The sequence below is a fragment of the Marmota monax genome, unplaced genomic scaffold (assembly GCF_021218885.2).
Source record: "Marmota monax isolate L192 unplaced genomic scaffold, Marmota_monax_Labrador192_F-V1.1 WCK01_AAM20220418_F8-fsc00414, whole genome shotgun sequence".
Classification (NCBI taxonomy): Eukaryota; Metazoa; Chordata; class Mammalia; order Rodentia; family Sciuridae; genus Marmota; species Marmota monax.
The window spans coordinates 472,864-544,952 of record NW_026694289.1 but is presented as its reverse complement, the minus strand read 5'-3'; the positions used below and the strand labels follow the sequence as shown (position 1 = coordinate 544,952).

The 72,089-nt window shown below is 39.5% G+C and overlaps 4 pseudogenes and 1 gene segment (V, D, J or C); 4 read left to right on the top strand and 1 right to left on the bottom strand.

Moving 5' to 3' along the window:
- Positions 1-13,068: 13,068 nt before the first annotated feature.
- Positions 13,069-13,655, bottom strand: LOC124108966 (immunoglobulin lambda variable 2-14-like). The segment is given in 2 exon segments: positions 13,069-13,448; positions 13,565-13,655. Coding segments are annotated over 2 exon segments (426 nt in total).
- A 22,016-nt stretch (positions 13,656-35,671) lies between these two features.
- LOC124108974 (ADP-ribosylation factor-like protein 5A) lies at positions 35,672-36,187 on the top strand (annotated as a pseudogene).
- A 4,104-nt stretch (positions 36,188-40,291) lies between these two features.
- On the top strand, positions 40,292-40,908 carry LOC124108973 (translationally-controlled tumor protein-like; annotated as a pseudogene).
- A 1,974-nt stretch (positions 40,909-42,882) lies between these two features.
- Positions 42,883-44,276, top strand: LOC124108965 (carnosine N-methyltransferase-like; annotated as a pseudogene).
- Positions 44,277-58,309: 14,033 nt separating this feature from the next.
- Positions 58,310-61,610, top strand: LOC124108963 (KH domain-containing RNA-binding protein QKI-like; annotated as a pseudogene).
- Positions 61,611-72,089: the final 10,479 nt, after the last annotated feature.

The following is a 72,089-nucleotide window of genomic DNA, read 5'->3' as shown; positions in this document are numbered from 1 at the left end:
GAGTATGTTGTCACTGTACCAAGAACATAAAATGGGGTATGTTTTGTTTGTCATTTCACCATGGGACTGGAAGACAGCTGAAAGGGAACTGAATTTCTAGTCCATGTTGCAGGAAGAAATCTCTTTAGAGTTTAGGAAGACTCATCAGAGCAAGAAGGAGATTTTGTCCTTAGGGGAGGTTCTGGTCTCACTTCCCCCTAAACTTGGCCCACTGTGGTAAGTGCTACTGCCTGAATATGAACAGCAGTAGTAATCAGCCTCATCCTCCAGCTGCAGCCCAGAGATGGTCAGAGAGGCTGTGTTGCCAGTCTTGGAGCCAGAGAAGCGAGCAGGGATCCCTGAGGGCCTACTACTAACACCATGAATCATGAGTTTATGAGTTGTTCCTGGACGATTTTGGTACCAGGAGACATCATTATATTTCCCAATGTCACTGCTGGTTCCAGCACAGGAGATGGTGACTGACTGTCCAGGAATTCCAGAGATGGAGGGAGGCTGAGTCAGAGCAGACTGGGCCCAGAAACCTGAAAAGAGGAGAAAACTCATGATGTTGAATCAAACCCTGACCAAGGTAAACCTGAGAAGGAGGAAACAAAACCTTAGCCCAGATGTCCCCAAGACCTCCTTTTCTGCAAATGTCACAAAAGTACCCTGATTGAGGAGTGTGAGGACAAGCAGAGTCCAGACCATGGTGGTGGCGCCCCAGAGCACTCCCTCCTGATACTCCAGCACTGGACCTGGCACCTCCAGACTTATTTATCTGCTTCATTGCCTCAGAGAAATGAAGGAGGTCCTCAATGCAAATCTGCTTCCTGCATCTGCCTCTCCTCAGCCCACTCTGGCTTGTCCTGAACTCTATACACTTTTACATCTCTATCCCAAAGAGTTCAGATGACCAGATATAGTCTCCCTGTCTTAGATTTCCTGATGATAAGAAACATAAATTGTCTATTCTTGCTTGAACAGGAAAGAAAGATCTGCTGAAGTCCATCATCTCTATGAGCACCTAGAACTTCAGTGTCTCTGCTGAGATCTCACTGTGTCTCTGAGGAGACCCCACCATAACAATAACCCTCCAGGTCTGTATCACACCCTACAGTGCCCTCTTCTGGTGATCATCCTCCAAGATCTCTCTACTGTGAGGAAACAAGTCTGTCCACCCAGGAAACACCTGCTATGGTTGTTGTTGGTGGGGTCTCCCCAGAGGCAGCCGTGTTTCTGCCCCTCCCCTGTGCTATGTGTGGAAGCACATGCAGCATCAAATTCTATCAGTATTTGAGTCACTCCCTGGTCACTCACCACATGCCTCGTGGATCATCCAGTGGTCACTGGGAAGGAGTCTCATGAAGGAAACTGGGTGCCCCACCAAGGGCCATAGTCCTGACCTGATTCTGCAGTTTCTTTCCTGTTTGACCATTCCCAACTAATGACCAATTCTTGCTAAGTGACTGGATCTCAGTCTCAGAAGTGAGTTCCATGAATCCTTCTTCTTGTGTAGGGGATCTACAAGGAGATGAAGGCAAAATGGGAAGGAAACATGTTAAAATATGGGCCATTTTTATTAAAACAGGAGCTATTTATTTAAAATTATTTTATTTCACCTTATTTTATTTTTTGGTTGTGGGAATTGAAACTAGGGTTGCTGAACCACTAAGGCACATCCTCTGCTTTTTTTATGTTGTATTATAGATTGGGTCTCACTGAGTTACTGATGGCCTCAGTAAGTTACTGAGGCTGGCTTTGAACTCATGATCCTCCTGCCTCAGTCTCTCAAGCTGCTTGGATTATAGGCATGCACCACCTTGCCTAGCCAAATATTTTATATTTTAATTTATATTTTATATTTTAGTTTATACTATCTGGTACAGTGTGTTATTGTTACGAATGGATAAATTGTTGAATGATTAATTCAGGCTAATGAATTTAACTTACTTTGTTTTGTAAAGCAGCTTTATTGAGTTGTAGCTTATGTATCAACAATTCAATTATTTCACATAGACACTCCAATGCCTCTTACTGTATTCCGAATTGTGCAACAATTGCCAAAATTAATTTTAGGGCATTTTCATCACCTAAGAAGAAAAACTTTATGACCATTAGCAGTCATTCCAAATGCTTTTTCCCTCAACATACTCATCCACTCTGCCTATCTGTGAAAGAAATCATTTATTCTCTTTTCATTTCTGTGTGATTCTCTATTGAGAAATTTCAAAATCGTTTTTATTTGAGGAGAATATTTAAGTTATATTTTACTCTGTTTTGAAATATATAATATATTAGTATAAACTATAGTCACCATACTATGCAGTAGACCACTAGAAATTATTTCTTCTGTCTGAAAATTTGTCCCCTTTTACTAAATCACACTTTATCCCTTTCCCTTCCCCACCTCACCCATATTGTGGAACCATTTTACTCTCCACCTCTGTGAGTCCTTGTCCTTCTCTCATAGATTATACATATACTTGAAATCATGGAGTTTTTATCTTTCTGTGCCTAGCTTATTTCACCTAGTATAAACATCTTTAAATTTTACTATAGACTTCATTCTTACCTGAAGATTACATTCAATTTATGTTTAACTTATGTGTCCAGTTCAAGAGAAGAGTTATTTAAATTATTTTCATGGTTAATCCACCCTACCCCATGAATGTGGCATGACCAAGCAGACTTATCTCAAAAATATAAAATAAAAACCACACAAGTGTGACAAAGAGTCCTCCATCCATTAAAGTGCTTTCTATCATTCTGTGTTTTGTGTGGCCTGTGGTTCAGATTGATTTCATTTCCTAAGTGTAAGTATCATTATTGTTTTCAGATTCCATTTAGGATGGAGTAAGCATACACTATCTTTTCAGATCGAATTCAGCAATTAAACCTCAGACAGCACACATGGAGATCTTTGTGACTACCTAGGAGAGCAACAGAAGGCAGACTGGAGGAGTCAGCAGCACATTAAAAATACCACAGTGGAGAGTTTTCCACTTCTACCCTTCATACTTGGTCTGCTTTCAGGCAGCCTGGGACCTGGCTGAATTCCAGGATATGCCCTGCTATTGGGAGCTGCAAATAAATTGTCAGCTTGTCTGATCCATTTTTAAGTTCTCTGAACCCTCAGAGAACTCTTGTTGTTATCTCACAGATTTGAGGCCTCTCCATTACCTTGGCAACTTCTTCTCAAAGAGAATTCTGTAATAACATGGAATTTATTGGTTCAGACAGCCTTATGTTCAAATGCAACTTTCCAGTGGCAGAAAAAAATACCGGGGAGCCCAAATAGCCTTGAGGCACTAGCTGGCTGGAGGAGAAAGAATTACTGCTCAAGTGATAAGTCTACAATCAAGCCAGTTTCCCTACAGCCTCCCCCTTTTTGTTTATCTTGCAAAACTGTTCCTCACAATAAATCCCCCTTTGATTTGTTTTGCTATAAATAACATATTAGCAGACTTTTTTATCTTTGTTGGGGACAGACTCCTAAGGACTGATCTTCCCACCAAACCCCTGCTGTGAAACTATTTTCCATGTCTTTATCTCTAAATATTATTTCAGACTTTTAATTTCCCAGCCAGTTCACACATTTGTTTGGTTTACTGATCCCTTGCTGTGCAGGACACAGTGACACCCCACTTTTGTGTCTCCTAGAGAAGAAAAGAAATTCTTCATGCTCTGAGAAACTTGGGATGCGCACACTTTCTTTTTCTTGGGGTTTTTCTTTTCTCCATTCTACTTAGGTCTTGACTTGGGAAATTATCTGTGTTCACAGTGGTGGCAGCAGAGACTGTGTGGGCTTTCCTTTCTCATTTGAGGAGCTGATTTCCCAAGAGAGTGTCGCTTAATTCCACTACTTCATTACTCTGTGTCCTCTTAGTATTTGTGGGATCCTGGCCTCTGTCATAGGAAATGGGCAGAAGGCTGGAAGGGAAGTCCTGAGCACACACACATAGTGGGAAGGTTGTGGAAATTAGCTTGGAAAAATCATCCTGCAAATCAGGCTCAATTCTGAGCTACCCTTGCATTGTTCTGATCTCAGAGGGGATACAAAAGAATATGGACTAGAATTTATATGTAGCCTGTTAACTGAAACTCAGCTGACCCCTGCAAATCTCACAATAAAGAAAGACCCAAATGTCATGACTAAGGGTTTCTAAACTGATATAATATCAAAATCACAATCCACACAAAGTTGGTTTAGTCTAAATGGATATATAGTCTACTGAAACAAAAATATAAACATAAGATTTTTAAATAGATGCATCATATCACAATATATAATTAAATGTAATATACTGTATAAAATATAAGATCACTAGGCATGTAAAGAACCAGAAAGTCTCAGCTGACATTAGGACAATGAACAGATAGATATTCTATTGACCAAACTGGACAGCCAATATCATAATAAAGACTATATTGCAAAGATTCTACATCAATCTTTAAAATTGATAGTAGAAATAATGTCAAAGTATCTGTAAATAAGTGGAGAGAAACAAAGTTACATCAAGGAAACAGAAGATAAAGCAAACAAGAAGTGGCAGTACCACAGATGAGAGGTATGTTAAAAGGAATTAAGAGAAGATTATCTCTGGAGAATGAAAGAGTAGTGATCTCCAAGTCAGAGCAAGGAAACTATCCCATCATATAACACAGAGAGAAAAAAGAAAAAAAAAATTTGTTTATTTAATCAAAAATGACTTTCAGTTTCTGGTCTGGCATGTCAGAAACTTGCAAGTTGTCACAACACATTTTTCACTTTTATACCCTGTAGTCCATTATCCATATGACAACTATAAAGCACTTGATAGCATGATTGGGCTCATGGAGAACCTACAGAAGATTCCCTTGATGTGTCTCTGTGTTCAGACTGAGTCCAGATTCCTCCCTTGATCCCTTTCCCTGCAGCATCACCTGATCCCATCTCTCCACCCCTCTCTGCTCACACCCTCTTCACTCTGTGTTCTTTTAGTATTAGTGGTATCCTCTTCACTCTGATCCTCCCACCAAGTCTTCCTCTCTGCTTTTCCAGATCCTGAGATGTCTTTGGCCCTTCTTGTCTTAGTTCATCACTCAGGCTGACTTCTAAGAAAGGAGGGAAATAAACCTGTCCATTGTCTCTGAAAAGTGTAAGGAAGGGAACAAGTTTTGGATGTCTTTAAGTTTAGGCAAACAAGGTAGAAGTAGTTACTGTTTCTCATCTTCTGGAAAATAAGCCAAAGTGCATTCACAAATTCACAAGAAATTTGTGGCTATATTTTTATGTGTAAATGTACTTAGGGAATCATATAACTGGAATTCTAGCTAGAAATTGGTTGGAGTCACCCTTGAAATCATGAACTGTTAGGAACCCCTGAGGGGGAAGGGGCACACCCACAAGACATCTTTCTTAGTTCTGGAACAAAAGGATCCTCTCAGGGATCCAACATGGCGGTGGGCATGGAGAGATCAAGTCTCTGACCTCTTCAGCTGCATGGGCATAGGGAGTCTTAAACCGTCTAAATGCTGTTTGCTCAGGATCACTAGGCAATACTGAGCTGATGTGGATCTGGGGCTAACAGTCTGCGCCTCTCAGAACACACACCGAGCCTGGAACGGCTGAATTCAGGCTCCCATTTGCCTGCGTCTCGCAGACAAACCGCTGTGACTCAGTGCTAAACGCTCCTGCTGAACCAACTTGTTGGCTCCTCCTGAATCTGTGGAGGTTAATACCAACCCAACCTTCATAGGCAGTGGCCACAGGATTGAGACAGGGCTTGGGAGAGCCAGTAAGGACCCACCAGTTGCATTGGACACCTGGCAAAGGGAACGAACTGTCACCATTCTCATGGGATATCACCATGACAGAGAACTGACGTCACCAGAATGCAGCGGAGGAGATAACTTCATTGAAACCAGCGGCGGCAGGTGTGTAACCCCCTAGCCTTCCCTCTCTACACAGCATGGAAATCTCAAGGGCCCCTCCCGGCTCTCCCATGAGCACGATAGTCAGACCACGGAAACCAGGAGCAGTGTGGGACCCGCGGTGCGGGACACCTGGCTACCGCTCCCACCAGTGCTGACAACTGAGGTCTCTTGCACCAGCTACCGGGGCATGGCTACAGGAGGTTCTCAGCCCCATGCTCCACAACCTTAGGGGCTGAGGGAATGGCAAGCAGGGAGAGTGTGCACAGTCGTTCAAGAAAATAGGGCTCCTGGGAGCAGCAGACTTGGCATGTAGCCAGTATTGTGGTGAGCATCACTGGTGAGCGGGGCCTAGCTGGAGGAAAACTGGGGAAGTGACTAGACACAAGAAAAGGTCCTAGGCACTGAGGATTGGAGACCTGCCCAGTCAGGGAAGAGGAGCTGCTTCACAGTGATTGGTTCCTGCATATAGAGAGGAGAAGCTTGGCCCGGTGGGCACAGCTCCACCTGCTGGAAGAGAAGTTAATCGAACTCTAAGACTGCATTTTTTAATTTTTTTATTATTTTTTTTTCTTTTTCTTTTATTTTTGTTTATTATTTTTTTATTTTTTTATTTTTATTTTTAAATTATTTTTATTAATTTTTTCTTTTTTATTTTCTATGTTTTTTCTTTTGTCTTTTCATTTCTTTTCAATTTCCTTATTCCCCTTTCCTTGAATTCTACCTGTTCACTGTCATTCCCTTTAGTGGCTTCTTCCCTCCCCTTCTAATACTTTCCCCCCAAGCATCACGATGCTGTTTATGTGTAATTTACTAAATATGTATAGGTAAATGTTCCAAGGCGTTATATAGTGCTACCAAGTCACTAGCTACCCCCAAATACTCCAGACCATTCTCCTGTTAATACCCCTCGTCAGTAGAGCAACCCTCCAAGGTTGCCAAGAGATACCTCAATACCATCACATCATTCAACCTAAATATAAGTCCCAAGACCAAACTGCAGACCGCTATATGCCATCAGAATCCATACACAGTTTAAGAAACGAAGAATCTGCTTTAAAGTGCAACAAAACTCATCACCTCTAGTCATAGTCTCCCATCACAAAAGAGAGACCCCAGAGATACACAAAACCAAATAAATTTATAGGAGTAAACAGTAACTCAACAGTCAAACCGAACAAGAAGTAACATGAGCAGCATGAAAAAGCAAGGAAGAAAAGAAGTACAAACAATGTAGGACAGCCTAAATATACAGGAGGACCTAGAGGCATCAGAAAAATGGTCAAATAAAGAACTCAAGGAACACCTTAGACAGATGGAATGGAATCTTAAAGAGGACATGAGACAGCAAATTCAAACAATGAAAGAACACATTGAAAATGAATTACATAAACAGATAAAAGAAGCAAATAAGCATCTTTATCAGGAGATAGAGATTATAAAAAAATCAACAATAATCCTAGAAATGAAGGAAACTATAAACCAAATTAAAAACTCAAAGGAGAGTATCACTAACAGAGTGGAGCAAGTAGAAGCCAGAACGTCAGATAATGAAGACAAAATATATCATCTTGAAAAGAGTCTAGCCAACTCAGAAAGGCTGGTAAAAAATCACAAGGAAAACATCCAAGAGATATGGGATAACATAAAAAAAAACAAACTTAAGATTCATTGGGATAGAGGAAGGTATAGAGGTTCAAACCAAGGGAATGAGCAATCTGTTGAATGAAATAATTGTAGAAAACTTTCCAGATATAAAAATGGAAACAGATGTACAAATTGTAGATGCATACAGGACACCGAGCATACAAAATCACAGTAGACCAATGCCAAGACACTTTGTTATGAAGATATCCAATATACAGAACAAAGAGAAAATATTAAAAGCTACAAGAGAAAGGAGGCAGATTACATTCAGGGGTAAACCAATAAGGTTAACAATGGATTTTTCATCACAGACGCTGAAAGCGAGAAGATCCTGGAACAACGTATTTCAAACACTGAAAGACAATGGATGCCAACCAAGAATTTTGTATCCAGCAAAATTAAGCTTCAGGTATGACAATGAAATAAAAATCTTTCATGATAAACAAAAGTTAAAAAAAAATTGCAGCCAGAAAACCAGCATTGCAAAGCATCTTGAGCAAAACACTACACGAAGAAGAAATGAAAAACAATAACCAAAACCAACAGTGGGAAGTACCTCAGTAAAGCAGGAAGGCGAGGAGAAAGCTAATCATGGAGAAACAAACCAAATTAAAATAAATAAATAAATAATCAAACATGGCTGGAAGTACAAACCATATATCAATAGTAACTCTAAACGTTAATGGCTTAAACTCACCAATAAAGTGACATAGGCGGGTAACATGGATTAAAAAAACAAATCCAACAATATGCTGCCTCCAGGAGACACATCTGATTGGAAAAGACATACACAGGCTGAAGGTGAATGGTTGGGACAAAACATACCACGCACATGGTCCTCGTAAGCAAGCAGGGGTGGCCATTCTCATATCAAATAAAATCAACTTCAAGACTAAGTTAATCAAAAGGGATAAGGAAGGACATTATATACTGTTAAAAGGAACCATTCACCAAAAAGACATAACAATTATCAATATGTATGCACCAAATAATGGTGCTGCGACATTCATAAAACAAACTCTCCGCAAGTTCAAGAATCAAATAGACCACAACACAATAATTATGGGTGACTTCAACACACCTCTCTCACCATTGGAGAGATCCTCCAAAAAAAAGTTGAATAAAGAGACTATAGAACTCAATATCACAATCAATAACCTAGACTTAACTGACATATATAGAATATATCAACCATCATCAAGTGGATATACTTTTTTCTCAGTAGCACATGGATCCTTCTCAAAAATAGACCATATATTAAGCCATAAGGCAACCCTCAGTAAATATAAAGGGGTGGAGATAATACCATGCATTTTATCTGATCATAATGGAATGAAACTGGAAATCAATGATAAAAGAAGGAAGAAATAATCCTACATCACATGGAAAATGAACAATATGTTACTGAATGATCAATGGGTTACAGAAGACATAAAGGAGGAAATTAAAAAATTCTTAGAGATAAATGAAAATACAGACACAACATATCAGAATCTATGGGACACAATGAAAGCAGTTTTAAGAGGGAAATTCATTGCCTGGAGTTCATTCCTCAAAAAAATAAAAAAAAACCAACAAGTAAATGAGCTCACATTTCATCTCAAAGCCCTAGAAAAGGAAGAGCAAAACAACGGCAAATGTAGCAGAAGGCAAGAAATAATTAAAATCAGAGCAGAAATCAACGAAATGGAAACAAAATAAACTATTGAAAAAATTGACAAAACTAAAAGTTGGTTCTTCGAAAAAATAAATAAGATCGACAGACCCTTAGCCATGCTAGCGAAGAGAAGAAGGGAGAGAACTCAAATTACTAACATACGGGATGAAAAAGGCAATATCACAACAGACACTATGGAAATACAGAAGACAATTAGAAAGTATTTTGAAAACCTACATTCCAATAAAATAGAAGATAGTGAAGACATTGATACATTTCTTAAGTCATATGATTTGCCCAGACTGAGTCAGGAGGATACACACAATTTGAACTGACCAATATCAATGGATGAAATAGAAGAAGCCATCAAAAGACTACCAACCAAGAAAAGCCCAGGACCGGATGGGTATACAGCGGAGTTTTACAAAACCTTTAAAGAAGAATTAATACCAATACTTTTCAAGTTATTTCAGGAAATAGAAAAAGAGGGAGCTCTTCCAAATTCATTCTATGAGGCCAACATCACCCTGATTCTGAAACCAGACAAAGACACCTCAAAGAAAGAAAACTACAGACCAATATCTCTAATGAACATAGATGCAAAAATCCTCAATAAAATTCTGGCAAATCGGATACAAAGGCACATCAAAAAATTGTGCACCATGATCAAGTAGGATTCATCCCTGTGATGCAAGGATGGTTCAATATACGGAAATCAATAAATGTTATTCACCACATCAATAGACTTAAAGATAAGAACCATAAGATCATCTCGATAGACGCAGAAAAAGCATTCGACAAAGTACAGCATCCCTTTATGTTCAAAACACTCGAAAAACTAGGGATAACAGGAACATACCTCAACATTTTAAAAGCTATCTATGCTAATACTCAGGCTAGCATCATTCTGAATGGAGAAAAATTGAAGGCATTCCCTCTAAAATCTGGTACAAGACAGGGATACCCTCTCTCACCACTTCTATTCAATATAGTTCTCAAAATACTGGCCAGAGCAATTAGACAGATGAAAGAAATTAAAGGCATAAAAATAGGAAAAGAAGAACTTAAGTTATCACTATTTGCAGATGACATGATTATATACCTAGAAGACCCAAAAGGGTCTACAAAGAAACTACTAGAACAAATAAATGAATTCAGCAAAGTGGCAGGATATAAAATCAACACGCATAAATCAAAGGCATTTCTGTATATCAGCGACAAAACTTCTGAAATGGAAATGAGGAAAAACACCCCATTCACAATATCTTCAAAAAAAATAAAATACTTGGGAATTAACCTAACAAAAGAGGTGAAAGACTTATACAATGAAAACTACAGAACCCTAAAGAGAGAAATAGAAGAAGATCTTAGAAGATGGAAAAATATACCCTGTTCATGGATAGGCAGAACTAACATCATCAAAATGGCGATATTACCAAAAGTTCTCTATAGGTTTAATGCAATGCCAATCAAAATCCCAACGGCATTTCTTGTAGAAATAGATAAAGCAATCATGAAATTCATATGGAAAAACAAAAGACCCAGAATAGCAAAAGCAACTCTAAGCAGGAAGTATGAATCAAGCGGTATAGTGATACCAGATTTCAAACTGTACTACAGAGCAATAGTAACAAAAACATCATGGTACTGGAACCAAAACAGGCGGGTGGACCAATGGTACAGAATACAGAGGACACAGAGACTAATCCACAAAGTTACAACTATCTTATATTTGATAAAGGGGCTAAAAGCATGCAATGGAGGAAGGATAGCATCTTCAACAAATGGTGCTGGGAAAACTGGAAATCCATATGCAACAAAATGAAACTGAATCCCCTCCTCTTGCCATGGATCAAGGAGCTTGATATCAAATCAGAGACTCTGTGCCTGATAGAATAAAAAGCTGGCTCCAATCTACATATTGTGGGGTTGGGCTCCAAATTCCTCAATAGGACACTCATAGCACAAGAGTTAATAACAAGAATCAACAAATGGGACTTACTTAAACTGAAAAGTTTTTTCTCAGCAAGAGAAACAATAAGAGAGGTAAATAGGGAGCCTACATCATGGGAACAAATTTTCACTCCTCACACTTCAGATAGAGCCCTAATATCCAGAGTATACAAAGAACTCAAAAAATTAAACAATAAGTTAACAAATAACCCAGTCAACAAATGGGCCAAGGACCTGAACAGACACTTCTCAGAGGAGGATATACAATCAATCAACAAGTACATGAAAAAATGCTCACCATCTCTAGCAGTCAGAGAAATGCAAATCAAAACCACCCTAAGATACCATCTCACTCCAGTAAGATTGGCAGCCATTATGAAGTCAAACAACAACAAGTGCTGGTGAGGATGTGGAGAAAAGGGTACACTTGTACATTGCTGGTGGGACTGCAAATTGGTGCAGCCAATTTGGAAAGCAGTATGGAGATTCCTTGGAAAGCTGGGAATGGAACCACCATTTGACCCAGCTATTCCCCTTCTTGGACTATTCCCTAAAGACCTTAAAAGAGTGTACTATAGGGATACTGCTACAACGATGTTCATAGCAGCACAATTCACAATAGCTAGACGGTGGAACAAATCTTGATGCCCTTCAATAGATGAATGGATAAAAAAAATGTGGCATTTATACACAATGGAGTACTATTCAGCACTAAAAAATGACAAAATCATGGCATTTGCAGGGAAATGGATGGCACTAGAGCAGATTATGCTAAGTGAAGCTGGCCAGTCCCTAAAAAACAAATGCCAAATGTCATCCTTGATATAAGGAGAGCAACTAAGAACAGAGCAGGGAGGAAGAGCATGAGAAGAAGATCACCATTAAACAGGGACAAGAGGGGGGAGGGATAGGGAGAGAGAAGGGAAATTGCATGGTAAAGGAAGGAGACCCTCATTGTTATACAAAATTACATATAAGAGGAAGTGAGGGGAAAGGGGAAAAAACAAGAGAGAGAAATGAATTACAGTAGATGGGGTAGAGAGAGAAGATGGGAGGGGAGGGGAGGGGAGGGGAGGGGGGATAGTAGAGGATAGGAAAGGCAGCAGAATACAACATACACTAGTATGGCAGTATGTAAAAAAGTGGATGTGTAACCGATGTGAATCTGCAATACGTATACGGGGTAAAAATGGGAGTTCATAATCCGCTTGAATCAAATGTATGAAATATGATATGTCAAGAGCTCTGTAATGTTTTGAACAACTAATAATAAAAATTTTTTTTTTAAAAAAGGATCCTCTCAGGACAAGACAAGCCTACTGAGAGACAGTTCACCTGCAGAACACATCCAGCACAGGGTTTCAGGTTTCTAAGGGAAGAGAGAATCCTGATTAAGAACACAGTCTCCACTTAAATTCTGTGTGGGACACCTCACTTGACTATGATGACAAATGTCTATGACTAAAAGAAAGACAGCATCTTTTCTTTTGTCCTCATTCCCTCAGTAATATCCTCAGATGTTCTCAGTGGTTGTTACTTCACCAGCAGAGACACCCTTAAGAGCAAATAGGGAGACACTGATTACAGCAAGGTGAATGCAGAGTTTATGCAGAAGGGATTCCAGGCAGGTCTGCACAATATAGGAGTAGGAGGCAGCAAGAGTGAGGTTTACCCTGAGAACTACTGGGACTGAACCAAATAGGCACCTTCATATTATTCTGCCCTTACTGTAAGGATGTGAAAAAAGTTGCACATTTAGGTACAACATCACACAGCAAATAAAAAGCTCTTGTTGTTCTTAAGAAATTATGTTTCCTTTTGCACTTTATGGTAGAACAAATTGGAACTGATAAAGAAGTGAATTCTCAGGGCTCTGTGCAATGTAGCCCTCTCTGTGCAGGACTGAGGAAGCATCTTCAGAGTGAAGAGGAAAATGTGAACTCAGGGCAGGTTTTAGACCCTCTTCCCCATGAACTTGGAACACTGTGTAAAGTGTGGCTGCTTGTATAGGAGCAGCAGTAATAATCAGCCTCATCCTCAGGCTGAAGTCTAGAAATGGTCAGAGAGGCAGTGTTGCCAGACTTGGAGCCAGAGAAGCGATCAGGTATCCCAGAGGGACGATTAGTGACTCCATAAATCAGGAGTGTGGGGGATGATCCTGGGAGATTTCGATACCAGGAGACATAATTATATCTCCCAATATCATTGCTGGTTCCAGCACAGGAGATGGTGACTGTCTGTCCTGCAGACCCAGAGGCTGATGGAGGCTGAGTCAGAGCAGACTGAGACCAGGATCCTGAAAAGAGAGAAAAACAAACTCTGGTATGTCAATGCTGGTCCCTGGTGAGCCAGAGCTGGAGAAGACACAACATTAGCCCATATTTCCTTGTGTCCCTTCCCTGGAGGTGTCACCTGTGCCCTGGGTAAGGAGAGTGAGGACAAGCAGAGCCCAAGCCATGGTGGTGATGCCCTGAGAATGTTGCCTCCTGAGCCCCCAGCTCTGGGCCTGGCTCCCCAGACCTCTCTTATCCCCTCCCCTGACTCAGAGCAGGGAGGGGCCTCCATGCAAATCTGTTTCCAGCTCCTGCATCTCCTCCCCTTACCCTTAGGTGCCTTGGACTCTGGACACTTCTGCCTTCCAGGTCAGAAAAGTTCAGTTGGAGAATTAAAACTGTTTGATGTGTGTTTCCTGAACCATGACAGATGGAACCTGTGACAGCCCTAGGAATTAAAGCTACTTTGGGATGTCCCTAACCTTCCAATAGTGGAGATTTTGTAAATATCACCTGATGATCCTTCGAACTTCTCTGTGCTGTGTGGGATGTCCTTGAGGAGCACCACACATCCTCCTCACCTGCTCAGCATCCTCTGGCCTTCTCAGTCAGGATGTGTGTCCAAATATTGTTAAGTCTTCTGCTTCAGAAAAAAAAAAATTAGGGACTGGATTTTGATGCTGAGACCTGGTGTTATTAATAGGCCTTCTAAAAGGTAATTTTTTTGTTGTACAACATATTTAGGACTGGCATCCTATTACTTTAGATATAATCACATAAAAGTACCTGTTTTGAAACTCACTACTGTTTGTGGTAAACCACAGCAACTGCTCTCCAGTCCCTGACTGCCCCCTGGTGGATTCATAGGGAAGATCCCAGCCTTTAGGGAAATGGAGCTGGGTAATCTGCTTTGCTTCCTCTCCTCAGTCAAGTCTCCATCTCAATCTCAGGACAGGCACCTCCAGGTGCCTCTTTCTTCTTTTTTATTGTTTCATTGGTGGTGCATTATACTTGCACATAATGATGGGATTTGTTTTACATATTTGTAGATGCACACAAGAAAACAATGTAATTTGGCCAGCATCACTCCACACCACCTAGTTCCTTTCCTCTACTGATATCCTTTTGCTTTTCATCTCTTTCCCTTCTACCTTTCTTTTCCTCTTTAGTGTCCACATATCACAGAAAACATAACCATTGACCTTCTTTTTTGGCTTATTTCACTTAATATAATGATCTCTAGTTCCATACATTTCCCCCAAAATAATATAATAATATAAAATAACAATAAAATAATATAATTTTATTTTAGTGGCTGAATAAAACTGCATTGTGTGTCTCTCTGTGTGTGTGTGTGTGTGTGTGTGTGTGTATATATATATAATCACATTTTATTTATCCATTCATCTTTTGATGGACACCTAGGCTGGTCCCATAGTTTGGATATTGTGAATTGTGCTGCTATGAACATGGGTATGCATGTATCAATATTGTATGATGGATCGGGGAGAGGAAGATGGCGGCGAGGGGAGTGCATTGCCCCCGTGTGCTCCTTCACTGTGTGGGAGTATGACAAGTCAGGAAGGCTAAAGGCTATCTTGTTAGGAATTTCCAGCAATAGTGGGGTGCTCCGGAACCTGGAGGAAGGATTTCCATCGCACAAGGATCGGCTACAGGGACTCAAACGCCAGAGGTTTGTCGCACGGAGGGTAACACTGCTTATTCAGCAAATCGCCCCGAGGCTAGAATCTGCAGCGCGAGCTGGGAAACGAGGAGATAGCGACGCAGGGATACAGCGCTGCAGTTTCTGCCAGCCGTGCAAGCACCGTACTCAGGGCTGAATTCTGGGTTTGAGACGGGGGAAAGAAGCGGTCCATCTCGGTTCTCCACACCGGTCAGACCACAGAGGAGGCCAGCAGCCACCATGTTGGAAAGCTGACGTCACCATCCCTGTTTTCGACTGACCGCAGCTCATTCAGCCATAGAACAGGTAAATTCAGGCTGCCATTCGCCTGCGGCTTGCAGACAGATTGCTAGGGTTCAGTGCCTGGGGGCTTCTTAGAACCTGATCTCATTGGAGCGAACACCGAGCGCGGGGTGGCTGAGTTCCGGCTCCCGGAACCGCCCTGGCCCAGGGCTGGGGAGCCTGTGGAGGCTGCTTCTTGGACCCTGCTCCTATCAGAGCATATACCAAGTACCAAGCGGCCAAATTCCGGCTCCCGGAACTGAGCCCGCGGGGACTGCTTCTTGGAGCCTACTCTTATTGGAGCTTACACCGAGCACGGAGCAACCGACTTCTGGCTCCCGGAAATGCCCTGGCCCAGGGCTAGGAGCCCACGGAAACTGCTTCTCGGTCCGGGTCCTGCTGAGGGCCGGTCAGGACTCACCCGTTGCTTTGGTTGCCCAGCAAGGGGAACGAAATGCTGCCATTCGCATAGGATACCAACATGGCAGAGATCTGATGTCATCAGAAAGCGGCGGAGGAGAGAACTTCATCAATACCAGCGGCGACAGAAACAGTTGGTCTCCTGGTAGGGGGAGTGAGGCACAGACACCCGAGTATCCTCAATTTGTCGTCGAGCCAGAGGGGAGGAGCCAGGCCGCCACCAGCCTGCGGAGCAGGCGCAGCGGCTCGCCAGTGTGGTGACCGCATGACACCAATTGGAGAGGGGGCAGAGCGGAGCTGCCACCCGCACCCGCAAGGTGGGCAGACCCGCGACCCAGTGGTACATGGGCGTGGTAGGAGGGGCAGGGCAGAGCCGCTGCCCGCGCTTGCAAGGTAAACAGACCTGTCACAGACTGGCGGGTCAGGCCCAGTGGCCTGCCAGTGTGGTACACACATCACCCCAACTGGAGTAGGGGCAGAGCAGATCGTTCTCGCATGCCCGGATCAGGCCCTGATGGTGTGGTGGCCACGTGACCCCAATTGGAGAGGGGGCGGAGTGGAACCGCCACCCGTGCCCGCAGGGTGAGCAGACCTGTGACCAACCTGCAGATCAGGCCCAGGGGTCCGCAGGCGTGGTAGGAGGGGCAGGGAAGATCCGCCGCCCGCGCCTCCAAGGTAGGCAGACCTGCGACAGACCGGCGGATCAGGCCCAGGAGCCTGCCGGCGTGGTACACACACCACCGTAATTGGAGTAGGGGCAGAGCAGAGTTGCCACCCGAGCCAGGAACAGGCCCAGCGACCTGCAGGCGGGGTAGTCACGACACCCCAATTGGAGTAGGGGCAGAGCAGAGCCGCCACCCGTGCCCGAAAGGTGGGCAGATCTGCGAACGACCAGCGGGACAGGCCCAGTGGCCTGCCGGTACGACAGACACGTCACCCCATTTGGAGTAGGGGCAGAGTAGAGCCGCCGCCCGCGCCTGCAGGGTAGGCAAACCTGCAACCGACCAGCGGATCAGGCCCGGTGGCCTGCCGGCGTGGTACACTCGTCACCCCAATTGGAGTAGGGGCAGAACAGAGCCACCACCAGCGCCCAGAACAGGCCCAGTGACCTGCCGGCGTGGTAGCCACGACACCCCAATTGGAATAAGGAGAGAGCAGAGCCGCCACCCGCACCTGCAGGAAAGATACGCAAGCAGTATGAAAAGACAAGGAAAGAAAGGACCAAAAGCAATGCAGGTCAACGCAACTTTAGAAGAGGTAACAGCTGCAGCAGATGGAATGTCAGATAAAGAATTCAGGATATACATGCTTCAGATGATCTGGAGTATCAAGGAAGACATTAGACAGCAAAATCAGACAATGAAAGATCACTTCGACAATGAATTACGCAAACAAATCCAGGAAGCAAAGGATCAACTATACAGGGAAATAGAGGTTATAAAAAACAAAAAAACAGAAATCCTAGAAATGCAGGAAGCAATAAACCAACTTAAAAACTCAATGGAGAATACTACCAATACTACTCAATGGAGAATACTTCTAAGTGTTAGAAGTATAGAACATCAGACAATGAGGACAAAGTATTTTGACTGGAAAAGAACATAGACAGCTCAGCAAGACTGTTAAGAAACCATGAGCAGAACATCCAAGAAATATGGGATAACATTAAGAGACCAAACTTAAGAGTCATTGGGATACAGGAAGGTACAGAGCTCCAAACCAAAGGAATGCGCAGTCTATTCAATGAAATAATACGAGAAAACTTCCCAGACTTGAAGAATGAGACAGAATCCCAAATCCTAGAAGCCTACAGGACGCCGAATGTGCAAAATCATAAAGAGATCCACACCTAGACACATTATAATGAAGATGCCCAACATACAGAATAAGGAGAGAATTTAAAAAGCTACAAGAGAAAGGAAGCAGATTACATTTAGGGGTAAGCCAATCAGGATAACAGCTGATCTTTCAACACAGACTCTGAAAGCTAGAAGATCCTGGAATAACATATTTCAAACACTGAAAGAAAATGGGTTCCAACAAAGAATTGTGTATCCAGCGAAATTAAGCTTCAGGATGGAAGATGAAATTAAAACCTTCCACGATAAACAAAAGTTTAAAGAATTCGCAGCTAGAAAACCATCTCTTCAAAACATCCTCAGCAAAACATTACAGGAAGAGGAAATGGAAAATAACAATGAAAACCAACAGTGGGAGGTAGGACAGTAAAGGGGGGGGAAATAATCAAAGAGGAAAACAAACCATGTTTAGTAACAGAAATAAACAAATATGGCTGGAAGAACAACCCATATCTCAATAATAACCCTAAATGTTAATGGCTTAAACTCACCAATTAAGAGACACAGGCTAGTAGAATGGATCACAAAACAAGACCCAACAATATGCTGCCTACAGGAGACGCATTTGATAGGAAAAGACATACATAGGCTGAAGGTGAAAGGTTGGGAAAAATCATATCACTCATATGGAATTCGGAAACAAGCAGGAGTGTCCATACTCATATCAAATAAAATAGATTTCAAGCCAAAGTTAATCAAAAGGGATAAAGAGGGACACTACATACTGCTTAAGGGAACCATACACCAACAAGATATAACAATCATAAATATTTATGCCCCAAACAATGGTGCAGCTATGTTCGTCAAACAAACTCTTCTCAAGTTCAAGAGTCTAATAGACCACCATACCATAATCATGGGAGACTTCAACACACCTCTCTCGCCACTGGACAGATCTTCCAAACAAAAGTTGAATAAGGAAACTATAGAACTCAATAACACAATTAATAACCAGACTTAATTGACATATATAGAGTATACCACCCAACATCAAGCAGTTATACTTTTTTCTCAGCAGCACATAGATCCTTCTCAAAAATAGATCATATATTATGTCACAGGGCAACTCTTAGGCAATATAAAGGAGTAGAGATAATACCATGCATCTTATCTGATCATAATGGAATGAAACTGAAAATCAACGATAAAAGAAGGAAGGAAAAAGCATACATCACTTGGAGAATGAACAATAGGTTACTGAATGATCAATGGGTTATAGAAGACATCAAGGAGGAAATTAAAAAATTCTTAGAGATAAATGAAAACACAGACACAACATATTGGAATCTATGGGACACATTGAAAGCAGTTCTAAGAGGAAAATTCATTGCTTGGAGTTCATTCCTTAAAAAAAGAAAAAATCAACAAATAAATGATCTCATACTTCATCTCAAAATCCTTGAAAAAGAGGAGCAAAACAACAGCAAAAGAAGTAGAAGGCAAGAAATAATTAAAATCAGAGCTGAAATTAATGAAATCGAAACAAAATAAACAATTGAAAAAATTGACAAAACTAAAAGTTGGTTCTTTGAAAAAATAAACAAAATCGACAGACCCTTAGTGATGCTAGTGAAGAGAAGAAGAGAGAGAACTCAAATTACTAGCATATGGGATGAAAAAGGCAATATCACAACAGACACTTCAGAAATACAGAAGATAATCAAAAACTATTTTGAATCCTTATACTCCAATAAATTAGAAGATAGTGAAGGCATAGATAAATTTCTTAAGTCATATGATCTGCCCAGATTGAGTCAGGAGGATATAGAAAACCTAAACAGACCAATATCAATTGAGGAAATAGAAGAAACCATAAAAAGACTACCAACTAAGAAAAGCCCAGGACCGGATGGTATACAGCAGAATTTTACAAAACCTTTAAAGAAGAACTAATACCAATACTTTTCAAGCTACTTCAGGAAATAGAAAAGGAGGGAGAACTTCCAAATTCATTCTATGAAGCCAACATCACCCTGATACCTAAACCAGACAAAGACACTTCAAAGAAAGAAAACTACAGACCAATATCTCTAATGAACCTAGATGCAAAAATCCTCAATAAAATTCTGGCGAATTGGATAAAAAAACATATCAAAAAAATTGTACACCATGATCAAGTAGGATTCATCAATGGGATGCAAGGCTGGTTCAATATACGGAAATCAATAAATGTTATTCACCACATCAATAAACTTAAAAATAAGAACCATATGATCATCTCGATAGATGCGGAAAAAGCATTCGACAAAGTACAGCATCCTTTTATGTTCAAAACTCTAGAAAAACTAGGGATAACAGGAACATACCTCAATATTGTAAAAGCAATCTATGCTAAGCCTCAGGCTAGCATCATTCTGAATGGAGAAAAACTGAAGGCATTCCCTCTAAAATCTGGAACAAGACAGGGATGCCCTCTCTCTCCACTTCTCTTCAACATAGTTCTCGAAACACTGGCCAGAGCAATTAGACAGACAAAAGAAATTAAAGGCATAAAAATAGGAAAAGAAGAACTTAAATTATCACTATCTGCAGATGATATGATTCTATACCTGGCAGACCCAAAAGGCTCTACAAAGAAACTATTAGAGCTAATAAATGAATTCAGCAAAGTGGCAGGATATAAAATCAACATACATAAATCAAAGGCATTCCTGTACATCAGCGACAAATCCTCTGAAATGGAAATGAGGACAACCACTCCATTCACAATATCTTCAAAAAAAATAAAATACTTGGGAATCAACCTAACAAAAGAGGTAAAAGACTTATACAATGAAAACTACAGAACCCTAAAGAGAGAAATAGAAGAAGATCTTAGAAGATGGAAAAATATACCCTGTTCATGGATAGGCAGAACTAACATCATCAAAATGGCGATGTTACCAAAAGTTCTCTATAGGTTTAATGCAATGCCAATCAAAATCCCAATGGCATTTCTTGTAGAAATAGAGAAAGCAATCATGAAATTCATATGGAAAAATAAAAGACCCAGAATAGCAAAAACAATGCTAAGCAGGAAGTGTGTATCAGGCGGTATAGCGATACCAGACTTCAAACTATACTACAGAGCAATAGTAACAAAAACATCATGGTACTGGTACCAAAACAGGCGGGTGGACCAATGGTACAGAATAGAGGACACAGAAACCAATCCACAAAACTACAACTATCTTATATTTGATAAAGGGGCTAAAAGCATGCAATGGAGGAAGGATAGCATCTTCAACAAATGGTGCTGGGAAAACTGGAAATCCATATGCAACAAAATGAAACTGAATCCCTTTCTCTCGCCATGCACAAAAGTTAATTCAAAATGGATCAAGGAGCTTGATATCAAATCAGAGACACGCCATCTGATAGAAGAAAAAGTTGGCTACGATCTACATTCGGTGGGGTCGGGCTCCAAATTCCTCAATAGGACACCCATAGCACAAAAGTTAATAACTAGAATCAACAAATGGGACTTACTCAAACTAAAAAGTTTTTTCTCAGCAAAAGAAACAATAAGAGAGGTAAATAGGGAGCCTACACCCTGGGAACAAATCTTTACTCCTCACACTTCAGATAGAGCCCTAATATTCAGAGTATACAAAGAACTCAAAAAATTAGACAATAAGAGAACAAACAACCCAATCAACAAATGGGCCAAGGACCTGAACAGACACTTCTCAGAGGAGGACATACAATCAATCAACAAGTACATGAAAAAATGCTCAACATCTCTAGCTGTCAGAGAAATGCAAATCAAAACCACCCTAAGATACCATCTCACTCCAGTAAGATTGGCAGCCATTATGAAGTCAAACAACAACAAGTGCTGGCGAGGATGTGGGGAAAAGGGTACACTTGTACATTGCTGGTGGGACTGCAGATTGGTGCAGCCAATTTGGAAAGCAGTATGGAGATTTCTTGGAAAGCTGGGAATGGAGCCACCATTTGACCCAGCTATTCCCCTTCTTGGTCTATTCCCTAAAGACCTAAAAAGAGCATGCTACAGGGACACTGCTACATCGATGTTCATAGCAGCACAATTCACAATAGCAAGGCTGTGGAACCAACCTAGATGCCCTTCAATAGACGAATGGATAAAAAAATGTGGCATTTATACACAATGGAGTATTACTCTGCATTAAAATATGACAAAATCATAGAATTTGCAGGGAAATGGATGGCATTAGAGCAGATTATGCTAAGTGAAGCTAGCCAATCCCTAAAAAACAAATGCCAAATGTCTTCTTTGATATAAGGAGAGTAACTAAGATCAGAGTAGGGACGAAGAGCAGGAGAAGAAGATTAACATTTAACAGGGATGAGAGGTGGGAGGGAAAGGGAGAGAGAAGGGAAATTGCATGGAAATGGAAGGAGACCCTCAGGGTTATACAGTGGAGGGGGTAGAGAGAGAGGAGGGGAGGGGAGGGGTGAGGTGGGGAGGGGGGAGGGTGGAGGATGGGAAAGGCAGCGGAGCACAACAGACACTAGTATGGCAATTTGTAAATCAATGGATGTGTAACTGATGTGATTCTGCAATCTGTGTATGGGGTGAAGGTGGGAGTTCATAACCCACTTGAATCAAAGTGTGGAATATGATATGTCAAGAAATTTGTAATGTTTTGAACAACCAACAATAAAAAATTTAAAAAATATATTGTATGATGTTTTCATTCTTTAAGATAAATATTGAGGAGTGGCTTAGCTGGATAATATGGTGGTTTTATGTCTAGTCTGTGCATTCTGTTCTGTACCACTGATTGCTAAAGTGGTTGTACTAATTTACAATCCCACCAACCTGTAAAAGTTTTCCTTTTTCTCCACATCTTTGCCAGTATTTATTATTATTTGTATTCTTGTTGACTGCCATTTTAATTAATGTGAAATAAAATTTCATTGTTTTTGATCCACATTTTCCAAATTCCTAATGTTTTTTTTCACATATTTGTTGGCTATTTGTATTTCTTTTTTTTCTGTAAAGTTTTCTGAGCTCTTTATATATTCTATCTATTAATACTGTGTCAGAAGAGTAGCTAGCAAAGATTTTTCCCCATTCTGTAGGTTTCTATTCAAATTCCTAGTTGTTTCATTTGCTATGCAAAAGCTTTATAAATTTATTCCATTTTGTTTATTAACCCTTTATATTATTTCCTGAGCTTTACGGGTCCTATTGAGAAAGTCATTGCCAGTGCCTATATTCCTGAGTATTGACCCTATGTATTATTTTAGGAGTTGCATAGTTTCTGGTCTGATACTTAAGTCTTTGATCCATTTTGACTTTTGTGCAGGGTGAGAGATAAGAGTCTAGTTTTAATCTTGTATATGTGGATAACCAGTTTTCCCAGCCTGTCTTTTCTCCAGTGTATGTTTTTGGCACCTTTGTTAAGGATCAAATAACTGTGGATGTGTGGGCCTGACACTTCCTGAGAGACACTATCTTTTCACCACACCTAAAAGAGCTCAGAAATTTTGAGGACTCACAGGACGGCCAATGGCATCAACATCAGCCCATGTGGCTCATGAGCTGTTGGAAGATGGAGCCTCCAAACACTCCAGCAAACCACACAATATAGTGAGCACAGTGTGGATTTTATCCTCACAGTCCCCCAATCCTGCTGCAGGTTCTAGGTATCTTGCCAATAATAGGCTGAGCCCTGCTTAGCAGAATCAGGGCCAGGCTGAGTCCATATCCTTGGGCCTGGTGGGTGGGCTGAGACCCTGGGGCAGCACCTGTGCAATAAGCATGGAGATTGGAGAGGAGAGGCAAACAAGCATGGTGAAAGTGTCCTTAAACTGCTTTTTCAGGCCCAGCCTGGGCTGATTTCTACCCAGGGCTCTCTTATCCCCTTGCTGGGAAAGCTATCTATTATAGTAAATTAGACCAAGCTCAGGACTGCTGCTGGAGGAAGTTGTAGTGTCCAAAGCAGGGTTCAGCCTCAGGTATACAGAAAGGGGAAGGGCAAGCTTGCAGACCTACCCTCTACCCACAGAAGTCTCTTTTCCTTGTTAGTCTCATAGTCTGGGCAGACACATCTACCTTAGTCTGTGTCTTCACCTTGCTTCAGGGATGGCCTGGCCACTCTGAGTTCAGAAGTGAGTCTGTCCATGTTATCTGAACCCAGTCTACTGATAACAGTAAGAGGCTTAGTCAGATGTGTATCCCAGTCCTTAGCTCTTGGACTGTATAGTATGAATTAAATTCCTTCCTGACCAAGTATCCATGAAATTTTTAGAAGTCCACTGTGGTGCTATAACTCTGTCCCTGTTGTGAGCTCCTCATTAAGATCTTAGGTGCTGTGCTTCCCATTTCCAGCATGCTCTGGACAGGGTCCACACTCTGTGCTTCAATACTGCCCAACAGTTACAGATTCGGCATGAATGGTGGTCTAGGGGGAGATGAGGAGCCAGGACCTCTGTCACCTTAACAGAGAAATTGTATAAGAGCCTAAAAGTTACACAGAACCCAAAATTTTCTTTGTGAGTGTCAAAGACTATGTTGTAAAAAAATGAAAACTTCCCCTTCAGGTCTCAGGTCTTGGTCACTAACTGCCAGCATGAACTAATGCCCCTGAATTTCAGGCCCAGTCCTTCCTCATGTGGCTTTGTCAGGTGGTCTCTCCATGCTGGTTTCTAGTTTCTCAGAGACAACCTTGGCTGATGTGTGGATTCAGAACATACTTCTCAATTCTAGGAGTCCTCAATCCTAGGCCCGCTGTCCCCAGAGGAGTAATTTCTCTTGTGTGTATGTCCCTTCCCATGTCAGGCTCATACTACAGAAAATGATGAACATCTCTTTGAATGAGGAGGGTCAGTACCCAGCTCAGATGTATCTGAACATTTCTCCACATGGTGGGTGGTCATGATCTGTGACCCATAGCTTCGGGTGGAGTGACACAGTACTCAGGAACTGGCTCTCCTTGGTGCCAGCTGCAGGTGTTGAGACACCTATGGTGGTGGTGAATACAGGACAAATGACACAGGCGACACCATTCAGAACCAGTATTTACTCAAATCCACTGTGGTCTGCACCACATTTCATCCCAGGAAATCTGCGGAACATGACAAGCCTCTGCTCCTCTGAGTTTCCTTGTTTCTGGTGGGGGTTGTGGTTTAGACAAATTTAGCTTGCAGTCTCAGCTGCTCGCACCTTTGCTTTTTTTATTTCTCGCATATTCAGACACTTCTTCTAAATTCAAGGCAGCAAGGATTGACTATGTAGTCCAAAGCAGGTCCATGGCATGGAAGACAGTAAATTGGGCTCCTTCTCAGAGCACTTCTGCATTTATAAAGAAAGGAAACACACTGTCTTTTGCATCATTCGGCCTCTTGAATATGGGTGTGATAGGTGGAGTTGCAATGGTCACCTTGAGGTCATAAGTCAACAAGAAAGCAAGCCTAAGACACTAAGGATGGTGGAACAGAAACTGAGAAATATTCCATGTCCCACATGGAATTGGTAAGCACTGGAAAATAACAACTGTCATATATCAGACTTGTTTTTGGAGGAGGAAAATTAGCCTCCATCAGCTCATGTGTCTGGTTTCATGCATGTGTTTTGCATTAGAAATACCCTGACACTTTGGGGCTGAGGTTGTGACTCAGTGGTAGAGTGCTTACCTAGCAATGTGTGAGGCAATGGGTTCAATTCTCAGCATGGTAGATAGATAGATAGATAGATAGATAGATAGATAGATAGATAGATAAAAGGTCCATCAACAACTAAAAGATATTTAAAAAAAAAAAAAAAAGAAGAAGAAAGAAAAAGAAATACACTAACACTCAGCTACTCCCCTCACGCTGGCCCTGCTGAGCCGGCCTGCTGGCCTGGCTCCTCTTTGGGACCCTGACAGGCAGGTGGCTGCCCTGAGGAGGCAGGGAGGGGAAGGCTGGGCCAGCTGGCAGGCTGGCAATGATGCTGATGCCAAACTTCTGCACTGCCCCCAACTGCGTGCAGAAGAGCTCTCAGTCAGACCTAGTCTTCTTCAGGTTTCCTCAGGGTCTGACTAGATTTCAGAATTTAGTGAAGAATTGTAGGAGAGCTGACTTGGAAGATAAAACACCTGATTGACTAAATATAAACATTATCAATTATGTGCAAACACTGTGAGACCTCCATGATCTGTAGAACTAATCCTCATAGGATAGTTCTTCAAGATAATGCAATACAAACAATATTTTATCTTACCACACATTTGAACAACCCACATAGTAGACATAGAAAGTGAATAAAAGAAATGGGTGAAGATGAAATCAGGACACTGAAACAGAAAAAAAAAAAATTGTTCTGAGCAGGAAAAAAAAAAAAAGCATAAAGAAACAAACAATAGCAATGCTCAGAACCCCAGTGCAGAAGAAGGGGCTGATGAACAGGATGAAGATATTTTAACTTTAACCCTTGAAGAGGAGGAAAACAAAGAATACTTAAAGTCTTTATTTGAAATTTTGATTCTTATGGGAAAACAAAATATACCTCTGGATGGGCATGAAGCTGATGAAATCTCAGAAGGTCCCTTTGTTGCAGGGCCTAACTTTGAACCTACATGGAGGAATGCTTATCTTGCTCATTGTACAACAGGGAATTCCTAACATAGAACGCTGTGTTTTGGGACAGAGTGCTGTCAGAACACTGGCAAACGCCATTCTTTGACAGGAAGAAATGCTCCTTTGACAGGAAGTTACTCCCCTATTGGTACAAGTTCAGCCTGAATGGCATTTTCTGAACTCTTGGTGTCTGTACTCTCGTAAGATGATGTGTTGTACATCAACTCTGGCCTATCATGACTGTTATATGTAAATTGGCACATACTCACTATATAAGCTATTTTTGCTACACAATAAAGTAGATGCAGTTCTCTGAAACAATTCAGGAGGGGTTTCTCTGCATCCTCAAGCTCCCCATAGTCAATTCTGGAAGGTCAGGTCCCTCAACATCCCTTTACTCCTGATAACTTTCAGGCCCTGTTGGAATGTCAGATAAATTCTGGTGAAGAGGTCCTGAGAAAATGCTTTGAGATCACAGCAGTTAACACATTGTTCTGTTAAAAAACACAGCAGAAGCTGATGCTAGAGATCTGTGAGAGCTGCATTAGGGAAGAAACCCTCAGGAAGTGAGAGACTCACAGTTCTTTTCCATTACCACTGATGATGTGGTGGACATAGCAGGGGAAGAGCACTTTCCCGTGTTGGTGAGGTTTGTAGGCGACTCTCCTAACTTGAGAGAGAAATTTGTGGGCTTCTTGCCTTATGAAGCTGATGCACAAATTTTGGCTGTGAAATTTCAACTACCATTAACTGACAAGTGGGGATTTACTATGGGTATTGTCTCAGTCATGGGACAGCTCAAATTCAATTCATCAGAGGAGCACCGTGCCATGCTGACATGTACAGAAGTGACTTTCCTAATCCCAACATGCTTTTAGCAGAGCTTCACTGTTGGAGGCCTAAGGTATATGTAAGTCACTTAATCACATTACATTTTATCTAGCAGATTGTCTTCCAAAATGAAAGTTGTGGCTTCTAGACTTTTAGAGAAATATCCCCAACCTGTCTACACACTCTGCTCTTCCTGTGCCTTAAACATATGGTTGGCAAAATCAGTGCCTGTGATGGGGGTGTCTGTTGCATTAGTAAACAATTGAGAAAGTCTGTTCTTTTTTCCATTGATCACCACAACTGCTAATAGAGCTGGACAATGTAATTTCCGTTCTTTGTCAGAACAGTGAAGAAAGGGGTAAAGAACTGAAGGAAATTTGCCATTCTCAGTGGACAGGCAGGCATGATGCTTTTGAAATTTTGGTGGATCTCCTGCAAGCACCTGTTCTATGTTTAGATGGTATAAAGAGTAACAAAAATATTAGATGGAATAACTGCATAACTGGTCGAGCATTTGTATTCTGTAGTGCAGTAACACATTTTAATTTCATCTTTTACAAGAGGCTTTGGGAAAAATCTCCAGGGACAAACTTCTGATGTCTTATTTGCTGCCAGTAGCTGGATCTCAGTGCTGCATTCACTCAATAAAGTAATGGAAAATATTGAAGTTTATCAAGAGTTTTGGTTTAAGGAAGCAACAAATTTGGAAATCAATCTTGATATTCAGATGAAACTCCCTGTGAAATTTCATAGGGCTCAGCAGGGTAACCTGGAATCTCAATTAACCTCTGAAAGTTACTATAAAGAAACCCTAAGTGTTCCAACAGTGGAGCACATCATTTAGAAACTTAGAGATATATTTTGAGAACAGTACCTCAAAGCTCTTAAATGCTTATCTCTGGTACCCTCAGTCATGGGACAGCTCAAATTCAATTCATCAGAGGAGCACCATGCTGACATATACAGAAGTGACTTTCCTAATCCCAACATGCTTTTAGCAGAGCTTCACTGTTGGAGGCCTAAGGTATATGTAAGTCACTTAATGTATCTTTGCCTACAAAGAATATCTTTGCCTACAGGCCTTTCATGAATACACTAGCCATTAGTATTCTCCCTATATACATGGCACCTGTTTGAGCTCTCATGCTTTGAAAACTTGTCTGTTCTTCCAGAAAACCTCATTGGAAGTATCACATTTCACTTCTGTGTGACTCTGCTCGTATGTAGCACTCTGGAATTATTTTAGTAAATCTTTTAGATTATAAAATGCTTTATTACCATGGATCTAGTTGACAAGTATTGTTATCAATTTTGAAAAAATAATTTTGAGGAGATATAAGAAAAGAATACATCTTATGAAATGTTACAATGAGGCCTACTGTTGATCTTTGACTATTAGGAGTTTTAAGTATGTTAAAATCTGTAATGGACAATTAAGGGAATTAACCAGAGAGTCATGAGCTCCCCAAAGAGATTTCAGTATAGATTTTGTCTTTATTAAATAAACTTAAAGAACAAGTTACACTTAAAGTTTGAGTAGAAGAGCCTGCCCTAGTTGTTCCACATCTGGTGGTTGCTATTTATATTCCTTTGTTGATCCTTCATCTTCATAAGCCTACTCCTTCATTTTAGCAGGTAAATGTTGAACACTTCTGCTTCATAGTCAAGACAGAATCAGAGGCTGCTGATATGGGCAACTTATCTGTTTTCTTGCTTCATGAATATATCTACTACCTCATCTAGATTTATAAGCAAAACCTGGAATACATACAAAGTAAATATTTTGTGATTGATCTAGAAATGATACAAAAAATATTGCTGTTATTTTTGGTGAATAAAATCTGTTTAGTGTACTTTATTTCAATCTAAATAAAATGTGAATTTTGTTTAAAAAAAGAAACACACTGAAATGGGGGAAATAATTAACACAAATAAATTAATCACAATAATGTTAGTGAAAGAACATGAAGATAGTTATTACAGTGATCAGAGGGAAACTGACAGGCAGCCTTGGATATAACATGAAGTTGAAGAATGTTTGAGGACTCAGTGACAAAGCCAGCTATGTTGCCACACTTCAAAGAACTGACAGTGTCCTCCAGGATGCTATAATTTTTCTAAATCAGTGTCTAATATATAGTGCTTTTTGTCCTAGAGTCAGGATTCCTGAAGCAGCAACTTAGGTGTAGAAATGGGAGTGACTCCACCCTCCATTATCCCCCACTATTATCCCTAGTGACCTCCTAACACAATGTTCGCCTCTCATCTCTGTAACTTACATTAAGCACTTATAATGTGGAGTCTCAATTCCAGAAGGAGGACAAGTCCCCAGGAGATTCTCAGTGGTTGTGATGAAATCACACAATGTCTCCTTTTGCCAAGTCATGACTGGGAATCATTATTCAAGCTAGAGTACTGACTGATCTTGACCATGAAAGAGGAATTGGGTGGTCATTCCAGAAGGGGGGTGAGGAGGAGCATTATAGACTGCAGAACATTCTCTAGTACTCCATGGATATGCAGGTAAATACAGAAAACGAACACAGCAATAAAAGAGAATAAAATCATGGCATTTGCAGGTAAATGGATGGCATTGTGAAGTTAGCCAATCCCCAAAAAAAACAAATGCTGAATCTTTTCTCTGATATAAGAAGGCTGATTCATAGTGGGGTAGGGAGAGGGAGCTTGGGAGGAATAGATGAACTCTAGATAGGGCAGAGGAGTGGGAGGGAAAAGGAGTGGACAGGGGGTTAGCAAGGATGATGGAATGTGATGGACATCATTATCCAAAGTACATGTATGAAGACACAAATTGGTGTCAACATACTTTATATACAACCAGAGATATGAAAAATTGTGGTAGATATGTGTAGTAAGAATTATAATGCATTCTGCTGTCATTTATTTTTTAAAAATCAATTAAAAATAAAAAACAAATAAATTAAAAAAAAAGAAAATGAGCACAGGCCAATTAAACAGAAGTGTTAATCACATAATCCTTTCAGAGGTGAAAAATGTATGGGTAAAAAGTATGTTTTCCTTTTCTAACATAAATATCATTGAATACATATTAATCAAATTTTTGTTTTGTTTTCTTTCTTATATCATCACAGCATTCTCTAAGATAAAAGATGTGTTAAGAGGATCTCAGTATTAAGGTAATGGGATAAAAACAGAGTACGCAAATGAACATTCTGGAAGACAAAAAAAAATCTTGTGCTCTTTTGGGGATAGGCTAGTGTGTTCTTGCTGATGGGACAATTTTATCATATGAGTAGGAGCACAATATGATATTTCCTGGGCCTACCTCATTAAGGCTGTTGACCTTCCAATATCCTGGCCTGAACTGAGGTGGTCCTGCTGAGACCAATGATAACACCTCACTCAGCAGAAGTGGACCTCTCACCTAGTGTTCCTACTGTCACCCAATTCACTTGTGTCCTTTCATTGTCATTTCATTATAATGTGACAGTGATATTACGATTTTTGTGAAATGAGCTAATATCTGGCAATCTGTTATTAAGCAATCACCTGCTTTTGTAGTTTCTCCACAACATCTAGTCTCATTTCATAGGTGATATTTGCTCCCATCTTTGACCTTCTTTCTACGGTAGACTGGCAATGGGCACTGTAAATTTTTTTGTTCTCACTGCCTCATTGTAGTACAAAATGTACTTAAAATACCAGAAACTAGACCTGTCTGAAAAAATGCACTAAGTCCAAATTGTCTCAGTGAATTTCATCAGCATTAGGGGTCACATAGAACAGTCAGGTGTCCCTCCAGTCAGGAGGATAATGTCACAGAACCAAAGAGGCCTCATGATCAGAGCTTTAACCAGAAGCAGATGAGAGTTCACATCATACTGTGCTCCTACTCATATGATAAAGTTTTCCCATCACTCTTTAGAGTCTTCTAAAGGAGGCTGTGGATTGTTCATCCAGGGACAAGATCCTGAGAGGCCCTTCCCCAACTTGAGCTGCAGCTCTAATGCCAAACCTGCCTGGACTTCGGGAGAGAAGCTAGGAAGGAGTGGGCAAGTGTCCCAAACATGCCCTGAAAATAGGATTCAGGCCTTGGACCACTGCTACATAGTAAGGGACAATGCCCTAAGAGTGGTCAGGAGACCTAGGCAGCCATCCTAAATGAAGAACACAGGGATGTGGGATCACCACCTTCTCACATTGAGCACCTTCCTGGAGCACCTGAACTGGGGGGTGTTCACCCCAGTAACTCAGAGCCCTGTTGGAGCTGCTCAGGATGACATGACTCCTCTAGCTCATTTCCCTGGTGAGACCCTCACTGAACCCTAACTCCTACAAGTGCTCTTGGTGCTATGACACTGACATTTTGTAAGTCTGACCCTCAAAACATGGTCACTTCAGCCTAGGCATAGAATGGCCTGTCCTTGCTTCCAGTCAAAGGATTGTCCCTAGACACCTGTTGATCCCTGGGCTGGCCTCCCTCTTGGGACCCTCTGGACAACTCTAGCTTTTTTTCCTGGCTTCTCCTTGTTTCAGCTCTGCTATATCCTCTGGTAAAGGAGACTCTTTGGGTCCTTCCCTCTCAGCTTCACACACCCTTACTCTGTGTCAACTGCCCCTACCCAGCCCTGTCCAGCACAACACCCAGTGATAGAATCTGTGATGTTCAGGCAGTTGAAGCAAGTGCAATTCCTGTGACTCTATCCCAGGTTCACAGTTTCCTCCTTAGTGCTGTTTTCTTCAGGAAAAGGAGAGACAGATCTATCTACAACTCTTCTGAAAGAACAAATAAAAAATAACAGAAGTGAGCATGATGGTATACGCCTGTAATTATAGTATCTCAGAAGACTGAGACATGAGGGTTGTGAGTTCAAAGCCAGCATCTGCAACCTAGTGAGACCCTAAGCAACTCAGTGAGAACTGGACTCTAAATAGAATACATAGAAGAGCTGGAGAGGTGGCTTAGTGATTGAGTGTCCCTGGGTTCAAACCCTGATACCAAGAAAGAAAGAAAGAAAGAAAGAAAGAAAGAAAGAAAGAAAGAAAGAAAGAAAGAAAGAAAGAAAGAAAGAAAGAAAGAAAGAAAGAAAGAAAGAAAGAAAGAAAGAAAGGAAGGAAGGAAGGAAGGAAGAAAAGACAAGACTAGGGAAATGTAAATGATATTCTCTGTGGAGCCAGGCACCTATGTATTAATATCCACAAATGGCACAGCCCCCTCAACAACAAAAAGAGCAGCTGTGGGGTCAGTGGGAGCCCAGGAGGTTTCTGGCACTAAGGGTCAGTGCTGTCCTCATATCATGGTCATCATCATCATCATTACTACCATCATTTATATAGCTAAGATTTTTATTTCATCCCACACGTCATAGTTCACAGTTGTGAATTTCTACATTAGCTTGATGTGCCATTTGAATAAAAACCAGAATCTCTTATTTTTTCAAACCCAGGAACACCTACTCCCATCAGCAAGAAAGCACTCCTGCTGAGCCCCTCTCCTTGGCTTCCCACAGAGGAAGGAGAGCAACTCTGAACACCTGGGACCTCTTCCTGGGAAATAAGAAAAATCCAGATATAATCAGTAAGACTCTATCATGCCTTTGTGTCATTTATTTCTGAAAAATAATTCTTCTAAGGTCAGTAGGAGTCCCCATTTCACATCAGGTAACACTGAAGCCCAGAGAGCCTCAATTATTGATGAGGACAGACACCAACGTAATCAAGGGCAGAAGTTGATCCAGGTGTCCTGAATTTTGATTCTGGGCTCTTTGTGGCACAGCATGACTAGGATGGGAAGGGTAATGTTTGGGCCAGGCTGGGCACCAGGGCTTGAGTCCCACACAGCTCACTTTTGTCCCCAACCATGGTCTGGGGTTCTCCAGGAGCCCAGCTCATCCTGCAGGTGATAATTTCTAGGGGCTGTGACCAGCTTAGAGTCAGAGAATCTGTGGGGAGTGAAAAGCTGCTCTAGTCTTCAGGGATGGTCTGGCTCCTGCTGGTTCTCTCTGTAGTGCTGCTACCTGCACCTCTCTCTCTGTTGATGTGGGTGACACCTCTAATTCAGAAAAAGAGAGACTTAGCAGATCCCAGGAGTGAAATGGTGAGGATTCTGGGAGCTCATTCTTGGTGCTTTACCACCTGAAGCATTCTCAGGGTGGAACTCAGTGTCAGGGACAGGCTTGGTATTTTGGGGACAGAGATGAGTCTAGTTACAGAGCCTGGGTTTGGTACTCATGCAGACAGGGAGAGCAGAGGCATTCAGGTCATTGTGAAGATGCCCCAGAGTTCTGCCCTCTGTCATACATCCAGGAAGAATGAGGTTCTGAGGTCAATGACCTGGACTGAGGTAGGTGCTATTATACATAGTTCCCAGATAATCATCCAGCACCTATTCTAGGGCCACACTGACCCTAAAGAGGGCAAAATGGTATTGTGGACATGGCAATAATTGGGAAGAACAACTAATTGCATGAAGAATAATGAACAAGTTAATCACACACTTCAGATTTTTCTCTTTCAATAATACCTGAATTTTAAATTGATTAGTCATTTCTTGTGAAACTTAAACTATTTACAAGCATTTCAGTGAATAAATGCATGAATCAATAATACTCATTTCTCAATGCTCAGATTGGTGTCTGAGTTTTTATTTTGCCCTCAGTTTTCAAGTTCCCATGAGTAATGAGGATGGAGTCAGATAATACCGATTGTATTACAAAGGATCTTTAGCCATAATGTAGATTTGGACAGGTGGAGTCAGGTGTGTAAATTAGGAGGCATCCAACATGACCTCAGAGGTTCTCCTTTGAGACTGGGATGGTCTTGGGGCCTGCTAAGAAGTCCTGCTAAACTGGTCTGGAGCATACAATATGGCCACTAGGGGGCTCAATCCAGTCCTCTGGCGCTTAACCTAAATGTGGAGGAGTCTGGTAACTTCTGGCGCTGTTTGCTATGGTGGCCCCCATGGCTTTTCTCTAGCTGATGGCGAAGAGGGGCTAGGGGTGTTCACTACCCCATCACTCCTCTGGGGTCCCCCTCACAATGTCATTTCTCTCTCAGGGGGAATGAAATCTGCAAGATTGGGCTGGCACATCCTGTTCTTTTTCATGGAGATGTAACTGCCTGTTTTCCTCTGGGAACCTCACACCTTTCTCCCTGTCTCAGAATTATTGTCATCCTTCAGTGAGTGCACATTGGTGCTAAGGATTGAGGCCACCTGTGTCAGCTTCACTATTAGCCCCTTCAGTCCTGGAGGATGAGATGTAAAGAGTATCTATTCACTCTTTGCTTCAGGACATTCCTGAAAAACACTTGTTCACAGAAAAATTTGTGTGCACTGAGATCAAGCTATTTTGTAGTCAAATAAATGGTTAGTAATGAAGATTCACCTAAGGATCTTTTCTTTTTTTCCCCTTTCCTCTCCTCTTCTTCACTTTTTCCCCCTCTCCTCTTCTTCACTATGTCAGGTAATACCAATTTTGCAATCTTTAATAGTTAATTGATCAACAAATTCCAGATCATTACTACGATTTTGTACCTGGGGTTATAAGAACTGTGAAGAACATTTTCAACTAGTTTTTGTTTCTCCTAAGGTTGATTAGTGTATGGTATCATAGTTGATTAGGTATGTTCTGAAGTGATTTTATAAACAGAATTTAGTGACCTCTCTCAAAGTGATGCTGATGCTGAGAATAGCAGAGGACATACATTGAGTGTAGTAGGTATGAACACCTGGATATTCACCCAACCTGGTTCTCTTAAGAGAAAGTAGCTCACTAAATAGTCCCTTGAATAAAAGTAGAAGCAATAATCATCCTGGCAGATGGATAGACATATAAGTAAAAAAGCAAAGGAGCAAACTATCTCCAAATAGCCCACAATACTTCAACATCTGATCCCATTAACATCACAATAGAGGAAATAATGTAGAAAAATTTAGAAAGTTCATAGTTAAAATGTTCAATGAGCTAAAAGAAGATGTAAGGAATGAACTAGATGGAAAATACAGGAAGTGAAAGATCATTTCAATAAGGAGAGAGATTCTTAAAAAGAACCAAATAGAAATTCTGGAGATGAAAGACTCAATAAATCATTTTAAAATCCTATGGAAATCATTAACAATAGATCAGGCCACTTTGAAGGCATAATGTCAGACTTTGAAGACCAAGTATATAATCTTAAACATGGAGTCAACAATAAAGAAAAGATGTTGCATAACCATGACCAGAATATTTAAGAAATCTGGGATAACATTAAGAGACCAGATCTAAGAATCATTGATGTTTCCAAAATACAAACTAAAGGAATGCACAATCTTCTCAATGAAGTAATCAGAAAAAAAAATTCCAAACCTTAGGAACAAGAAGAAAATCCATACTGCTGTCACCCAAGAGGAGCTAGGGGAGTACCAGGGCCCACAAGGCCATGGCAGACAAAGTGGCTGCAACGTCCAGGAGCAGGTGGCAACAGCAGTAGCAGAGCCTTGCTCAGAGCAGAGTGTCCTGGGTGTTAGCCTGCCTCTGGTTCCCTGGCAGTAGATCAGTGACCAGTGTGGGAATGGCAACAGCAGCAGAGGCAAATGTTCCAGTGCTTCTCTCTACCCTTTAGCCTCAGCCAGGGGAGGCCAGGCCAGGCTCAGGTAGATGGAGTCTGCTGCACACGAATGAGAATTCTTTTCAACAGAAAATGGAGGCTATTCAATCACAAGGGTAATAAAATTATCATTGTAGGGTTGGACAATGCAGGGAAAACTACAATCCTTTAACAATTTTCTATGAAGGAAGTTGTACATACATCCCCTACAATAGGAAGTAAGGTAGAAGCGATAGTGAGTAGTAATGCACATTTCCTAATGTGGAATATTGGTGGCCAAGAATCTCTTTGTTCTTCCTGGAATACTTATACTAACATGGAGTTTTTAATAGTAGTTGTGGACAATACAGAGGATTTCTGTAATTAAAGAACTCTACATAATATTAGTGAATGAGGATGTAAGAAAAATGGATTACTAATTTTTAAACATGATAAAGAATGCATGACTGTAGCAGAAATGTCCCAGTTTTTGAAGCTAATTTCTATTAAATATCATCAGTAGCATATGCAGGCATGCTGTGCTCTTAATGATGAGGGATTATGCCAAGGACTTGAATGGAATATGTCACAATTTAGGATTAGATGACTTTATTGACTTCATAGACTTTGTATAAACAAAGTACTGGACTTCTTCTGAAAGCTGCAAAAAGTATAGGTTAGATATATTTTTGTAATAAACTGATTTAATTTTTTCTTTAAGAAAAAAAGAGTACTTATTTTAAAACAAGATGAAATCTCACCTTCCAATTTGCTTTCACATTAGTTCCTTCCAAATTATAAAGATGTATCTGACATTTTTCTCAATGAATCTTCTCAAGACAATATATAGCCTATGGTAAGTACAAAGGGAGAGGAAGATATTTTGAATTTTAAGAGCTTTATATTAGTATACCCCTCCCAAATTGAATGTTGTTCTTTTCTTGTTCCACTAAGTCAAAATACAAATCAGCACAGATACTGTTTCCAATATTTTTAAATGCCATGTTACTTATGAAAAAAATGTATTTTACTTAAGGTGGTGTATGTATTATGTATATAACTCAAGTTCAAGTTTATGGCTTTGGCTTATGTTCTATAGAAAAGCAAATACCATAAACATTAGCAATATCCTTGATTATTGCCCTAATGAGATAAGTACTGCCATTAAATACCATTTTATACTTTTCCCATATGTTCTCTGTATTATACTAACCATGTCTCCACCCACACACTAAATCATTCAGCTGCTCTCAAAAAAAAAAAGAGACATACAGGAAAAAGCTTGACAATGTGACTCAGTGGTAAAGCCCCTCTGGTTTCAATCCCTGGTTTAAAAAAATGTGTCTTGGATAGGAACTTTTTGATTGTGTTTATTTTGGGGCTTTATACCACTGGTTCCAGTATTTAGATTTTCATCTTGATTGAAATTAAAGGGAATTTTTAATATATGACAAATAATTTCAAAAGTATGACTACATGTGGCCAAATCTGAGTAATTTAGGATCTACTTTTGTAGAAGCATGAAAAATATTAAATGTTATATTTGCATTTTGAACACCATAACATAATATAAAACCCAAAATTAACATTGATATACCACGGTTGACTTGGATTTAGATACTGAGCATTTTATATTTTATAGAAAGAAATTTTCAAAGTTTTGACAATGCTTATAGTATATATCACTATCCCTACAAAAATCATCATGAAATTTAAAAGATTGGTATTAAAAGTAGTTATTCTTTTTCTTTAATATTCTAAAACATGCCAGTTTGAATTAACCTTTAAATTTTCAGGGCATAAAAGATATACAAATAGATTACTCAAGAATATGTTTTAACACAGGCAATTCTGTTTACAATTAAGACAAAAATACCTTCCATTTTCAGACATTTAAAAAAACCTAGCAAACCAAAGGTATTTTTGGTCAAGTCATATCTTAGTACAAATAATGTATCACATTTCAATTAATTTCTCAAACCACAGAATAAAAATTAGCATTATTAATTTTTTAAAAATGCATTTACATGATGAAAGAAGATAGGAAAACGTAAACAAAAAACTCAAAAGTATTCCAATTTCTAAAATGAGAAATATAAAATCTGGAAATTAAAAAATTTAAAACGTTGCTTGGAAAATTTTTAATGCCTCATTGGAACTCTCAATTTTACTTTAATGGCTTGACATATGCAATTTAATACTTAAAAACTATAGCTATCTTATTTAATAATATTTATAAAATGCTACCTCTCTGGGTAGATGTGTTTCACACAATTTTAATTAAGAAATCACTTGATAATTTTACTTACAATTTATGATTGATTGATAAATGGACTAATAATCTATTCAGAAATTTAGATCAATACAAGAAATAATCTGAAGGAAGTTCACTGTGCAATTCTGTCCACTAGCAAAACCAAGAATTTGACAGATATTTCACTAAGTTAGATTACATATTTTCATGTGTTATTGATCAGCAAAATAAACCAAATCTGAATTAACCATTAGAAATAAAATGTCAGAAAATAAAATTATGTCTTTATAGTAATACTGAATGTTCTAAACTCTCCAAACAAAAGACATATAGAGGCATATTAGATTAAAAACTAAGGTCCAATAAAATGTTGGCCACAAGAGACTCAACTTACAAAGACATCCATCCACATACTAAAGGTTAAAGGGTAGAAAAAGATATACCGTGGACATGAAAACTGAAAGCAAGCATGTGTAACTATTCTAATATCAGAAAAGGTAACTAAAAATTACCTTTTAATTTTTAATTTTTACTGCAACTAAAAAATTCATCAGAAGAGACAAAGTTCACTTCATACTGTTTAAGGAAATAATCCAACAAGTTATGATGGTAATAAATATTTATGCCCTTCAAAATGATGCACCTATGAACATAAAACAAACGCTTCTCAATACAAAGAATCAAGTAGACCACAGTACAGCAATACTGATCTATTTCAACATGACTCTGTCTCCATTAGGTAGGTCATCCAGTCATAAGCTAAGAAAAGACTCTAGAAAAACAAAACAAACAAACAAAAGAAAACTATTAATATAATGGACTTTACTGACATTTATAGAACATCAACAATTGAATTTACTTTATTCACAGTGCCACAAGAAACCTTCCTAAAATGGGTCATATTTTAAGGATGAAAGCAAATATTAGCAAATACAAAAATATTAATATTTTCCCTTGAATCCTATAAGATCATAATGCTTTAAAATTATAAAACAACCACAAGATTAAAAAAACAGGAACCATTTAACACCAGGAGAGATTAAAAAAATTTTTTTTTCCCTTTGGGTACTGGGGATTAAACTCAGGGGCACTGGAACACTGAGCCACATCTCCAGCCATGTTTTGTGTTTCATTTAAAGACAGGATCTCACTGAGTTGCTGAGCACCTTGCTTTTGTTAAGGCTAGTTTTGATCTCCAGATCCTCCTGCCTCAGCCTCCCAAGCTGCTGGGATTACAGGCATGTGCCACTGCACCTGGCTAGATAATTCATTTTTGAATAAGGAATGAGCCACAGAATAAATCAGGGGAGAAATTACTGGAGACAAATGAGAATAGAGGTACAACACATCAAAATCTCGGGACAGTATGAAGGTGCTTCTAAGAGGAAAGATTATACCCTTGAGTTCTTACATTAAAAAATTGTTCAATTCCAAATAAATAAGGTGATGCTACACCTCAAGGGCCTAGGGGAATAAATCAAACAAATTCCAAATTCTGGAGAAGACAGAAAATAATTAAGAGCCAGAATTAATGAAATTGGAAACCTACAAAAGATCAATGAAATTTTTTGTCCTTTGAAACGATAAACAAAATTGATAAACTATTAGCAAAACTAACCAAAAGAAAGAAGAGCCAAATCAACAAAATTATAGATGAAAATGGGGATTTTTACACAGACAATTCTGAAATTCAGAGGATCACTAGAAACTCTTTTGAAAATTTATATTTCGATAAACTAGAAAATTTAGGATATATTGACAAATGTCAAGACATATATGACTGACCAAAATTGAATCACGAGTATATAGAAAACAAACAGTCCAAGATCAAGTGATGTAATTGAAGCAGCAATTAAAGTCTTCTAAAAAAGAAAGGACCTGATGGATTCTCAGCTGAGTTCTATGAGACTTAAAAAAAAAAAAAAATGGGATGGGGTTGTAGCTTGGTGGTAGAGCACTTGCCTAGCATGTGTGAAGCACTGGGTTCAATTCTCAGAGCTACCTAAAAATAAATAAATAAAGGTATTGTGTTCATCTACAACATATATATATATATATATAATTCCATGAGATAGAAAAGGAAGGAACACTGTCAAATTCACTCTATAAAGCCAGTGTTACCCTGATACCAAGACATATTAGACCAATATCCCTGATGAACACAGATGAAAAAACCCAAAATAAAATATTGACAAACAACATTCAAAATTGCACCAAGAAGATAGTACAACATTATCAAGTGTGTTTTATCCCAGGAATGCAAGGGTGGTTCAACATATGCAAATCAATAAATGTCATTCACCACATAAATAAAGTTAAGTTCAAGAATCACATGATTCTTTTCTGCTGCTCACCCCTCTCCCCCAGAGCCTCTGGCTCCAGCTGCACCGCGCTGGCTGGGAGCTCTGGGCTCCTGCTAAGATTTAGCACTGTAGCGGTCTCCCTCTAGTCGCCATCATGTTTATCTACCCGGACCTCATCAGCCCTGATGAGATGTTCTCCGACATTTACAAGATCCTGGAGATGGCTGAGGGGCTCTGCCTGGAGATGGAGGGCAAGATGGTTAGTAGGACCGAGGGTAACATTAATGACTCGCTCATTGGTGGAAATACGTCTGCTGAAGGACCCCAGGAGGAAGGTACCAAAAGCACAGTAATCATTAGTGTTGATATTGTCATCAACCATCACTTGCAGGAAACCAGCTTCACAAAAGAGCATACAAGAAGTACATCAAAGATTACATGAAATCAATCAAAGGCAAACTTGAAGAATAGAGACCAGAGAGAGTAAAACCTTTTATAACAGGGGCTACAGAACAATTCAAGCACATCCTTGCTAATTTCAAAAATTACCAGTTCTTTATTGGTGAAAACATGAATCCAGATGGCATGGTCGCTCTCCTGGACTACCGTGAGGATGGTGTGACCCCATATATGATTTTCTTTAAGGATGGTTTAGAAATGGAGAAATGTTAACAAATTTGGCAGTTACTTTGAACCTATCATCTGTCATCATAACTGGCTGCTGCTTGTCATCCACAAAACACTAGGACTTAAGACAAATGGAACTAATGTCATCTTTTTTTTTTTAAAGAGAGAGAGAGAGAGAGAGAGAATTTTTTTAATATTTATTTTTTAGTTTTCAGCAGACACAACATCTTTGTATGTGGTTCTGAGGATCGAACCCGGGCAGCACGCATGCCAGGCGAGAATGTGCTGCCGCTTGAGCCACATCCCCAGCCCCTAATGTCATCTTGAACACATTATTTTGACAGTGATTTATTTGGAGTGGAGGCATTGTTTTTTAAGAAAATATGTCATGTAGGTTGTCTAAAAATAAAGTGCATTTAAACTCACTTGAGACAAGTTCTCTTAGTTTAATACATGTTTAAACTAAATCCAACCTGTAGTGTTTCTGGAGAAGCTAGAGCCTTTATTGTAGGCCACCATTAGAAAGCTGACTGTCTTCAGATAACTCCTGCAGTGAAAACTACTTCTGCAACTGGAATTTAAAAAACAAGATTCAAGGTTTTAATTCTGACTTGTAATAAAGGGAAAGACCATGCTCATAGCAGTGCCAACATTTGAAGTGTGGAATTTACATATTGCATCACCTGCAAGGGAAGTAGTTTATCCTGGAAGAGGTTACCAAAAGAATAAAGTGACACTAACTCGGTTGGTGATGCAAGGAAACTATCCAAAAAAGTACAATTCCTTTTGGTGAATGAACACTAGAAGAACACTAATGCTTGAAACACTATGGTTGGAAGGAACTTACTTTAACACTATAAAGGCTATATATGACAAAAACATCATACTTAAGGAGAAAAATTGAAAAAATTTCCTCTATAATCAATAACAAGACAAGGGTATCCACTTTCATCACTAATATACACAATAGTCCTTGAAACTCTAACCAGAACAATCAGGCAAAAGAAGGAAATTAAAGGGAGGTGAATAGGAAAAGAAGTCAAATTATCTCTGTTTGCTGAAGACATGATCCTATCTTTAGAAGACCCAAAAATACTCCACCAGAAGACTTCTAGAGTTGATAAACAAATTCAAAAAGGTAGCAGGATAAAAGATCAACATACATAAATTAATTTCTTTCCTCTTCAAAAATAATGAGTATGCTGAGAAAGAAATCAGGAAAACTATCTCATTCACAATAACCTCAAAAATACTTGGGAATAATGGGCTGAGGTTGTGGTTCAGTGATGGAGCACTTGCCTAACATGTGTGAGGCACTGGGTTCAGTGTCAGCACCACATATAAATAAATAAAGTCCATTGACAACTAAAAAATTTTTTTAAATACTTGGGAATAAATCTTATCCCACCCAGCCAACCAATTTATACTGCAGATCTGCCCATTTTCATCTGTCTCTTATGCCCAGGTACAGGCAGTGTCAGAGAATAGATGATTTGAAGACTTTGACATGTTTTAAATGCATCCTTGCTCCCCAAATTTCATGCATTGGAAACTTAATCCCTAAACTCGTGTATAATATATAGGAAGTAGGACCTTTGGGATATAATAAGGATTAGGTGAGACCATGAGGAAGGGTCCCCCAAGGTGGCACTGGTGACTTTGTAGGAAGAGGAGGTAAGACCCCTGCTAGCATGCTTACTCTGTCTTGCCATGTGATGATGAATTTACCCTGTTGTGATACAGCAAGAAGAACCTCAGCAGTTGCCAAGGCCAGCTCTTAGACATCCCAGCTTCCAGAACCAGGAGCAAAATAAATTTACATTTTTTTAACCTGGTCTCAGATATTTTGTTATAGAAACAGAAAACAAACTGAGACAAATATAGCTGATGTGTGCATATGGATCAGAAGTCAACCACCAAATGTGTAGACATGAATAACCCTGCCTTGGTATAGCTTGCTACACACTTTACCATAGACAGCTATGTTTTGAATTGCTCTCGGTGTTCATACAGTTTCTGGTATTCTGTTACATTAGCAAAAGACAGACTAAGACAGAAACCCAAGGCAAAGAGAAAATATAGAAATTATTACATAAAATCCAGGAGGAAAATATAATTATGGGTATTGAATTATCAATCTTTTTCCATTAAAATGTTTTACTATTTATACAAGTAATGAAGATACATTAGAAGCAACATAAATTTATATACAAATAATATTTTTGACATCCATCTTTATAAACTAAAAAGAACACTTGAACACTTCCTCAATATTACCTTGATAAATTGTAAGAATTTTTTGGCATACATTTATGTAAACTTGTTAATTATTTCATGAAAATGTATACATTTGACCACTTTATTGTCAATTGATACACTTGAAAGCAACATCAATAACTCCTTGAAGGCAACTGCAAGTTAAGAAGCTCCATAGCTGAAGATCTGTCAGAGCCCAGAGTGGATGATAGATACAGTTGGGCCACTTCAGTGTGAGCCTCTCCATGCTGTCCCATCAATGACCCAGAGAGACTTTCTTCCCTCTCTTAGAAGAGAGGATGTTCAGTCTCCATAGCAGCTCAGTTCTGGTCCTCTCCTGAGTAAAGATTGCTTAATTACATTGTGGTTTTATGTCTAATCAACCTTAATCTATTGAGTAAAGTGAGACCACCAAAATTTCTTTTATTTAGGATCTCAGGCTGCACTGGAACCCCTAACGAGGGGAATGGAAAGATATCTCAGCATCTACATTTGATGTGGATAAATTATAATCCACATTGAAATAGTTTGTGAGAGACGGAAGTGAAACTAGGAAAGCAGAAAGAGAGGCCTACTGCCAGCCAATCATAAAACAAATTTTTGTTTTTTTCCAAAAGAGAGATCCTCCTAAAGTAAATATTCTGGTAACTGTTGCTAAACTAGGAAGATTGGACTGGGAAATAACTGTGCTAGGTCATGCTTCTCAAGGATATGAATGGAGATTTTTTTTAATGCTCTTTTCTTCCAACTTTGTTCTGAACAGATGTTCTGAAATTAACAAATATAAAATTTATCCCTGGACCCATCAGATCAGCAATAACTGGAGATCAGCAGATCAGATATGACCCTTTTTTCCCTGATATTGACCACCATAATCTTCTTCCTGGTTCTAACTTTTCTATGACAGCAGGAGATTTTCAGGAGATTTATTCAAAATGCAATATTTGGGACTGTATTGCCACCTGTTTCTTCATAGCACAGCTCACTTTGTGATTCGCTCTATTGATACATTATGGAAAATATTCAAGCTGGGTGGAATTTGGATAAATCTTGGTCCTCTGTTGTACCACTTTGAAAATTTGGCAAATAAACTCTCCATAGAACAAAGCTATGAAAATATATTTTTAAAAATGTTGTTCAGCAATATGGATTCCAGAAAAAAAGCATCCATGTTATCAACAGATACTGTGAATGATTTCTCTATGATGAAATACTACTATGAATTTGTCTTATTTGTGGTTCATAAGCCACAATAATGGTCTTAAGTGATATCACCCAGAAAAGTTTTAATAGTGCCTATTCTCTTAAAAATTTCTAATGCTTTGTTCAGAAATACATTCTGCTATGCAGATTTGTATTACATAAGTAAAAATAGAGGAAATAATCTTCATGTATACATTTTCATTGAAGCACACAATTCTCTTTTTAATCTCCAGTGTCTTCATGAAGCTATCACAAGTCTGCCATATTAATGACTTGTTAGTATTGAAGTCCAAAATAATTTCCTTTTATTGTTTTATGTCATTTTATATGCTGTCTTTAGAAGTTTAAGGATCCTGTTACAGTCAACATGTGGAATTGGTGGAATTGATATTTTGTTCACTTTATTCCTGAGCAATCTATATATAGAATGTGTAAATATTAATTTTTCATCCAAATTATTTGACTTTATTTTTTCTGGTTCAGCTGAATTTAGAGAAGGATCAGATATTTCATTTTTATGAAATACTAACCTTAATTGTGTCACCAATCATTAAAATGTAATTGATTAATTAATCTTTCATCAACAATAAATGGAACACTTTAAGAAAGCATATGCATCATGGATCACTTTGAAATGTATGAGATCTCAATATTCTAAGTAAGGCACTCTAAGCCTTCTTAAAAGCAGTGCTATAAGAGTGGAAAATAAAAATAAGCCCATTTTAAATGTATGATTTCAAACTAGAAACGAATACAGTTTGTCAGTGTGATGTTTACAGTAATTTTTTTAGATTATCAGGATTATTAAAGTAAGCACTTTTTTACTCAATCATATACTAGTAAAAACTGTCATAATGGTATTAATGTAGAAAGTCTTGAGCATGAAATTCAGGGATAAATTATCACCCACAGTCTGTCTTTAATGTAATTTATTTTAACACTAATTTTGTTCCCTGATGGATGGAGCTTAAACATTATATATGCTGTTGTAAATTACTACCTCTAGCAAATATTAATTGGGGGAGTTGTGCTCTCTCTCTCTCTCTCTCTCTCTCTCTCTCTCTCTCTCTCTCTGTGTGTGTGTGTGTGTGTTTATTGTGTGTGTTACTCTGTTTCTAATGGCTTGGAAAACAAAGATGAATAATGTTTTAACCTTTTCTTGGAGAAAAAAAGCGTACTGAATATTTTCACAGATGATTATTATTGCTTTAAGTTATCTCTTTGGCAATTTGGATTAGAGGGACTTAATGTGATAGTAGCATGAATGTCACAGTTTTGCTAAGAAAAGTTAATTGTAAATCTTTAAACCACTGTGTCACATAGATTGTGGGAATCATTACTGTATTTAACATCTTTGTGGTTGAGGGTGGGTTCTGCATACAGTGAGGGAAAATTTTTATCTTTACTCCTGTTATTCAAGATAGGGCTCCATAGAGCTAATTTGAGTTGTCAAGTTAGGGAAATCTGAAACCTGAGGTTTTTAAATACAAAGTAAACTATGATGTTTTTGTGTCCCTCAGTACTTGGCAGGCATATATTTGGAAGGAATTCTCATTACCTATATGAATGAAATTGAAATTAATTTCAAAAAGGAAAAACCTAAAATTATTGTTTAAGAAAAAAAGAAGCAGCTTAAAAGAAACATTAATACTTAAAAACATCTATTGAACAGCAAGAAATGCATGCTGTTTTTGAATGATTTTTAAAATATACTAAAATATACTGATTAATATTTTTTATAACTTGTATCAAAACAAAGGAAATTTTTCTCACAAAGACAAAAACAGATTGGACACTGTTGGATTTGTTTTGTTTCCTATTTTTTATGTTTACTATCAGGGTTTATTCTTGAGTAATGTTACCTATATTTCTAAATTACATTTAGAAATATATTTTAGTTACATTTTAGTTAACTCTGAAGTTATTTATTTCATTTGTCTTAATTTCTCCTTCATGAGTATTGATTTTAAATGTTCTATATAAATTTGCATCACTTTTTTCTTGTAGCTTTTTTGGTTAATATATTCCAAACTTGAAAATGTGGTATCAATCAATAATAGAAGTGTCACTGGAGGATTTATTTAATTTTGTACTTCGTATGTTTAGTCTAAGATACTAAATTATGCAAGCCTTAACATTTTTTTTCTTAAATTAACTCTAAACACAAACAGATTTTTTTCAAAATGATCAGTGTGTTAGCTCTGTTACCTTTAATATTTTTCTTCAATGTTCTGAAGTGGTGTGCAGATTTGGGGTATATTAAATGAGCAAAGTGTTATATATAAAATATAAAGAGAAGCTGTATAAATCACAGTATAAAATTAAGAAGTTTGGAAAATATAAAGTGTATTGTGTATATATGTAATTCTCCTTTTAAAAGTTGCCACAAATGCTGAATTGGGAGCTACACATCTGCGTGAAATTTCTTGTAAATTATGTTTAACTTAATTTTTCCTTAATATTAATTTTCTTGAATTTCATAGCCAATTGCTATGAAGCAGAAAAAAAATAAGCTCAATAATTATAATTTTGAAGAGGATTTTTCTGTTGCTTCAACTGTGAGTTCAGCTTAAAGGGGATTTTCCTGGGCTGTAACAACTCTGGATGAATTTCTGATCAATTATTTCAAAATGTAAATTTACTATACTTACAGATGATGTTTTTAAAATTTAATTGGTTCTTTTTAGTTATACATAACAGGATTCATTCTGACATGACTATAAAAGCATGGAAATAGAATTTGCTCCAATTGAATCCCCACTATTTCCCCCTTTTACTTGCCACCTCCCTACCCTGTTCTCCTCTCCCTAATCCACACATTTTTCTGCTATTTACTTTCAGTTTTGCTTTTTCTTAGTTAGTGTCTTGTGGATATAAAAACCTTGTGAAATAGTTTTTTATAAAATGATTAAATTATCTAAAAATGAAAACCAAAAACAGTTTGTTGCAACATTTTTATCTTTATCCAGGTAAAATTTGCAAACAAAATTGGATATTTTAAGGAGTACAATGTGGTGTTTGGATGTATATATATATTGTGAAACCATTGCCACAATTGAGCTAATTAACACATGCACCAGCTCACATACTTGCCTTCTCTCTGAGTCTGTGTGTTGAGAACATTTAAGATCTACTCTCTCAACAAACATCCAGGATACACTATTACGAACTGCAGGAAGCTTGCTGGGGATAAGCTGTCCAGAGGTTACTCATCCTGCATGAATGAAACTTGGCAACCTTCAACCAACAGCTCCCCATTTTCCCCAACTCCAATCATCTGGCTACTACTATTGTAATGCCAGATTCATGGGACCCTAATAGACCTCCAGGAGCCGAATCCGATGCAATCACACAACCGTCTTTATTGCAAGCTCGAGCCTGGACTCACAACCATTTCCGACGCATCGGTCCCAAGGACTGAGTCCCAGCCATTAGTTCAGTGAGGATTTATAGGTTTTGGGGTGATACTCTATGCATCACAACATCACACAGCAAATCATTTCAAACTGCAGGAAAATCAAACAACAACTCTTAACATTGGTTAGCACATTCACTGGCGGGAACAAGTTGGATAAGGGTGATTGGTTAGTACAAGAGGGGGATTCGTTTGAACTGATTGGTTTAATCCGTGAGGGGTATATCTGCTAAACTACATGGTTTCCCAAAATGTTATCAACCACCAAAAACTACTGGGGGGTCATTTGGAATCCCATGTATTTTCCGTGTCCCATGCCAATTGGTGGTTGCTAGGGGGTTGCTATGGTTCCTCATTTAGCCTAACTGAGTCAGGGACCTGGCACCTGAGATCTCTCCTGTTATTTGCAGACAAACAACTCAGCAGAATAAGTATGTGCCTAAGTGCTCTGTGGGTTTTTCCCAAGGACAAGGGTCACACCCCATTCCTTAGACAGGCTTTGCTCTAAGGTAGAGGCTGGTTTCTCAGAAATGGAGTCACATCAGTTTCTCACTATTCTACTCTCTGCTTCTATGTGTTTGTTTGATTTCAAATCTAAGGAAGAACATTTCCTTCTCTGCTTATTTCACTTAGAATAATGTCTTCTAGGTTCACAAATGGTGTTGTAAATGACAGGTTTTGCATCTTTTTTAATATTGAATACTATTCTAGGAATGATATGGCTGCCTTGTTTAAACATGCAAACATATATATTTAAAAATCTCAGGCCTGGCATTGTGGCGCAGTGATAGAGTGTTTGCCTAGCATGTGTGAGGCCCTGGGTTTGATTTTCAGCACCACATAAAAATAAATAAAATAAAGGTCCATTGACAACTAAAAAAAAAATTTTTAAAAATCTGCCAAGTAATTTGACAATCAATCACTTTCTCTATGAACGTTGTTTTCAACAGAATGCCCATTTAGTATTAATGGGTCATCTTTTAAGGACAATTCTTGGGGATGCTGTTTTGGAATTGAGCCTGCTATCTATGCTTAAAACATCAAAATGCATTTGTACAGAGCTGTGGGCCAAATTGGTCATCACCCAGCACATGCAAGTCTGGAAATCTAAAGGATTCGAAAGAAATTCTAACCACACATAACTTAAAAAAATATATATATATTCCCCACATAACAAATCAGAACAAATTCATTTAGAAAGAGAAAAATCTTTTCTTTTTTTAATTTTTTATTGTGGGTTGTTCAAAACATTACAAATTTCTTGACATATCATATTCCACACTTTGATTCAAGTGGGTTATGAACTCCCACCTTCACCCCATACACAGATTGCAGAATCACATCAGTTACACATCCATTGATTTACATATTGCCATACTAGTGCCTGTTGTGCTCCGCTGCCTTTCCCATCCTCCACCCTCCCCCCTCCCCACCTCTCCCCTCCCCTCCCCTCCTCTCTCTCTACCCCCTCCACTGTATAACCCTGAGGGTCTCCTTCCATTACCATGCAATTTCCCTTCTCTCTCCCTTTCCCTCCCACCTCTCATCCCTGTTAAATGTTAATCTTCTTCTCCTGCTCTTCGTCCCTACTCTGATCTTAGTTATTCTCCTTATATCAAAGAAGACATTTGGCATTTGTTTTTTAGGGATTGGCTAGCTTCACGTAGCATAATCTGCTCTAATGCCATCCATTTCCCTGCAAATTCTATGATTTTGTCATATTTTAATGCAGAGTAATACTCCATTGTGTATAAATGCCACATTTTTTTATCCATTCGTCTATTGAAGGGCATCTAGGTTGGTTCCACAGCCTTGCTATTGTGAATTGTGCTGCTATGAACATCGATGTAGCAGTGTCCCTGTAGCATGCTCTTTTTAGGTCTTTAGGGAATAGACCAAGAAGGGGAATAGCTGGGTCAAATGGTGGCTCCATTCCCAGCTTTCCAAGAAATCTCCATACTGCTTTCCAAATTGGCTGCACCAATCTGCAGTCCCACCAGCAATGTACAAGTGTACCCTTTTCCCCACATCCTTGCCAGCACTTGTTGTTGTTTGACTTCATAATGGCTGCCAATCTTACTGGAGTGAGATGGTATCTTAGGGTGGTTTTGATTTGCATTTCTCTGACAGCTAGAGATGTTGAGCATTTTTTCATGTACTTATTGATTGACTGTATGTCCTCCTCTGAGAAGTGTCTGTTCAGGTCCTTGGCCCATTTGTTGATTGGGTTGTTTGTTCTCTTATTGTCTAATTTTTTGAGTTCTTTGTATACTCTGGATATTAGGGCTCTATCTGAAGTGTGAGGAGTAAAGATTTGTTCCCAGGGTGTAGGCTCCCTATTTACCTCTCTTATTGTTTCTTTTGCTGAGAAAAAACTTTTTAGTTTGAGTAAGTCCCATTTGTTGATTCTAGTTATTAACTTTTGTGCTATGGGTGTCCTATTGAGGAATTTGGAGCCCGACCCCACCGAATGTAGATCGTAGCCAACTTTTTCTTCTATCAGACGGCGCGTCTCTGATTTGACATCAAGCTCCTTGATCCATTTTGAATTCACTTTTGTGCATGGCGAGAGAAAGGGATTCAGTTTCATTTTGTTGCATATGGATTTCCAGTTTTCCCAGCACCATTTGTTGAAGATGCTATCCTTCCTCCATTGCATGCTTTTAGCCCCTTTATCAAATATAAGATAGTTGTAGTTTTGTGGATTGGTTTCTGTGTCCTCTATTCTGTACCATTGGTCCACCCACCTGTTTTGGTACCAGTACCATGATGTTTTTGTTACTATTGCTCTGTAGTACAGTTTGAAGTCTGGTATCGCTATACCGCCTGATTCACACTTCCTGCTTAGCATTGTTTTTGCTATTCTGGGTCTTTTATTTTTCCATATGAATTTCATGATTGCTTTCTCTATTTCTACAAGAAATGCCGTTGGGATTTTGATTGGCATTGCATTAAACCTATAGAGAACTTTTGGTAACATCGCCATTTTGATGATGTTAGTTCTGCCTATCCATGAACAGGGTATATTTTTCCATCTTCTAAGATCTTCTTCTATTTCTCTCTTTAGGGTTCTGTAGTTTTCATTGTATAAGTCTTTTACCTCTTTTGTTAGGTTGACTCCCAAGTATTTTTTTTTTTTTGAAGATATTGTAAATGGAGTGGTTGTCCTCATTTCCATTTCAGAGGATTTGTCGCTGATATACAGGAATGCCTTCGATTTATGAGTGTTGATTTTATATCCTGCCACTTTGCTGAATTCATTTATTAGCTCTAATAGTTTCTTTGTAGAGCCTTTTGGGTCTGCTAGGTATAGAATCATATCATCTGCAAATAGTGATAATTTAAGCTCTTCTTTTCCTATTTTTATGCCTTTAATTTCTTTCGTCTAATTGCTCTGGCCAGTGTTTCGAGAACTATGTTGAACAGAAGTGGAGAGAGAGGGCATCCCTGTCTTGTTCCAGATTTTAGAGGGAATGCCTTCAGTTTTTCTCCATTCAGAATGATGCTAGCCTGAGGCTTAGCATAGATTGCTTTTACAATATTGAGGTATGTTCCTGTTATCCCTAGTTTTTCTAGAGTTTTGAACATAAAGGGATGCTGTACTTTGTCGAATGCTTTTTCCGCATCTATCGAGATGATCATATGGTTCTTATTTTTAAGTCTATTGATGTGGTGAATAACATTTATTGATTTCCGTATATTGAACCAGCCTTGCATCCCAGGGATGAATCCTACTTGATCATGGTGTACAATTTTTTTGATATGTTTTTGTATCCGATTCGCCAGAATTTTATTGAGGATTTTTGCATCTAGGTTCATTAGAGATATTGGTCTGTAGTTTTCTTTCTTTGAAGTGTCTTTCTCTGGTTTAGGTATCAGGGTGATGTTGGCTTCATAGAATGAATTTGGAAGTTCTCCCTCTTTTTCTATTTCCTGAAGTAGCTTGAAAAGTATTGGTATTAATTCTTCGTTAAAGGTTTTGTAAAATTCTGCTGTATACCATCCGGTCCTGGGCTTTTCTTAGTTGGTAGTCTTTTTATGGTTTCTTCTATTTCCTCAATTGATATTGGTCTGTTTAGGTTTTCTATATCCTCCTGACTCAATCTGGGCAGATCATATGACTTAAGAAATTTATGCCTTCACTATCTTCTAATTTATTGGAGTATAAGGATTCAAAATAGTTTTTGATTATCTTCTGTATTTCTGAAGTGTCTGTTGTGATATTGCCTTTTTCATCCCATATGCTAGTAATTTGAGTTCTCTCTCTTCTTCTCTTCACTAGCATCGCTAAGGGTCTGTCGATTTTGTTTATTTTTTCAAAGAACCAACTTTTAGTTTTGTCAATTTTTTCAATTGTTTCTTTTGTTTCGATTTCATTAATTTCAGCTCTGATTTTAATTATTTCTTGCCTTCTACTTCTTTTGCTGTTGTTTTGCTCTTCTTTTTCAAGGATTTTGAGATGAAGTATGAGATCATTTATTTGTTGGTTTTTTTCTTTTTTTAAGGAATGAACTCCAAGCAATGAATTTTCCTCTTAGAACTGCTTTCAATGTGTCCCATAGATTCCAATATGTTGTGTCTGTGTTTTCATTTATCTCTAACAATTTTTTAATTTCCTCCTTGATGTCTTCTATAACCCATTGATCATTCAGTAACCTATTGTTCATTCTCCAAGTGATGTATGCTTTTTCCTTCCTTCTTTTATCGTTGATTTTCAGTTTCATTCCATTATGATCAGATAAGATGCATGGTATTATCTCTACTCCTTTATATTGTCTAAGAGTTGCCCTGTGACATAATATATGATCTAATTTTGAGAAGGATCCATGTGCTGCTGAGAAAAAAGTGTAACTGCTTGATGTTGGGTGGTATACTCTATATATGTCAATTAGGTCTAGGTTATTAATTGTGTTATTGAGTTCTATAGTTTCCTTATTCAACTTTTGTTTGGAAGATCTGTCCAGTGGTGAGAGAGGTGTGTTGAAGTCTCCCATGATTATGGTATGGTGGTCTATTAGACTCTTGAACTTGAGAAGAGTTTGTTTGACGAACATAGCTGCACCATTGTTTGGGGCATATATATTTATGATTGTTATGTCTTGTTGGTGTATGGTTCCCTTAAGCAGTATGTAGTGTCCCTCTTTATCCCTTTTGATTAACTTTGGCTTGAAATCTATTTTATTTGATATGAGTATGGACACTCCTGCTTGTTTCCGAAGTCCATATGAGTGATATGATTTTTCCCAACCTTTCACCTTCAGCCTGTGTATGTCTTTTCCTATCAAATGTGTCTCCTGTAGGCAGCATATTGTTGGGTCTTGTTTTGTGATCCATTCTACTAGCCTGTGTCTCTTAATTGGTGAGTTTAAGCTATTAACATTTAGGGTTATTATTGAGATATGGGTTGTTCTTCCAGCCATATTTGTTTATTTCTGTTACTAAACATGGTTTGTTTTCCTCTTTGATTATTTCCCCCCCCCTTTACTGTCCTACCTCCCACTGTTGGTTTTCATTGTTATTTTCCATTTCCTTTTCCTCTAATGCTTTGGCGAGGATGTTTTGAAGAGATGGTTTTCTAGCTGCGAATTCTTTAAACTTTTGTTTATCGTGGAAGGTTTTAATTTCATCTTCCATCCTGAAGCTTAATTTTGCTGGATACACAATTCTTGATTGGAACCCATTTTCTTTCAGTGTTTGAAATATGTTATTCCAGGATCTTCTAGCTTTCAGAGTCTGTGTTGAAAGATCAGCTGTTATCCTGATTGGCTTACCCCTAAATGTAATTTTCTTCCTTTCTCTTGTAGCTTTTAAAATTCTCTCCTTATTCTGTATGTTGGGCATCTTCATTATAATGTGTCTAGGTGTGGATCTCTTATGATTTTGCACATTTGGCGTCCTGTAGGCTTCTAGAATTTGGGATTCTGTCTCATTCTTCAAGTCTGGGAAGTTTTCTCATATTATTTCATTGAATAGACTGCTCATTCCTTTGGTTTGGAGCTCTGTACCTTCCTGTATCCCAATGACTCTTAAGTTTGGTCTCTTAATGTTATCCCATATTTCTTGGATGTTCTGCTCATGGTTTCTTAACAGTCTTGCTGAGCTGTCTATGTTCTTTTCCAGTTGAAATACTTTGTCTTCATTGTCTGATGTTCTATCTTCTAAGTGTTCTACTCTGCTGGTAGTATTCTCCATTGAGTTTTTAAGTTGGTTTATTGCTTCCTGCATTTCTAGGATTTCTGTTTGTTTGTTTTTTATAACCTCTATCTCCCTGTATAGTTGATCCTTTGCTTCCTGGATTTGTTTGCGTAATTCATTGTCGAAGTGATCTTTCATTGTCTGATTTTGCTGTTTAATGTCTTCCTTGATACTCCAGATCATCTGAAGCATGTATATCCTGAATTCTTTATCTGACATTCCATCTGCTGCAGCTGTTACCTCTTCTAAAGTTGCGTTGACCTGCATTGCTTGTGGTCCTTTCTTTCCTTGTCTTTTCATACTGCTTGCGTATCTTTCCTTTAGGCGTGGGCGGCGGCTCTGCTCTCTCCTTATTACAATTGGGGTGTCGTGGCTACCACACCGGCAGGTCACTGGGCCTGTTCTGGGCGCTGGCGGCGGCTCTGTTCTGCCCCTACTCCAATTGGGGTGACGAGTGTACCACGCCAGCAGGCCACCGGGCCTGATCCGCTGGTCGGTTGCAGGTTTGCCTACCCTGCAGGCGCGGGCGGCGGCTCTACTCTGCCCCTACTCCAAATGGGGTGACGTGTCTGTCGTACCGGCAGGCCACTGGGCCTGTCCCGCTGGTCGTTCGCAGATCTGCCCACCTTTCGGGCACGGGTGGTGGCTCTGTTCTGCCCCTACTCCAATTGGGGTGTCGTGACTACCCCGCCTGCAGGTCGCTGGGCCTGTTCCTGGCACGGGCGGCAACTCTGCTCTGCCCCTACTCCAATTAGGGTGGTGTGTGTACCACGCCGGCAGGCTCCTGGGCCTGATCCGCCCGTCTGTCGCAGGTCTGCCTACCTTGGAGGCGCCGGCGGCAGATCTGCCCTGCCCCTTCTACCACGCCTGCGGACCCCTGGGCCTGATCTGCAGGTTGGTCACAGGTCTGCTCACCCTGCGGGCACGGGTGGCGGTTCCGCTCCGCCCCCTCTCCAATTGGGGTCACGTGACCACCACACCGGCAGGGCCTGATCCGGGCGTGGGAGAAGGATCTGCTCTGCCCCTACTCCAGTTGGGGTGACGTGTGTACCACACTGGCAGGCCACTGGGCCTGACCCGCCAGGCTGTCACAGGTCTGTTTACCTTGCAAGCGCGAACGGCGGCTCTGCCCTGCCCCTCCTACCACGCCCATGTACCACTGGGTCGCGGGTCTGCCCACCTTGCGGGTGCGGGTGGCGGCTCCGCTCCGCCCACTCTCCAATTGGGGTCACGCGGTCACCACGCTGGCGAGCCGCTGGGCCTGCTCCGGGCGCTGGCGGCGGCCCGGCTCCTCCCCTCTGGCTCGAGGACAACTTGAGGAGACTCGGGTGTCTGTGCCTCACCCCCCCTACCAGGAGACCAACTGTTTCTGTCGCCGCTGGTATTGATGAAGTTCTCTCCTCCGCCGCTTTCTGATGACATCAGATCTCTGCCATGTTGGTATCCTATGCAAATGGCAGCATTTCGTTCCCCTTGCCGGACAACCAAAGCAACGGGTGAGTCCTGACCGGCCCTCAGCAGGACCCGGACCGAGAAGCAGTTTCCGCGGGCTCCTAGCCCCGGTCCAGGGAAGTTCTGGGAGCCGGAACTCGGCCGCTCCGTGCTCAGTGTAAGCTCCTATAAGGGTAGGCTCCAAGAAGCAGTCCCCGCGGGCTCAGTTCCGGGAGCCGGAATTCGGCCGCTTAGTGCTTGGTGTATGCTCTGATAGGAGCCGGGTCCAAGAAGCAGCCTCCACAGGCTCCGCAGCCCTGGGCCAGGGCGGTTCCGGGACGGTTCTGGGAGCCGGAACTCGGCCGCCCCGCGCTCGGTGTTCGCTCTGATAAGATCAGGTTCTAAGAAGCACCGAGGCACTGAACCCTAGCAATCTGTCTGCAAGCCGCAGGCGAATGGCAGCCTGAAATTACCTGTTCTATGGCTGAATGAGCTGTGGTCAGTCGAAAACAGGGATGGTGACGTCAGCTTTCCAACATGGTGGCTGCTGGCCTCCTCTGTGGTCTGACCGGTGTGGAGAACCGAGATGGACCGCTTCCTTCCCCTGTCTCGAACCCAGAATTCAGCCCTGAGTACGGTGCTTGCACGGCTGGCAGAAACTGCAGCGCTGTATCCCTGCGTCGCTATCTCCTCGTTTCCCAGCGCGCGCTGCAGACGCTAGCAGCGGGGCGGTTTGCTGAATAAGCAGTGTTACCCTCCGTGCGACAAACCTCTCGCGTTTGAGTCCCCGTAGCCAATCCTCGTGCGATGGAAATCCTTCCTCCAGGTTCTGGAGCACCCCACTATTGCTGGAAATTCCTTTAGCCGTCCTGACTTGTCATACTCCCACACAGTGAAGCAGCACACGGGGGCAATACACTCCCCTCGCCGCCATCTTCTCACAGCCCCGGAATGTCAGAAAGAGAAAAATCTTAACTCAAAAGTCAAATAACTCAATCTCTGCTTCCTGATTGTCATGTCCTGAGTTGCTTTCCTTCTCCACACCCTTCTACCATGATGTTCTGCCTCAGCTCAGGCAAAGAGCAATGGAGTTGGCCGTTTATGGACTGAAATTCTTTAATCAGGTAAAAGGTATACAATTGTATTTATTTCAGGTGTGTAAGCACTGGAAAAATCCCAGGAGGTGCTTTGACCCTAATTTATCATCCTCTCTCACTCTACTTCTCCAGGTTTCCTGAGTTAAAGATACAATGCACTTTATAAAAAAGCAGACCCTGAGTGTATAAGTTAACAATTAGGATTGGTGTTGGAATCTAGAGTGAAAAAGGAAGAAAGTGAGGATTTGATTTGGATAAGGATAGTGAAAAGAGTCTTGCTAAATTGCTTGAGCTGGCCTCAAATTTGGCACCCACCTGCTTCAGTCTCTTGAGTAGGTGGGATTACTGGTATTTACCACCATGCTCAGCAAAAGATATTTTCAAATGTTCTTGCCACAAAATAATAAATATTTGAGGTGATAACATGTTAATCAACATGATTTGGTCATTTCACAATGTATATGTGGGGTAGATGCATTTTTAACATGAGGTATCACCTGCTGTTAACACAGGTAAATGTACAGTTAGGGGTTTGCTGGCTGAGACATCTCATTTATATATATATATATATATATATATATATATATATATATATATATATATATATATATTCTTTATAATTGTCCGACTGGTGCAGGTGGAGCCTGACTCACATCTTCCCCTCTGCTCATTCACCTCAGCAGCCTTAAACTTGAACAAATACCACCCTTATGAGGGGCAGGGTGGCTGACAAATTATGGTCCAGACTCCTGTTTGTGTACTTCTCATGAACTAAGTAAGAATGGTTTGTACATTTTTCACATGGATAAGAGAAATCAGAAGAATACTTTGTAAGTAACAAACACTGCATGAAATTCAAATTTTAATGTCCCTAAGTAAAATTTTATTGGGACACAGCCCACCCAAAATTAATTGACTCAAATGTAAATATTCAAGATAAAGAAATTTTGTGGCTAAAATAATCCAGAAGAAACTAAAAGTAATCTTTAAGAGTGAAAAACTGAACCATGAAGAGAAGGAAATGAAAAAAAAAAAATTGGAAAGGAAATTATTGTCTAGGTATATAATGGTCAATAACTGAATTATCTAAGAGTTTTATAAAATGGACAACTACTTAAAGGGAATGACTACAGGTTTTGGTAATGTGGTAGCAATTATAGCCTAAGAAAGGCCATATAGGGAAGAACAATAATTAGGCAAAGAATCACAATCAGGAAATCTAAGTACAAGGGAGGCATGGGTTTGATAACACCCAAGCTTCTTTATAAGAATAAATGTCCAGACTTCCAAGGCCTCATGGAAGACCTCCAGTGATATTACTCCCATTATTGAATTCAGTCAAAAAAAAAAGAATTCCCTATAGTGTTTTCCTTTTAATATCTTTTCTTTTTTAGTGGTTGGAGGACACAATAGCTTTATCTGTCTATCTATTTATTATTTTTTTAAAGTGTATTGCTGAGGATCCAACTCAGTGCCTCACACGTGTGAGGCAGGCTTCTTAACACTGAGCTACAGCCCCAGCCCCCCTATAGTGTTTTTTACATGACACATTGTGAATGCTAAATTATAAGTTACTGTGTTCAATTAAAAGAAAATGAGGGGCAGAGAGCCCTAGCCTGCGCGACAACGGCAGCACTTTGTGGTGGTACAACATGGAGGCAGCTTGGTCCTGCACCTGCAGTGGCCCTCCTCTGCAGCTGGCCTCTCAAGGGAACTCCTCCCAGATGGCTTAGGGTCGCCTGAGCACCTTGGGCAGAGGAAAGTGTGGGCTGCTGGCGGGAGCACAGAGCCGGCTGCTGCAGATTCAGCGCTGTGCCCTGTGCTGGAGCTTGCACGGATCTGGACGCCAAGTCTCCAGGGGCAGAGAGCCAGGGCTCGCCCCCACCCGCATTCCTGCGCTCCAGCGCTAGCAGCAGGGGCGGCAGGCAGAGTGAACTTCGAATCCTGGGATACGGTTGGGGAAATGGAAATCGAAAAGAAGCTGAAACCCACCCCAGATTACCTGATGCAGCTGATGAACAACAAGAAGCAATTGAGCAGCCTGCTCAACTTCTGTGGGATCTTCAACGCCATCCAGCGGCTGGTGGACGAAAAAACTATATAGGAAGTATAGGAAGGCATGTACAATGACATAGTACATGGGGGTTCAGAGAAAAGGAGTGCAGAATTACCTGATGTTGTGGGACCAATTGTTCAATTACAAGAAAATTTCATGTACCTATAAAAGAATACCCAGATTTTAATTTTGGGGGGAGACACTTTGAACCCAGAGGATTTACAGCTAAACAGCTTGAAGCAGAAACTGGATGTAAAATAATGGCCTCTTGCAAAGGCTCAATGCGAAAAAGGAGGAGGAGCAAAATAGATGCAAACCCAATTGAGAGCATCTAACTGAACATTTACATGTACTAATCAATGTGGAAGATGCTCAGAACAGAGCATAAATAGAACTTAAGAGAGCAGTTGAAGAAGTGCAGAAACTTCTGGTGTCTGCAGCAGAAGGAGAAGACAGCCCGAAGAAGATGCAACTATTGAGCTCCTGATTCTGAATGGCACCTGCAGAGATGCCAACATGAAATCATCAGCCCTTGCCTTTTCTCTTGTGGCAACAGCCCAATCTGCTCCAAGCATTATAACCAGGACTGTGCCTGTCCTCCCACCAGCTGCCCCGAGTATTCTACTCAGCTGGCCCTATTATAATGCCTGTGATCTGACAAATACAGACCTCCATCATACTAAAGTGAACTCCTCACTATATTGCTGCAATAGTCCCTCCAGTGCCTGAGGCTGGGTTCCATCTACACACCCTATAAATACCCTTACAAGGTTGGTACCCACTACATCAATCCTTGAGTACCCTATTGTAGCCAGTGGTGTGGTGGCTACTAAAGTTCCAAGGCATGATGTAATCAGTCAAAAAAAAAAAAAAATCCCTATAGTGTTTTCCTTTTAATTTCTTTCTTTTCTTTCTTTCTTTCTTTCTTTCTTTCTTTCTTTCTTTCTTGCTTGCTTTCTTTTTTTTTTAAGTGGTAGATGGACACAATTGCTTTATTTATTCATTTATTTATTTATTATTTATTTATTTATTTTTAAAATGTATTGCCACTGGCAACTAACCTATGAACTTCTGACCTCTGAACTCTTCACCCAGTGATGACTCCACCATGGCTGCCTGCTGATCAGTTAACTGGTAATTGCCTTTGCTTACCTGTGATCAGTGTTATGAGCTGAGGCACTTGTCTGGTTGCCTTACCATCTAATCAAAACAAGACAAATTGTTGTCCTCAAACTCAGTTTTTTTTTTTCCTCTGTTTGGGTGAAAGTGGTTCTAGAAACTGCACAGAATAGAAGTAAAGCAATAAGACCCAATTCATCCTATAGCACTGATCATCTTTCAATATGCCACCCCCAAGCAAATGGCAAGAAGGCCTCCTTAAAGAGGGAGACAGATGGCCCCTAACTACTCAGTGACAGAAGCAGTTACTGTGAAAGACTTCTAGGAATCTTTCCTAGAGACTTCTAGGAATCTTTTCTTCTCATAGTGAAGTCACACTCTCTCTGAACAAACTGTGTGATGATGCATCATGCATGAATCTTCTTTGGTCAGGTAAGTCACTGGTGAAATGATTCAAAAAGTATTTAAAATTTGATTTTTGAATACTGTTCAGTCACTGAAGTGCCCTCCAAGGGCAGAAGTTGCAGCCTTTTTATATTGCCTGCCAAATTTGAAGTATTAAAAGAGAGAGTGTGCCATGACAGTAAAACTTAAGGAGTTTTGAAAAGTAATGCAAAGAACAAAATTGCAATCCTATTTTTAAAAGATGAACATCTAAGTTAAAATTATAGAACTTTTATTTTACATCGCCTCAAAAATGTTTGCGAATAAGGTACATGCATTATGTGTCACATTACTGGGCAAACTGTTCAAGTATTTATTTAAACCTCCCTTATATGAAAAAATTATTAAGAATGTAAAATCCATGCTTGCATATTTGCTGTGTGCAAGTAATTAAATTGTAGATAAAACTGTAGTGCATTGAAACATACGAACATATAATAGATACTTTTACTATACAAGGGTGCTGGTGAAGAATAAAATATATAAATTTTTGGAAGGGTAGCATTTTATACTTTCAAGTGTTATTAAACAAGAAAAAGAACAATGAAAACCTTTATTTCATTAAATGAAAAGACCAAAAGAACATTTTCATCATTTTTAGTTTTTAAGTATTAAAATAAGTGTAAAAAAAAAAGTACCTTGTTTTCCTTGGTGGTCATTTAGTCCAGTGTCTTATAAGATCAGATTAAAAGTTAATGCGTGATGTAGCTCAGTGGTAAAGAGCCCTTGCCTCACAAGTGTGAGGCACTGGGTTCAATCCTAGCACCACATAAAAACAAATAAAGGCATTGAGTCCATATACAACTAAAAAAATTAAAAACAAAAAAGTTAATGATGCATGTTATCCAGTTGCCCATTTGTGAAAGAAGATGTGAGGGGACAAATGAGTTGAGGGCTTGAATTATATGATTTGGGCCACATTACCTTGATGTGAATTTGCCAAATATGATACTGTAAAAAAATTGATAACTTTTCTAATATCTGACTAGTAAGTTTTTTAAAAACATATCATAATTGAGTACTTTCAGTTGTACTTCAATGCCAACCCAAAGAATTTTGAGATAAAAGTTATGTGTGATCTGAATACCAGTTGACAGACAAAATGAGAGCCTTATTCTGTTAGGAGAAGGGGGAATGTGTTGAGTTTTTCATAGTGAAGATAATAATTACACATATCAAATTTTTTCACAAATATGAATTTTTGTGATTTTTATTCTGGACAACAGTGTTTTTAAATGACCCAAATTCAATCAGACTTATATGCATACCAGATAACTTGCATAGTCCATCTCTGCTAGCTTCAACAATCTCCCTCCATCTTCCCACATATGCCCTTTTTACCACCTTTTTTAACTTCAAAAGAATGTGAAAAAGGAGCATCATTGTGCATATGAATACTGAACTATGTTTCAGGTTAAGCTTCCAATGTCTCACGAAGTACAGTTTTATAGTTGAAACAATTTGCATATAAAGCCTATATTTAAACACTTGAGTAAATCATTAACTGCTCAGTATCAGAGGTGGCAAATCTCCAGTGACAAATTCCAGCTCATCTACTCATTCCCTCTTTAATATTTTCTTGTCTTCACAGTCAGTGTCAACAGAAGCTCAGTTGGCAGCTTCACAGTGACCTCTCCATCAGGTTGTTTCACTTGGAACCATTTTCAGTTTATGTCCTATGCAATAGACAGTCGCTTTGTATTCAGCTAGCTTTGGTTTAATGTGCCACTGCTCTGTCTTTCTGTTACACATGCCATTGTTTTGATTTATTTACAATATATGTTGTGCCACTTTGATTTTCATTCGTTTGGCTGGTTGAATAAATTCGTGACACTCAAACCCTTGAGGTGATATTTTAAAATGATAACTGTATTTGATCCAGCTTCATTCCAACTATGTTAACCTGGACATTTTAGATGTTTATCAAAGGGCTTTTATGGGGAAGGAAGTAAATGTATGAAATAACAGATGTGTGATATTAAAGAGTAATGTTGGCTGTGAACAAACTTTTGAACATTTAGTTGACAACATAATAGATCAACTGAAAAGTAGTATGATTTTGAAATCTGAATGCAAAAATTGGTTCTCAGTATTATCATTGCTTATTTAATTTATTTCTTATTAAAGTATGTAGTTTTTTAGACTTTTTCTGACAGTATTACTTTTGTTATTCTTTATTATCTTAGTAGTTTTTATGCTCTATATGTACCATAACCAAACTACTGCCTATGAGAAACATGTAAAACAATGTATTTATAGTCATGATTATGAGTTTATAATGTATTTTTCCATCTTACATTATATGTATGCAATATAACATTTACAAATATTTTTTTCTTAATTGAGAAAAGGATACAATATGCAAAATCCACAATTTGATAACTGAAAATTGCCAATTGTTTTATAGTATGTTATTGTATTAGGTGTCTTGACTCTCTTGGGCTCTTAGTTAGCTAATGAATACATTACTTAAACACTTTTGGGTTTTAGTTGGGATTTTGATAGTTTGCATTTTATGTATTTGATTCCTTGTTGTTTCCATTAACCCATAGCATTATTTTAATAAATGCTATAATACCAACATAAATTTTAAAATAAAATGGGAAAATGAGGATATGGGAGGACAGGAGTGATGTTGATGGGGATACACTAGGGTAACTGCTTTATAATTCATTAAGATCAACCTCAAGGAAATCTATCTCTATTTAGTGTGTTTTCCTGTGAAGTATTCTATTTTATAGAATGAGTTTAAATAGCTACTGTTACCAAGTAAATGTTATTAATATAAAAATCTAACATTAAATATTATCATTAAATTTATTTAACAAAGTAAACATAAATCTGTACAGTTCTATATAATACAGACTATTATCCCTGTGAGAGAGGAAAACCAGCAAGGCAGCTTCTGCACCATGTCCTGGTGGCTAATTCCAGCTTCTTTGTACTGTAAGCTTCACTTCTTCTGAGCCCCTGAACCAAAAATTGCTGTCCTCCCAGGTGTTCCTAGAACAATCTGTAACAGAACCAGGCGAGGGGTCACTTGGGAAGAGTTGTTGGTCACAGAGAATGGCCAGGACCACAGTTTTCCCCAGGTTATGCAATATGACTTTGGGCCCTGATCTCGCCTTAGAAATGGTCAGGGAGCACTGAGGCTGGTATGCTGCTCAAAGCTGAGGATGTTGTCTGTGGGCAGAGAGTGTCTATGAATGTCCTCAGAAGCAAATTCCCATGGACATTCACCTTCAGAACCTTCTGAGGCTGCTCCCCTAGAGAGTGAACATGAAGCAATGGAAAGGGTTCTCTAGGACATTTGGGTGTAAAGGCTGAGTAGCAAACATCTGGGACCCTGAGGAGCAACACCTGTGATGACACAGGGTGGAGCAAGGACCCTGCTCCTCCAGCCCTACCCTCTGTAGCTTCATCCTCAGACAGCTTCCTGCAATGATTTTAACCATAATTGTATCTCCCCTTGCATGGTCATGGTCACATGCAATAGGGGCCACTTCAGTGCCCCCCTTGCTTCTGATGGATTGAATAAAGTGCAACAAAGAAAGTTAAGAAAGCAATGGAGAATATTTGCACTTATTTGATTTCTGCTCTCTCTCCCATTCTCTCCACACTCACATTTCCTCTTCCTATCCTTCTGGCTTCCTTGAACCCACATTTTAAGTCAGGACAGGATTTCTGGAACCAGATTTCTATTAGGAGAATTGTTTTCTAATTGTGTAATCTTGTCATAGGAAAGGAAGGGTACATTCATTCATGCTCAGAGCCAGCAAGGGCAGGAGAATCCAGTTGTGCAGTGGTGGCTAGAGAAGAGCCGGGCTTGTTTGTGTCCCATGCACCAGGGAAGAATGCAGTTTTTCTGAGGTCCCAATCTAACTCAATGCATGGCCATGCAGGTCTGCGCAGCATGATTCAGTGGTGCAGCCTGATGTCAGAAACCAGGGCAAGACTAAGAAAGTGCAGAAAGATTTAACAAACATTGAGGAATGGGTATGAAATATAAATAAACAGAAAATATGTATTATTTTATAGTTTGATGACATAGGAAAAAGAGTTAGTAGACCTACTGACTTTGAGCATTCTGTTTGTAACATTCTGTTTGTAACAAAGATCTGCATGAGAAAATCACCTTTAGAAAAGTCAGAAGAGTGGGAAAGAGGAAATATGGAAGAGCTACAAAGAGTTTATAAATAAGAAAGAATAAATAAGAGAGACAAATAGGACAAATAAATTACTTGCAGATTTCTGGTCCCATTATCCTCATCCTGATCCCCAGAATCTGCTAAATTGTCTTCTGCATGGACAAGAGCATTGATGGTGATGTTGTAGCCTTGGAAAAAGGAAAGGCAGAGTTAAAGTCAAGGTGAGAACTTGAGTTGCTGCTGCTCCTGGTGTTCTATAACCCAAAGTCAAAGCTCTCCATTCTTCCTCTTGTCTGCACTCTTGTCTCCTGGCCTCTGTCACCTCACCTCTGCAATGAGGAATAGATCTAGGATCCCAAGAGCTCTTTTCCAGTTCACATTCCACCACTGTACTCAGTAGGGATTTCTGTGTCATCCTGTTCCTCCAAGAGGCAGCAACTGTCTCCCTGACTTTCTTGACACAGGCCTCTTGAATGCAAGCAAATTCAGATTTTCATCCTATTCCTACTGTTTGGGAAATAGATGAGGACGGGAGGTGAGAGACATGTTCAAGGATGAACTTCTCCCCACTCTTTCCCAGGAGAACCCAGAGGCCTGTCAAGGGAGCACTGAGGAAATTTTCTTTAAATCCCCCAAATGTGGAAGTGTCTTTTTTTAATATTTATTTTTTAGCTATTGGTACAATATCTTCATTTTATTTTTATGTGGTGCTGAGGATCGAACCCAGTGCCTCACGCATGGTAGGCAGGAGCTCTACCTCTGAGCCCCAGCCCCAGCCCCTGGAAGTCTTTTAAACCAGGAGTAGATAATAAACAGAAGAGAAGTGCTGCTACGTGGCCAGAACATACAGAGGGAATTTTGACTTCATATCCACTGTGTAGCACAAGCAAGAACTTTGACACCAGGTTCACAAACTATCACTTAGAAAGTGTGTCCCACTAGATTCCTTCCATTGCACATCAAATCCAAAGCCCAGATCTAAATTCTTTTATGCACAATTTCCTAAAAAATGTGAGCCAACCTATTTGATGGCTAGAGGAGGAAAATGCAGCACAGAGTGGGTGTTATAGGGAAGATTTTGTTTAACTGGCAAAGCAAAAAATATGTTACAAACAGAATGCTCAAAGTCAGTAGGTCTACTAACTCTTATTCCTATGTCATCAAACTATGAGATAATACATATTTTCTGTTTATTTCTATTTCATGCCCATTCCTTAGTCTCCAAAAATGTAGGTTGGCCCAACTCCTACCAGGAAACCTTTCCCATTGGCTCTTACCCCAAGGGCTGTTCCTACCTGCAGGCTCTTCATCTTCGCTGCTAGAGTCATAAGCTTGGCTGTACATCCAACCTTTAGAGACACAAACATCAGCAACAGAGTTACTTAAGATTGTATCATGCTTTCTTCTACACCAAATAAGCTCATGATGAACGCTAGGGTTGGATGTTGTTTGTCCTCCACATAATCGTGTGATTGAGGCTTGATCTTCAATATGGGCCTAATGTGAGTTATGTAAGAGGAGGGGTCTGGTTGAAGATGACGAGGTCATTTTTGAGGGCATCAGCCTCAGAGGCAAGAATATAGTTTTCTCACACCCTTGTTAGATTGTAGTTATATAAAAAGAGCAAATGAGTCAGTCATCTTATCCCTGCTGGCTTCCTGTCTCTCCATCTGATGTTTCCCTCCTGCACCTAAAACCATGATGACCCCAACAGTCATTTCATTGCAGCTAAGAGGGCATTCACCAAAGCCAAGCAGATGCCAGTGCTAGGCTCTTGAATCTCCAGAACTATAAGCTAAATACATTTGTATAAATTATTCAGTCTCAACTGTTAATACCAAGAAAAACATAGGAATAATAATATTAATAGTCAGGATCACCCTGGTCTCTGCTCCCACTTCTCAGAACCCTCTCTGAGCTCTGTGGTTTCAGAGGCCTCCAACAAGATGCTGAAAACAATTGCAAACTTTCAAGTGAGAGAATGGCACTGAATGAGTCAAATTTCAAATTCTTACTTACACTGGCACATTATCACTGTCTCCTTGAAACAGATCAAACTGACATCCAAACTGATGCAAAAAGTTTGAGGGATATGAATTCATGGAACAGACACTGTACCAGAATCAGAGCAGCTGCCCACGACAGAATGGGAATGTCACTGCATTATGCCCGTAGGTCTACTTGGGCACTTGAAATGTGGAACTGGGATGAGGCTCTGAATGTTTAATATTAAAATTTAAATTAAATATACAGCATATCCATGTAGTGACTGTCATTTTAGATGGCAAAGACATGGATTTCATTGCAGAGGAGCTTTCTAGACTAATCTCACTACCCACTTGTAGGTAGATTGTAGACACATGCAAAAGGGCCAGGCACTCTCCAAGGGCCTAAGAACGCTACATCAATGAAGTCAACATTCAGATCCAGATGGCTCCTAGCAGGGTCTAGCACAACCTGCCTAGAAGTTATGAGAACTGTGAGTCTTGTTTGCACAAGTGTATTGTTGGCTCTGGTGACATCAGATTACTTTTTGGGCAACAGGATTGGAGGCAAAGACCACAAAGTAAGGCAGAGCGGGCACTGGTGGAAAAGACATGAGTTTTGTGTGACAGATTTCTCAGGTACCATTTGATGGCATGCATAAAATACTTTCTGTACTAAGGAAAATAGGTACTACAATCATGTGACAACTGTTGCTGTCAGACATTAATGTCATCTTGAATCAAGCATCAGTGGTAATAAACTTGTAGTTGTAATTCAACCAAAAAAGAATTTGTATAAGTTATCTATAATGTACACTATCAGCTTTTCATGCCTAAATTCAAGTTAGAAGAAAGAAAGCAACATTTATACCTTAGAAAAAGAAGGGTCACATTACCTCAGCAACAGATTGTGATTTTTCTTCTCCCCAGTCACATGATATCACCTCCATTATTACCTAACTGGAATCTAGAGGAACATAGTGTAATGTCAGTACATTGGTTTGCTGAAGAATTACTCAGGAGGGTTGCTTGCTGTAGACATGGGCCTAGGGTGTATGGAGACGGTTATTTGACACACACAGGCTCAGTTGCTGCTGGAATATGATCTTTAGTGGATGGCAGGAAAAGCAGTGACCTGGGAATGGTATGAAAAACAGAAAAAAATGTATGGAACTACAATGAGAAATGAAATATTCAACCATTACAGTTAAGAGTTCAGCTTTCCTTTAAAGCACTTGACAGATCATCAGGAAGAAAAGAAAAAAAGTATACTATTGAATCAAACCAGCTCTGTTACAGGTCAAATTATTTCCATCCAAATACATGTTAAAGTCCTAACACCGGTGCTTCAAAATTTAACCTTATATGAAAATAGAATCATGTAATCTAATCAGTTAAAGATATCCTGTTGGAGCAGGGTGGACCCATTCTCCAAATATAACTTCTGTTCTCATAAGGAAAGGGGACACATTAATGAGGTACAAATTCCATGTGATGATAGAATCAGAGTGTGAAATCCTGCAGTTGTAAACCAGAAATACAAGGATGACCAACAAACCAGTAGAAATTTGGATTGGGCAAGGAAAATTTTTTCCCTACAGTCTTCAGAAGGAGCAGGTCCTGCTTACAGGTCAATATGGGTTTTCTAGCCAATAGAACTCTGAGATAGTACACTTTCATTACTTCAAGCCAAAAAAGCTAGTACTGAAAGGGCTGGGGTTGTAGCTCAGTGGTAGAGTGCTCGCCTAGTACATGCAGGGCCCTGGGTTTGATCCTCAGCACCACATAAAAATAAAATAAAGGTATTATGTCCAACTACAACTAAAACAAAATATTTTTTTTAAAAAAGCTAGTAGTTAGACATGGCAACCCTAGTAAATTAGCAAAACCACTATCAACTACATAGATCTAATTGACGTTTCTCCAAATACTTCATACAACAATGAGAGAATGAATTTTTTTCAAGGTTACATGAGATATTCATCAATAATAAGTATATTTTGGCCCTAAAACATAACTTAACTTAAACTTGAGAAGAATAGAGATGATACAAAATATGCTTTCATGGGAAAAGAAGATAGCAGATTTGAGGAAGGATGCACCCCCGCCCCTGGTAGTTCCTCAGCTCCAGACTTACAAGTCAAGAAGATTGCTTCTCAGTTAGGTAACTAGAGGAACTCACCAAAACTTAATAGCCAACTCTAAAAAAAAAAAATTCACAGAGACATAGAAAGTCAGAAACTCAAGTGTAAGAAATAATACATTAGAAATGCAAAGCCAAATGGCAAGCTACAGAGAGGCTGTATTTCTTGAAACTCCAATACCTGGAAATCAAACAGTGGGAATAGTGCTTCCCTGTGAGAAGGGTGAAAGAGGAATTTCACTAAAACCAAATACTGTACAGTCAGAGAATTAGAAACTTGGGTACATTAACTTGGACCCAAGCTGGTAGCAGCAGCACCAGCAGCAGCAGCAGCAGCAGTGGTGCTGCTACATCACAGAGGGAGGGAAAATGCACAGAAAAAAAAAATAAGACAAATTTAGTACAGAAAATCCTGAGATCAGAAAGGCAGCCTTCTTTGACTGATCCAGAGGCTTCATTACTCTGTATACTGCTGCAAGAAGGATTCTCCACGATTCCCAGTGTCCACAGACAGAAAGACAGGAGGCATCTTGACACAGCCAAGGTGAGGAAGCCACTGTAGGAGCCAGAAGCTGGGAGATCTGAGCAGCATGGTCCTGGAGGCACGGGCTGCAGGACCTAGGCTTTGCCTAGCTAAGCTAGAGCAAAAGGCACGGAGAGCATTCTACCCAGGGGAACTCAAGTCAGACATGTGGAGGAGAGCCCTCTTTTCTTCCCTCTTTGAGTCTGGTGGCTCACGGGACCAGCTGAAGTGGGTTGAGAATTTAAAAGAGCTGATGTGAATACACTCTCAGGGACTAAGTATGGAAGCATGAAAAAGCTATTCCACAGGCAGCAGAGGGGGTGAAGAATTGGCTCCCCCATAACACAAGTGGGATCCTGGGGAGACTCAATTAATAGTTTCCCAGCAGAGATTTGAAAATGCTGGACCTGATGGGTGCATTGATATAATCTCTTCAGAGCAATCACCACAAAGCAAAGCCTCTGGGGCCTGATTGGACCTAACTCCCATGGATAGGAATTTTACCTATAGGAACTCCTCTCACAGACCTCTGAAATGAGCCTCCCTAAAAATGCAACTGGCCTGTGCAGACAAAACTCCGCAGACTGTACCTCCATCCCATCCTTCCTCACAGTGGTGAGAAGGGAAGCTGAGAATTTCTGAACTCCAACTGGCAACTTGGTGAGCAACGCAAAAAGAAGAAAGGTTTAACAACCATTGGCCCTTATACTTGTACTCAGTACATATCTCAAGATATGTTGAGCATATATTCTCATTGACTATTTTGACCAATTCAGTGGAAATGATTCCTTAATTTTTTCATTAACAAACTTTTTTTCTTCTTTTTGTTATTGTGTGTATTTTGTCCTTTGAATGTGTGTGTGTATGCATACGTGTATGTGTGTGTACTGAATGAATCATGTATTTATACTTATTTGTTAACAGTTTCTCATTTGTTTCATTTTTAAAAGTGTACTTACTTTTCCTTGAATTATTTTTTAAAGGGTTAAGATTTTTTATTAGTATATTTGGGTTTGTTTTATATGGCTTTTCATTTTTCTCTATGTCTTCTTTCTCTTTATCCTGCTAACAGCCAAATTCTATTGTTCTCTCTTTTACTCTATCTTTGATATTTAACTTCTATTTTCTCTTCCTTCCTAATAACTATCACATCCTACATTATTCTGCATTATCTTCTTTCACCTTTTGAAATGATATAGTCATTTCTACCTTACTACTTATTGTTTCTCTTAATTAACTCTAGTTTTACCATCTTTTTGCACTGATCAGTTTATATAATGCCCACCCCAGTCATTAGTAGTGTTGCAATTATTGCTGATAGATAACACATGTTGTTCTATTTAATACCAGATATAACACATGATTATTATTATCTTTACTGACAGCATTGCTGACTGTAACATTTCTAGTGATCAATTATACAAAACTTGGTATTTTGAAGGAATAAACAAAATTGAGAAAGCCTTAGCCAACCTAAACAAAAGAAAGGAATAAACTCACCATTTTAAAATCTGTGAAAATAAGGAAATATCACCTTAGACACTATTGAAATAGGATCATCAGAAAGGATTTTGAAAATGTATATCCCAATAAACTACAAAATCTTGAAGACATTGACAGATTCTTAATGACATATCACCTACTCAAATAGAAACAAGAGAATAGAGAAAAAAATTGAAAATATCTATTTCAAGTAATAAAATTGATGACAACATCAAAATACCACCAAAAAAGAAAAGCCTGGGAGCAGATGGATTCTCAGCCAAGTTCTACCAGAACTTTAAGGAAGAACTAATATCAATTCTCAGTTTTTTTCAGGAAATGGAAAAAGATAGAACTCTTCCAAACTCATTCTGTGAAGCCAGTGTCTTCCTGACAACAAAACCAATCAAAGACACATCCAGGAAAGAAAACTATAGACCAATATCCTTCATGAACATACAAGTAAAATTCTTAATAAATTGCTGACAAGTCAACTACAAAACTATATCAAAAAGATAGTGCACAATGATCAAGTGGGTTCATCCCAGGGATACATTTTCAGTTCAATATATGCTAATCAATAAATGTAATTACCCATATAAATGAACTTAGACAAGAACCACATGATTTTCTCAATAGGTGGAGGAAAAAGCATTAGACAAAATACAGCATCTAAACATGTTTAGAATCTTGGCAAAACTAGGGATGGAAGGAACATACCTCAACATTTTAAAAGATATATATGACAAACCCAAAGCCAACATTATTCTAAATGGAGAGTAACTGAAAAGATTCCCCCTAAAAATAGGATCAAGAAAGGGATGCCCACTTTCACCACTTGTATTCAAAATAGTCCTTAAAACTCTAACCAGAACAATAGACAAGAAAATTACATGAATAGGGGAAAAAAGTCCTGAAAGTATCTCTGCTGATGACATGATCCTATATTTAGAAGATCCAAAAAAATAAAAAAGTCCACCAGAAAACTTCTAGAACTCTTAAGTATAAAATTCAGCAATGTAGCAGGATACAAAATCAATACCCATAAATCAATCAAATTCCTATACTCCAATGACGAATCAGCAGAATGTGGAATTACAGAAACTATCCCATTCACAAATAGTCTTAACAAAAAATACTTGGGAATGAAACAACAATAGAGATAAAGGATTTCTACAATGAAAACTATAGAACACTAGAAATAGAAATTGAGGTAGACATTAGAATATGGAAAGACCTCCTATGTGCTTTGATAGGCTGAAGGAATATTGTCAAAATGGCCATACTACCAAAGCAGTATTCATTTTCAATACAATTTCCATCAATATTTCAATGACAGGAGGCATCACAATAACAGACCTTAATTAAACTCCAGAGCTATAGTAACAAAAACAGCATTTTGTTGGCATGAAAACAGGCAATATTGATGAAATAAAACAGAACACACAGAGGAAAAAAACCCATAAAAACAGTTAACTCCTACTAGACAAACATGCCAAAAACATACGTTTGAGAAAATAAACTTAAAAAAAAAAAAGGTGGTGGAAAAACTAGAAATTCACATCTAACCCTTATCTCTGACCCTGCACAAAATCAACTCAAAGTTCATGAAAGACCTAGGAATTACCCCAGAAACCATGCACCAACTATATGAAAGTTAGAACCAACATCCAACATATACGGTCCGGAACAGCATTCACTAACAGCACTCTTAAATCCCAAGAATTAAAATTAAAAATCAACAAATGGGATGACATCAAATTTAAAAGCCTGTTCATAGCCAATAAAACAAGCATGTGAAAAGAGTGCCCACAGAATGGGAGAAATT